At 33.7% G+C, this 72,089-nt stretch overlaps 3 protein-coding genes across 4 annotated transcripts; 2 read left to right on the plus strand and 1 right to left on the minus strand.

The window, feature by feature from the left end:
* Positions 1-20,726: 20,726 nt before the first annotated feature.
* LOC105173369 (clustered mitochondria protein-like) lies at positions 20,727-23,975 on the plus strand. Of its 2 annotated transcripts, XM_088875313.1 has the most exons (5): positions 20,727-20,890; positions 21,105-21,157; positions 21,833-21,985; positions 22,329-22,410; positions 22,691-23,975. In XM_088875313.1, the coding sequence occupies exons 1-5, from the start codon at positions 20,785-20,787 to the stop codon at positions 22,738-22,740; spliced, it is 444 nt and encodes a 147-aa protein (XP_088731439.1). In that variant the 5' UTR covers positions 20,727-20,784; the 3' UTR covers positions 22,741-23,975. The 2 variants fall into 2 exon arrangements, 1 of the variants encoding a protein (XP_088731439.1); XR_016062760.1 differs by lacking the exon at positions 21,105-21,157 and having other exon boundaries at positions 20,733-20,890; positions 21,833-21,980.
* A 16,896-nt stretch (positions 23,976-40,871) lies between these two features.
* On the minus strand, positions 40,872-45,775 carry LOC105173775 (cyanogenic beta-glucosidase-like). Its single transcript, XM_088875215.1, has 11 exons — positions 45,605-45,775; positions 45,081-45,150; positions 43,854-43,912; positions 43,292-43,367; positions 42,934-43,011; positions 42,750-42,837; positions 42,404-42,662; positions 41,928-42,043; positions 41,597-41,823; positions 41,328-41,359; positions 40,872-41,240 (listed from the first exon to the last, which is right to left on the minus strand). The coding sequence occupies exons 1-11, from the start codon at positions 45,770-45,772 to the stop codon at positions 40,872-40,874; spliced, it is 1,542 nt and encodes a 513-aa protein (XP_088731341.1). The 5' UTR covers positions 45,773-45,775.
* Positions 45,776-66,859: 21,084 nt separating this feature from the next.
* Positions 66,860-68,147, plus strand: LOC148785065 (uncharacterized). The gene is made up of 2 exons (XM_088875216.1): positions 66,860-67,577; positions 67,663-68,147. The coding sequence occupies exons 1-2, from the start codon at positions 66,860-66,862 to the stop codon at positions 68,145-68,147; spliced, it is 1,203 nt and encodes a 400-aa protein (XP_088731342.1).
* Positions 68,148-72,089: the final 3,942 nt, after the last annotated feature.

A 72,089-nucleotide genomic window follows, 5' to 3' on the forward strand; every position in this document is an offset into this window, starting at 1 on the left:
ATCCTTACCCGCTAAAGACTGTTTGTTTTGATTATCTCAATTTAGCAACATGCGCCATCAATTTCTGTAAAATAATTCACGTCAAACATTATAATATATTTTTCTCATTTTTTAAGGCGTGATTTTATTTTAACAAATAGTAGAAGAACTTATAAATACTAGAGTGTATATTATTATTAAAATTACACAGTACAGAAATCATAGCATAAATAATAAAAATAGAGATGATAAAGAGATCATAATACTTGAAAAAGAAAACAATAAACATAAGTATAAAAACCCTTTGTATTCATGTTTTACTTCGGAGGGAAGACAATTAAATTGAACAAAAAAACCCGATATAATTTTTCGGTAAGAAAAGTTGCCGCAAACGAGTGAAGGGTGCGTGGTGCCAAGAAATGTATAATTGAAGGATACAAAGTAATATTTTGTAATTTGATGTTGCATTGTGCAAATCCTGTACAATTCGAGGTGCAAAATGCAAATTGTCCAACCTACTTGGCATCGTAATAGAGATTTTTGTCTCTAAAAGTGTCGATTTGTATCATTCTATTTAAATTTAATTAAATGGAAAATACGTATTACGGAAAATCTAAAATTTGGCATATTAGGTCAGTTTTCAACTTCTGAATCAGTCATGTACACATAATTAAATAGAAGTTAATTATACCAATACTCAAAGAGAATTTTTTTAAATAAATATAATATTTATACTAATTTATTTTGCTTATTAAATATACATATATATATATTGCAACACATAAAAGGGTAATATATATTCAAAAAACAATAATTAATATTTTTCTTATTTTATGAGAAAACTCAATCATGTTGAAAAGTAAAAGTAAATATATATGAGAAAGTTTGGTGTTTGGTTAGGGGAAGAGTTGGAGGGAAAGTAAAACTCGATGTATATCAAATCTTTTCGAAGTTCAATTTTGTTTCCCTCCAAAATTGGATGAGAAAAAATGAAAGTATAAGGCCAAAAAGACAAAAAAGTATATATTTTATTTTTATCACTATATTGACTATATATATATATATATATAATTTTTCTCCAATTATTTTCTCATTCCCAATGATAATACTATACGTAAAGAGAAAAGATAAAAAAATCGATGAAAAACTACTGGCATAAAAGTTAATGATGAGTTCTTTTAATAAAAATCATTCTTGTTCTTGTTTGATAAATATATTTATTAATAAGATTTAAAATTTTTGATATACTAAAATTACATTAGTATAATATTAATATATTTATTTTCTAATACAAAATGAAGAGAAGGGTTATTCAGTACAATTATAAAAAAAATAGAATTTTCTTCTCAATGTGTTTTCTTCGTGCGAAACAAGTGGAAGTATTCGAGATTTATTTCCCTTTCAATTGTACTAAATAATTTTTTAAAAAAAAACTATTATTTTTTTTCTTCCTTTCATTTGAACCAAATAAATTCGAACAATTTAATTAATATATCGATATAATTAAAAATAAATTATTATAAATTCACCTAAAATGTGATGAATATCTAAAAATTTAATCTTAAGCACGAAAGGATAAGATATTATGGGGAGTTTGTCTTTGTTCATGATTGCATATGAGTTGTACATGTTAATGCATCTCATTGAATGAGGAACCGTATCCATAAGATATCGCATGTCCCAATGCCAGAACACCATTTGCAGATGCCCGCCGCCCAAGCTTTAATGACTTTTGTTTTCAATTATTGTATTATTATTTGGATTTTATTTACATCAATACATCAATATATTAATCAATCAAAAATAAAAATAATACATTATAATAAATTCAAATAACATGGGACAAATACTTACACTACTAGAAAAAATTTTATGATTAAAAATAAAATATTTTGATCAACTAGTTAACAACGGCGATTATCGATGCTCATGTTGCAGAAAAATATAATATTAATGATAAAATATACTTCAAAAATGTAATATTTAATAATGGCTAATTGTCATAATTAAAAATAAAATAATCATAGCAAATAGTTATTGACCACATCTATACAATGGTTGTTGGCCGTGGTATCGGCGAGGATTGGGAATCCTCAGTGGTTGGTGGAAGTTGAGAGCTTTCATGCATTGGCTGATCATGATAAACCTATATATATATGAAAAGAGAAACAAGTTAAGATCATATGCTGGTAGTACTGGTTCAACACTGCCAACATATGCTTGAATCTACAAAAAAATAAAAATAAATAAATAACCAGCTCAGCACTTAAAATCTGTCAAAAATGTAAATGAAGTTCGAAGTAGATTGCACTTCCAGGTTCATTTTGAGAATCCTGAGTCAGAGGTGGGCCTTGAAAACCTTGAATGATTGACTAATCTCCTGAAACCTACAAATATACAAAGCAACAACAAGCATCTGTAACATTCAATAGGTTTATAATAAAGCAATAATAAGTTGAAAATATCTGAACTGAAAACTCACCACTGGTTCTGCTGGAATTGGCTGATCCTTCTTCTTACAGTATTTTTTGTTATGTCCAGTTTCCTTACAATGGCTACATGTAATGATCCATTGTTGTCTTTTCATCTTAATCGTAGTGCTCTTCCCTGGCCTCTTATTTTTGTACTTTCGAACAGGTTCATCGAGTTTCAATTTCCTTACTTTTGAAGGCCTGCCAACACTTCTTCCAGGTTTGGGAGGAATAGGTGGTCCCAACTGACTTTTTTCCCCCCCCATAAATTAGACCCATTGACTGGAAATATAGCATGCTCATACACTTTGCTGAATGTTTGAACCCAATAATACTTATCAGCATAATCTTCAGGGTTCTTTACTTGACTACAAATTGCAGACTTTGCATGCTTGCAAGGGGATACCACATAAATCTCATTTTCTACATGAGCATGAATGTTCCCAAGATCCACAGTATATTTGGAACCATCATACCTTGAGATTTCATAGTGCAAGTCTATTAACTTAATAGGTATACAATCACTAGCTTTCGCTATATTTTTCTACACATCAACCACCCTGTCAATATAATGATCTAGACAAATAAATACTAAGTCATCTGTAGAACATTAAAGTTGAAATCCATGCTACTCCAACTTGTAGTACATCTTATACCCATTTACATACCCTAACTTCAAATACAAATGATCCAAATAACTTAGACAAATGCAATTTATGTCTACATAATCACAAACAACAATTAACCCCCCTTTATAATCAACAGGACCAGGATTACTACAAAATTGTCCACCATGATTCAATTTCAGAGTAACAACTGGAGATGAATTATCTGAAATAATTAAAACAAGTAGTAAATATAAATCAGACAGTATAGGATCAATATATATACACAAAAAAGCTGGAAAAGTGGCCAAAAGTATTAATTGCCAAAATTTTCAAAATATATACACATATGTCAAGTAAGGGACCACCTCATTGTAGCCATGTGAAAGTAGCAATAAAGGCTCAGTTTTTTAACCAAAGATTCTTTTTAGCAAAACAGAGAGGAAGGTATATCTCGGGCTAAGAATCAGAGTAAATAACAACAAACATTCTCACTATTCTACTATTTATGGTGGAAAAACAACAACTTCAATTCAAATGTGTATACATACTGTAATCGGAAGGAGGGTTTTCATTTTCTTTGGGGTCGTGTAGAGCCATTTCAGTTATCCACAATCATCGAATCCTTGTCTTTAACAATGACCGACACATCACACTTCACAGAATTTCAAAAGGTCAAGGAATAGGCGTGTTTCAAAAGAAAACAAATCAAGGGCATTTTTCTCTTGGATAGCAAAAAATTTTGAGGGATTCTCTTAGTTTCTAAGATGGAGTGAACATTTGGAAAATCAAAGTAAGAATCTCATAGATTTGCAGTGTGAAGAGAAGTGCAGCAACGCAGATCGAACATAGGGAAAGAAATTAGGGTTTTTTATTGAAGGTAATTTTTGGGTTTTTACTCCAAAATTTTCAACATTGAAGTTAATGTTTCTCAAACGTGAAGATCACGTGACTAACGGCCTGAAGGAGAGAGCAGCTAACGTTATAAATTGGACATAAATTCCTCATTGGTCCTCAACTTGAAAAAAAGAAAAGGTACATATGAGGCTCAATGTGCGAATTGGCCAGAGTGTGGGACCAAAATTGGAAAGAGGTACACTTATGGGACCAAAAATGTAATTACCTTTTAAATGTCTGGCTTTAGGAGGAAGTAGTTCGTCTTAGTCTAACTTGTATTGTGTTGTGTGTGTTATTAGTTTATTGATTAAAATAAGGTGAGAATAGTTAATTTAGAGTTTCTTCTAGTTTTAAACTTTCGTTTAAGCTAAAAATTGTAAGAAACTTCTTATCAACTTTTGTAATTTATTTGTATAGTTGTAATATAAGTTGTTTCCTCAAAGTACACTTCAACTTCAATTTTTTCTTTTCAATTTTCACTTTTATTTTGAACCGACTACCAACTTTTAGTACTACTTAACTTACAATTTTGTTTAAAATTTATTCCTACCATAGAAATTGAAACCATTGCAGACACGCCCTATATATATATATATATCCCTATACATATATATATAGACACACACACACCCCCCAACATATGCCCCATGCTATAGATTGGTTTACTTGAACTATAACTAAAATTATATTTGTTGGAATAAGTGATCAAAATTCAATTAGATTGGCGATTTTGAGAATCATTAAAGCAATCTTTATTTAAGCAATGTTATTCCTATGAATATGGTAAGTATTCGTCTTTAGCATATATCTGTTGTGCTTACCAAATTACATAAGCACTACTTTGAAGTCATAACAGATGCCCACAGACCACTTAATAACCTATGTAGTTGGTTGTGCATTAGATGGCAGCTATGTGATCAACTTCTGACGGTTAGTCTAAAATGTTTCAAATTGAGGACCTCGAGATTGGGCATCGAGGGTCCTATTAAGACTTTCATAGAGTATTCCATTCATTAGATAAGTGTCGCGTTTCATAGGCGACAAACGTTGGATGTTTATGCAATTTCAGTGGGTTAGATGACAAAGTGATCAACTAACTGAACTGACTCACGGGGATCATCATATGAAAGCCTTAGAGGTTTGATCGGTACGACTTGAGTCCCCAGCTTCGATAGTACATGAGTAGTTCTCAGACTTGAGGAATCACAACAATCATGTGCATACGATGACTGTATCTTGGATCTATGTAAGAGGTGATTGTGTCACAGACTGATCATTGTAATCCCTTCCAGTACAGTCGGAGTATGTAGCGAGGATGGTGAGTTCCAAGAAGAGGATCCGTTCCCTATTAGTATGTGACAGAGGTATCTCCTATACACTTGGAGATGCATTAACGCTCTATAAATGCCATAATTGTTGATCAAATAGGAAAAAGAGGGTCCTATGTCGAGAAACTTGGCGTGACAAGATCTCAAGTATTAAGCATGTCTATTCCAAGATGGGAACCAATACCTGATTCCATGCCCTTGACTATGGTCGAGAGACGGTAGAGGGAAGGCCCGTACCCGTATGCATTCAAGAGCCTAAATGTTCACATAGTAATTCACCTAGTCTTTAGTGATATGGACCGTTGCTAGACGGCCAACTATGGTAACGGGCTTTTTTGATTAAGGGTTAATCAAGAATTATTAAAGTAAATTGAACTTAATTAATAATAGTGTTAGACACTAGCCCAAGTTTAGCTAAAAGGTGAACCTAAAGAATCAAACACAAATTACCGAAAAGGAATAAGGAATTAATTTCACAAGTAATTGGATTACTTACAAAGAGAGATCCATTGGATGGAAAAGAGCCCAAAATAAATTAATGACATTAATTTATATTTGGGCTTGTCCTTGTAATTCAATAAGTTGGGTCTTATTAAATATTAAGGATAATTTGGGCTTATGAATTTAATTAGATAAATACAAGTTGGGCTCAATTAAATGAATTTTTATTAAATTGCATTTAAATAAAAATTCGTTGGGCTTGTGATTTTTAAGGAAAAAATTGGCCAAGCCCTATTTCATTGAGCCCATGACATGGAAGGAAATAAATAGCAAGCAAATTGTATTTTTGGAAACTGCAATTGTAGTCATTTTGAAAAACTCTTTATTTGGAATAAAGAGAAATAAACCATATAGATAAGAGAATGTATTTAGAAACATTCTTATTTATCAAACAAGTTATATATATATATATGTGTGTGTGTGTGTGTGTAATATAATTATTTGAAAATAATTATAATCACAATTACACACACAAAAAAAAACCTCCTCTCTTCCTAGCCATTAGACCGCTCCTTTCTCTCAATTCACTTGGTGCATTTTTTTCTCTCCTTCTCTTGTAGCAAAGAGGACGTAGAGATTGCGACTCCGGTGTGGTGTGGACGAATTAGAGGGCTGCTATGTTGGAGCCTCAAGTGAAGGACATTTCAAGGGACCTTGAAAAATGAAAGGTATAGTTTTTTCCGCCCTTGTGTTTTTCAGTTTTGATGCTTTTTACATCAGGCCCATGTATACTTTTATTTTAGTACATTGAATGCCCAGAAACTCCAAGGGTACACCCCATGAATTTCTTTAATTCTCGCGTTTATTTTTCATTATTGTGCATTTTTTTCATCGCTTTTGCTAGCGCGTTCTCGGGCCATACCACGCGATCCTTCAATATCTTTCAAAATGATAACTGCATAATCTGCCACATTTTTCTGAGGATAATGTCTTATTATAAAAGTTAAATGCTCCTAATCATATGGTATCTTTACATTTTCAACATGAAAAGACTTGATGCAAAGTAAAAATGGCAATTTTGAGCTAAAAGTGACAATTGAGGACAATTAAAGAAACAAGAGAAAAATGTGGCAGATTTACAAATTCGATTAGACGTGCCCACGCTTAACACAACAATCAAATCTGCAAAAGAAGGAAATGAGCAATTTTTGCTTTGAAGCTGGAATGATTACTGCACAAGTTTTAGGAGACCCTCTTGTGTGGAATGATTACTAGGATTAAGAGATTGATTAACTTTTTTATGGTAATTAAATATCTACTTCACTTTTGTATCCAAGTTCATGGGGTACTAGTTGTATAAATAGATATGTATGTCATATCTCTTAAATCATCTTCTTTCTATCTCTATATTTTGCATATATTACTGATTCTAGTGAAATTCCACTTTTCTCTTTTGAATTCATCAATTATTATGTTAGGCTAATTCTTTTCATTTTCGATTGAAGTTATGGTGAATGTTTGATTGTTAAATATTGTGAGATCTAATATATGTTTATTACTTTCTTTTAATGGATATTTTGTGCTATTCTCTATGCTCTCACAACAAATAATATAATTTATTAATGATATGGCTAATTATTCATTGTCAAAATTATTTGCCTAGCTAATTGAACTTGCAAATTCGTAATCTAACTTAAGTAAATTCTTATAGGAATTTATTTTTTTGAAGTAGGCCTTTCAAATTCTTAATGCTATTGATAAATTAAATATTATGGACGTTCTCAGGGTTGCTCATTAATTAGGGAATTAGCCAACGGACGATCCTTGACTGACGAAAAGATTAGAAAAGTTGAGGTCATTAGGTTGGACCAATGACCACAACTAATTGTCTATTTAAATAATTGTCACCTTTGCATCAATGATCAATAGTAGAATCAAGCATAGACTTGACTTTAACCAAAAAGTTTTCTCTTATATTTATTCATTCTATTTAATTTCACTTTTTATTAAATTACAATAAAAACTCCCCTTTTTTATTTTATTTGAAAAAATCAACTTATAACCAATCTCTATAGAATCAACCCTACTAATCACTGTCACAAGAGTGTTTGTAGGAAATTATTTTTGATGGTTTCGACGCCCATCAACTTTTGGCACCGTTGCTGCGAATTGGTGCCTTTAAGTTAATTTCTTCTTTGTTACTTATTTTTGTTACTTGGTTCTAATGCCATAATTTTCTCATGTAGTGAAATCGAATGTGATCCGAGATCGAGAAGATTGCATGAAGACTTTGAAAAGAAGCCAAGCAATGAGTCAAAGAGACATCCACCTCTTTCGAGCCAGAGTTAGCCCTAGAGCTAGTGGAAGCCTCAAGCGAGTTTGAAGATGAAATTATAGCACACAAAATAATTGTAATCATGGGTGGCCAACACTTAATAGTTTGGGGTTAGGTATGACAATCCACTCAAAAAGGTCAATGAGGTAAACATATCTTCAACTGATGATCGTTTAGGAAAACTTACATCACTTGTCAAAAGATTTGTTGTAGGAAATTTACAACGAATGAAGGCTTGTGGAATATGTAATTTATTGGACATCCCACCCATTTGTGACTTATGTTTTAAGAAGAAACCGCCGAGCATGCCAACTCTGTAGGAGGATTTTTTGGACCACCATAAAGAAAATGCGATCCCTATTCCAGAATGTACAATTTGGGATGGACAAATTACACTAGCCTTAGCTACGTTTCCGAACCTCAAACTTGGCCACCAACCTTAATTCGATCACAAACTAGGTACGTCTCTTTAGGATTTTGTGAAAATACTTGTTACTAACACTCAATAATTTCAACAAGAGACTTCTACAACATTCAAAACTTGGAGTCTCAAATGAGTCAATTGGCATCATCTGTGAGTCGATTGGAGTCCTAGGGAAAGTTATCTTCCCAAAGATATTGTTAATCCTTAAAAAAACACTGGTGCTATTATTTTATGCAGTGGAAAAGAGTTGCAACGAATGAAAGATGAAAACAGCATTAACCGTGGGCACTTCCACCAAGATAAAAAGAACAAGAAGTGAAAATTCCCTAAATGAAAACGGATGAGTCCAAAACAACCAACGATGAGCATCTTAAGTTGTTGATGACCAAACCTCCACTCTCAGAGATATTTTTACTAAAAAGGAGCAATGGGAGAAGGAAATACTTGAAATTGTTAGCAAAGTAGTGGTAAACATTAAGTTGATCGATTCAATCAAACGAATACCTCACTATGCAAAGTTTCTCATGGCGTTGTGCACCAACAAATGCAACTTGAAAGACTTTTATTGATCTTTTGGTGCAAGAAAAAGCTAAGTTTGATGGTAGTAAAAATTTCACATTTAGTTAAAGAACTATAAGAACAAACCGTTTCATCACAAAATAAGTTTGAGGAAGAATCCTCTCATGGACCTCAAAGTTCTCTTAGGTTCACAACATCGCTTGGTACACTACATTGAAGAAGTAAGATTAGAGTGCCAACTTATTCAAGTTGAGGTACAACATCTATTCAAAGACATTAAATAAAGGCGATACATAAGAGGCAATCCATGAGTTCTCTATCCTTTTCACTCATTTTTTCTCGATTGTTGTAAAATTATGTGGTTAACATTGGGTCTACGTAGGCTAAATCATGTATAAAGGACTCTGTGTCAACTGTGTCCACATTTAGCACGGAATGTAGATCAGTTTGTAAGACAAGCCACTAAGTGTTCCCACGTCTAATGCATCACACAATCACCATTGACAAACAAAGTGCAAGACTCACCTCCGCCCAACCTCACGCCATCATGTCCACCAATCCCTTGACTGTTCATGCATCATGCACTGAAGGGCGTTTTATTTTCTTTCTCTCATTAATTTTCATCCTTAAGTTGTATGCCTATATCCACATTGGGGGCAATGTGGATTTAACTGTGAGGGTGTTGAGTTGTTCGTGTTGGTAATTGGTCGGTGATGGTGAGTTGTATTATTGCTTGACGATGATGTGATGATGAATCTCTTGAAGAAAATATTTGTGGAACGTTTTTTATCCACTTGTGACTTGATGACACTGTATGCAAGGAAAATATATGCTTCACGCTTTAGATGATTCATGATTAATAAATTTATTTTTGCAATAATGACTTGAATCAAAATCTAACTGTATGAAGGTAGTGGATCGAACATACCATGTGAGGCTTTAAGCCCAAAACACTCATAAGATTATTTTTCTTGAGAGAAATGCTTTTATAACTTTGCATTCCTAAAACTTGCTTTGAATCATGTTGAGACCACATAAATATGCATGCATTTGAAAATGATAAAGGCACAAGGATTGAAACTACTTTTAGCCTAAAAAGACAACCACATGACATTTTGATTGTAGTGAATCCATTTGAGCCTTTAGGTCTTGTTTTGTTGATATAAGATCAATTATGAACCCACTCCGTCGTTCTTTAAACTTCTTGATTTTGATTCTTCCAAGCATAAGTAGACAACCAAAGAAAATGTGTAAGTGTTGCAAACAAAAGAAAAAAATTGATTCTCAAAACAAGTGTGGGGTTTGAATATTGTTATTTTTGTGCTTTAATTAAAGAATGTATCTAAAAAAACAAGTGGCGGGGTTTAAATATTGCGGTTTAACACTATTCAAAAAGAAAGTGCGGGAGTTAATATTGTTACCTTGTTCTCTGTCTAATTGCAAAAATGGATAAAGAAAGAAAAGATAAGAAGAAAAGTTGGCAAGGAAAAAGATACTGATACTCCCAACACATACAAAAAACACACACATAAAAAAAGAGAAAAAGACAAAATAACCTCTCCAAAAGAAGGGATAGTCCAAGAAGTCATGAAAAGTTTGGGAATCGGATCGCTAAATGAGTTACTCTTGGAGTTTTGATTAACTGATCACTTGATTTCTAGCTACTCTATTTTGTGTTTCTTGGACTTTAACCTCCTTATCCATAAATTCCTATCCCCAAGCTAAAGTCCCATTACAACCAGAGTCAGACACCTTTTTGATCTATGTGTGTGTATATTTCCAAGCAGTAGAGATGTGGTGCATAAGCGTGCATACGGTGAAGCATTGTCGTAGCAAGTATTGAGGAAAACACTCAACCATATATACTTGAGAAATTGGGAAGTGTTGAGAAGAAGTCCACTAGCTTCATATATTGATTTTGATGATAATCGTTGTGTGAAGACTTGTTTAAAAGCATGATGAGTTGCCTCCATCATGAGGTGGTTCATTTTTTCTTAAGTATACGATTACATCTTGCCTCGAGTTTGTTCACTTTTGAAGAGGGATTCAAATGCTAACTGATTCTATTTTTTGCTAGAGGACTAGCAGAATATTAAGCATAGAGGTATTGGATAAATCCATAATTAATTTGCCACATTTTTATGAAGATAATGTTTTATTGAAAAAACTAAATGCTCTTAATCATATAGTATTTTTGAATTTCCAACATGGAAGGACTTGATCATGTGGTACTAGTAGTATAAATAGATACTTATCTCATATCTCTTGATCATTTTCTTTTTATCTCTATCTTATGAATATATTATTGATTTTCTAATTGAATTCTATTTTTCTCTTTTGAATCTTCCTTTAGTATGTTAGGCTAATCCTTTTATTTTTCAATTGAAGTTGTGGTGAATGTTGATACCTAAATATTATGAGATCTAATCTATGCTTATTACTTCCATTTCGTGGATATTTGTATAGGTATATATATGGCCAATTATTCGTTGTCAAGAATATATGTCTAGCTAATTGAACTTGCAAATTTGTAATTGTTTGTTTAGTTCAATAATTAGTGACAACATAGCATAATTTATTATGTCATAGTAGTGCATTATGTTATGAAAAATGCATGATCTAATTTAAATATCTATTATAGAAATTTATTGGTTAAAATTAGACCTTTCTAATTCTTAACCCTGTTGGTAAATTAAATTTTGTAAATGTTCCTAGTATTGTTCAGAATTAAGGAATTAGCCGACGAACATTCCTTGGCTGATGTAAAGGTAAGAAAATGTGAGGTCATTAGGTCGTACCAATGATCATAACTAAGTTATCTGTTTCAAACAATTGTCATCTTTGCATCAATGATCAATAGTGGAGTCAAGCATAAACTTTACTTTTTCATCTCTTTATTAAACCACAACCCAAACTACTTCTTTTATATTTTATTCAAAGAAATCAACATATAACCAATTTTTATAGAATCGGTCCTACTCATTACTGTCATAAAAGTGCTTGTAAGAAATTGTTTTTGGTGGTTTCGATGCCCATCACAAAAAAATTAAATTATGTGAAAGTAAGTTAAGAATTTGTTGTGAATGAAGTCAATATATAAAATTATTTTTTTCTCAAAATTGAAATGCATTAATATCAATAAAATTTATAGAAGTTTACAACCATCAAAATAGGAATGAGGAGATATACTTTCAATAAATATAAGTTTTCATTAATTTTATATTTTCTTGACTTTTCAAATTATCGGATGTAACATAAATTTATTTCTATAAGATAATCGTTTTATGCTATTACCTAGGTAAAAAAATAAAATTTCAATATCATATTTTTTATTATATAATGTTACTTCACAATATAAGTTTCAGTCCTAAAATAATAGTATAGTATCATTACCTTTTACGAATTGTTTCTCAAAAGAAAAAGAAAAGTCGAATTTTACAAAGCTTTTCAGATAACTTATTACCAAAGGAGTATGTATCTAACAAAGTATTATTATTGATACAATTTGACCATCTTCAAAATAAAATTTAGTTTAAGTTTTATTATTAAATTAAAATCGAATTGTATAGCAACCCTTTTAATATTGTAACACCCCACTAGTGACAATTATTTTTATTTTAGTTTTGGTGTTACATGTCCTATTCTATCCCTATTAATGTGGGTAGAATTGAAAATTTCGAATAAAATAAGTAGAAGGAAAATCCTATTTTTAACACTTTGATGAATTCCAATGAGCGCCTATAGCTTTTTCCGTCATTATATTGATAAATGATGTATGAGATTCTAAAGAATTAGAGAGAATGACAGGGAGAGAAAGAGACAGAGAGACGGAGAGTTCATATCCCACTTCTTTCAGTTTTTTATAGCTTATTTATACTAGCATTTATGGCTTTCTACTTTATTCTGATTGATCCAAATGGGTAGCAGATCTGCAGGGAATCCTTCAAGTGGGCAAGGTCCATAATTTTTTTTTTAGTAAATGTAAATTTCATTGATTAAAAGTACAGTACAATACAACAATCCTCATAATTATGAGAACCTCTTGACATGCCAAGGGATCCGCCATAAACGATAAAGCGCACAAGTGCTAACAAAGAAAGAAAGATCAACACTCAGTATTCTCTGCCTCACGTCCTCGATAATAATGGCACCCACAATGGACGCCTCCCGGTTACCCCCATCAAATCGTCGAAAGTTACTTTCACGCCAAATGTGATAGACTAATGCAGCCAACAAAGTACGATATGAAGCTGATATACAGTGTTTCCCCCTTTATCTACACGCTGCCCATATGATATTAGTCGGCCAAGGTTGGTTAGGCCAATCAAAACGGAGGGTTTGTCGGATCATCCTCAAGAGTTGCTTCGAGTATCTGCACTGAAAGAACAAGTGGGTATGTGTTTTGGGAGTCCCTTCACCACATAAAACACAAGAAGTTCCACGGTGGGAGAGCCAAAGCTTGTCCAGGGTGGACAGTTTGCTGAGGATAGCCAGCCAGAGAACAAAGGCATGTCTGGGTATTTTGAAGGAACTGAAGAGTAGTAAAAACTAACCTACTTTTCACTCTTCAATCCCCATGAAAGACAGTCAGTGCTGCCATAAATAGGAGGTAAATTATGAAGAATCTCCAAGTATTCAATATCAGTGAGAAAAGGCCAGTGCCAGTGACCATCCTCCATCACCATAGTAACCTTGTCCATCATCAGTATGTTGGTAAGCTGTGGACCCCATGTGAAGCGATGAATAAGTGGCCCAAACACATACAATGGATCCTGCCATAAATAGAATGATGCCCTATCACCAACATGGTAGTCTATAAGAGGTTGTAATAGAGGACGAAATTGGAGAAGTTTACGCCAGCCCCAAGAGCCCCCCCACTCCGATACCGTCCAAATGGACGTCTCTCGAAGGCGGGTGTGGTGTATCCAGTTGACCCATATAGACGCGCTATCACCATGGATTACAATCCATAGTTCAAGACACATTAGTGCACGGTTAAGTATAACAATGTCTTGAACATCTTGGCCACCTTCGTCAACTGGTCGACAAACAAGCTCCCATGCCACCTTTGCATACCCGCTATTCGATGCTCCCTTTCATAGAAATGCCCGAAGTCGCTTCTCAATCTCCTTGATCTTTGGGCAAGATAAAAGCAGAGGCACTCAAAGAAGTAAGGACGGTGTTGATGATTTGCAATCGTCCAACATAGGACAGAAATATGTTCTTCCATCCTTTAATACATTGATTTATTTTGGCGAGTATCGGCTTACAATCTACAAGAGTAAGGCGTGAAGAGAGGATGGAAAAACCTAAATATTTCATTGGCAAGTGTCCCTCCTGAAAATTGGAGCACCGCAAGTAAGTGCCCCCAAATCCCATGTGCCGAACGGGAGATGATCAAGTAGCTCTTTTGTAGACTAACTCGAAGCCCAGACAAATCACCAAAAGTATCTAGTCCACGTTTGAGCACCTGCACTGAATGAACTTCAGCTTTGCAGAATAGCAATAGATCATCTGCAAAGCCTAACTGGAATAATCTCGTGGGCTCATATTTCCAGTGAAAGGAAAATTCCATGTCTTGATCAATCAACTGCTCTAGGATGAGATTCAATACCTCAATGATCAAAACAAATAAGTAAGGGGACATTGGGTCTCCTTGTCGAAGACCCCTTACTCCAGCAACGAAACCATATGGCTTTCCATTGATCCCAACAAACAATGAAGCGGTAGTAATACACTCCTCTATCCAGTGGATGAATTGGTTCGAAAAACCGAATAATTGAAGCACAGCAAGCAGAAAGTCCCATTCAACTGTCATAGGCCTGTCGTAGAACCACCTTAAAAGCACATCGAGGTGGTAATCGCAACTGATTATAACCTATGACCAGTTCCTGTGCCAAAAGATTATTATTGCAAATATAATGGCCAGGAACAAATGCCGTCTGAGAGGGACTAATAATTTTCTCCAACATCACCTAAGTTGTTGCACTAGAATTTTGGTAATGGCCTTGCAGAGAATATTGCAGCGTGAAATAGGTTGAAAATCAGCCACAGGTGTAGTATTGTGTACCTTAGGAATAAGGGCCAAGAACGTGGAGTTCACCTATTTCAAAAGTCTCCTAGTAGTGAAGAATTCAAGAACTGCCTGTGTGACTTTACCCCCAACAACAGGCCACGCTGCTATATAGAATCCTGAAATATAACCATTTGGACCGGGTTCTTTATCCTCAGCTATATCAAAAATAGCCATCTTGACCTCATTAGCCATCACAGGTCGTAGTAGGTCTTGTGCCTCCTCGTTTGTCACAATCTGTAGCGCCCATGGCCGAAGATAGTGAAGATCAATAAACCTTCTTTCCTCTCGCCACCCAAAAGATTTCTGTAGAATTCTAGGAATTCTTGGATCACAGCTTGGTGATCCATGTGTGTATGTCCCTATTCATCATTAATTTGAAAAAAACATCCCGTGGTGAGGCGTTTGGTCATTTTTCAAAAGAATACACGAGAGCACTGGTCACCCCCTTTCATCCATTGCATCTTGCCCCCCTGCTGTAGCATAATTTGCTCAAGTTTTGTTGCTTTCGCATAAACTAACCTGCAGTAATGTTCAAGATGTAACAGCAGCGGATTGTGTCTATCAGAGCTGACTAACCGTTGAGCTGTGGCCAAGAAGTCCTTAGCAAGTCGAACATTTGGTGATAAATCTCCTTTGTTTCGTCACTGTTTTCGAAACACTGACTTCAACGCTTTGAGTATAGTGTAACCAAATACAGCGAAATACCGACAATGTGATACTACCAAATATTCTGCACATTAGGTACAAACTGAGGTGAGAGAGCAAGATAGTTATCAAATCTAAACATACCTCTAAATTGTTGTTGTACACCCCCTTTTAGTATAAGAGGTGAGTGGTCAGATGTACGAGGTGGGAGACACATATAGGAGGCAGTCGGCTATCTATTCATCCATATATCAATAATAAGTATAATGTCCAAGCGCTTCCATAGACTACGTGGATCAGTACTACAGTTGTACCATGTGAACCATTCTCCTTGTAGTGGTAATGGAAGCAGACCGGTATCCATAATACAATAATTAATCTCCTTGCTGGCTAATTGGATGTCACCAGAGGTGCCACACACCTCACTAGTGTCACGGACAGTATTAAAGTCCCCATCCACAATCCACATCTCCATAGCACAACGCCCTGCGAGTAAACTAAGAGCTTGCCAAAGCTCTCGACGTGTACTGATATCATTTGCACCATAAGCCACAGTACACATGAACTTGACAGTGAGTAAATTGCATCCCAATATCCACAATAGTGATATCAATGTATTCCTCATCCCAAGCAATCCATATACGATTTCCAGAACTCGTAGTATCAACAAACCATTTCCATTTAGGCAAAGTAGCTAATTTATACGTACCGCATTCTGAGATTGAACTCGCGTCTCCAACAGACCAATGAAATGTAGCCTGAACTCCGCAACTAGGTCAGTGACTACTAATTGATGGTCCTTCCGATTCAGGCCCCGAACATTCCAAATAGTTGCATTCAACATGGGTTACTATTGGAGGGGCTGCATCTATTAGGACCTCGGGATCTGTCTACTGCTTCAGTATCAAGAAGAGTGAGCACATCAAAAGCGTTATGCACAACAATGGCTTCACCTTTATCACATGAGTCCCCCGTGAAGGAGACACCATGCGTTTGGCCGTGTCTACAGTATGTGGAGTTGGGTCCTCCATAAGTTGTGTCTCTCTGAGCGTAGTAGTTGCATTCGTTGGCCATGCACACTGAACATAAATGGAGACCAGCGGTTTAGAAGGTTTGTTTGCAAAACAGGCCTTCGTTGCATGTCTCAAGCTTATGCAAGTGGTACATTTAGGGGGTAACCACTCATATTCCACATCCACCTTGCATGCAACCTCACCACCATCCTCAGTTGGCGACATAATAACTAAATATTTTGGAAGCTTAGAATTGATGTCAAGCATGACACACAAAAGGGAAATTCGGTCTAATGCATGAGCGAGTGATAGCATCCGGATATAAAGGCTTCCCTATTCCACTAGCCACTGTACTCAATCCATCATTGGTCCACAATTCAATGGGCAAGTGCCAAAGCTTCACCCACACTGGGACTTGGGTGTGTTTCAACTTACGCAACACAATGTCCAGTTCTCATTTCTGCAACACAATGCGTTTGGCCTTGGAATAGCCACGGCCTTCCCTCAATAACCTCTTCCATAGCCATTGTGTTTTCAAAGCGAAAGAAGAAAAATCTATTTGATGTAGCCATAACATCACTCAAAGTCGGCCGTAAGGACTTAAAAAAATCTTTGAGATGGTGAAAATAAGGCCACTTGCCCAAGAAATAACCAAAGGCCATAGTGTTTCAACAACGAGAACCATCCCGGATAATATCCAAAGTAGGCCGAATGATAACCTCACCATTCTGCAACGAAGGAGGAATATAGGGTAATGTTTTACGTGTCAAATTATGAAATGCATCAGCAATTTTATCACTCGAATCCATAACATTCAAGCATGGTTGCAATGGGATATTACCTAGATAAATGCCGGTGGGTGGCAAGTGCTCACGGTTCCCAGCCGGAGATTGAACGACGGTTGCTCCAAGTGTGGCAGGTTGAATCGGTGGCTGGATATCAGTGTTTCCCATGGTGATCGACAGACTAGGAACCCTAGCACCCGAATTAGGGTTTTCCTTTGCACTAGGCACCGCCAACAAGGGAGGGAGTGGTGCCGCTGTTATCGTCGAGGTCGACGACGAAGCTGGGAGCAAATTCCGATGGGCTGTGCGGAGACTTCTTGCCCATGGATTGCTGTCAATAGGGATCGGCTTGACGGATGGGATGGGGCCAACTGTTGCTTCCCACTTCTTCAAACGCTCCATTAATAGAGGATTGAGCTCCATCATCAATCACCTTATGTGCTAATTGAAGAAATTCAGCAATATTAAACGAATTGCGGATATTAACCCGATCATCGCCATCGCCAGTATCATCATCTTCATCATGCATCGCTACTCAATCGTTGCTGCCATGGATGGCTAGGTTCACCCCAATAGTCACCGGCAGAGGCTCGTCGCGGTAGCACACAAACTGCCTGTTTTCACCAAGTGTGTTGTCATCTAGTCGTTCATGCACGCCTGTGCTCGTAGTGCTGCAAGTTCCAACCATGGGATCACCTTCTCCCCGACTGTCGTCCCCATCCGCCGAATCACCCAAGTCGTTCGCCGCTGCATCCTCATCTCTGTCGCCAATTCAGCCATGAAAATTCCCCATAAAGGTTAGAGTGTTTGAAACGTGAGGTGTGGTAGTGTGTGTGAGAGAATAATTAGGAGAGTCCATCTCGATAGTATCCCCTCTGTTCTATATATGTATAAGGTGCATGAATTTTCCAAGCTCATATAGTGTTGGTTCATTTTTTAGGTCGTATAGTTCAGGCCATACGGTTCTTGTCGTATATTTTTAGATCATATGTTCAGGTCGTATATTTTTAGAGTTCTAACGTTTTTAAGCTCAAATAGATGAGCTCATACGAAATGAGCTCTAACTTTTTAGACCTCTAATCTTTTTTAGTGTTCTAAACCTTTTTGGAGCTTTAACCATTTAGAGCCCATGTGAAATGAGCTCTAACTTTTTTACTAGAGCTCTAGTAGATAAGCTTATGTGAAATGTTTGTTCAGATTTATGCAGGTATTTATAAATTTTTTATTTTTTATTTATTTAATATTTCTTCCCTCATCAAGAGTCTCTCAGTTTCTTTTTTTACTTTAAAAAAATAAAAAGGAAATTATTTGTTTTCAATGGAAACTTGAGGAGTTTATCCTTTCTCATGCTGCCACAATTGCAACAGTTATAAATGCCAAGGTGGAGAATTCATGTTTGCCAAACTTGAATTGATAGCAACTCATAACTCAATTTCCACTTAGGCTATGATAGCCATTTTTTTTTTATTGTGTGTCCATTATGTACAGCCTTTATCTTTCTACTTGTTATTAGGTCATTTGTATCCCTCTTTCTTTAGGTCTTCTATTTATTACACTTCATCTGGCGGACTTCCACTTACGTCGTTCGATTTCTCCACCCTAATTCTGGTTTTGAGCCCATCATTTTTCAACGGTTCATTGTTGAATTCCATAATCTCAAAATCTTCTACTCTGATTGTGTCGCTTCATATGTAACATGGAGGAAATTGAGAAACTAGAAGAGGTCAGATTTTTGCAAGTCTTTATAGTATTTTTAGTTTTTGGTTTATTTAATATTTCTTTCCTCGTCAGCTATAAATTTGATGTTTCAGGGGGCTAGGTGGACACAACTCGCTCTTGCATCTTACATTCTTATTTTTTCTACTATATACATTTGGCAACTTGATAAGGTCAAATTCTCTACTCTTTTTATGACCGCTCTCACAATAGAAGACATTGGTTCAAGCCTTCTTCGGGTTTGTCTTGTGGTGATGGTGGTGATCCGATATTAGCTACACGGTGGAAGGCCATCACGATCTTAGAACAGCATCAAGTAACTTGGCTACTACAGGCTAGTCGTTTTTAAATTTATATATATATATATATATATATATATATATTGCGCACATTTTTTATCTTGATTTGCTTAAAGCTATTTAAACATAAACTAGTATTTTCACAACAATCCAAGATCATGATATCTTAATTTTTAAGTAGTTAGATTCAAAGTTACATTTCTATTTTTCTCTAATACAACTTAATATTGCTTTGAAATACTTATTCATTATTCTCACCATCATTGTAACAAACTTGATCATATTGATATGCATGTGTTCACTTAAGGTTTCATATTCAAGGTATTGTTGAAGAATGATCTTTGGACGTCAAATCGAGTTTATTCGTTAATTCTGAAATTCTGATTCGTGCTTGTACAAAGTTTTTATATTTGATTCTTATTTTCAGATTTTGAAAAACAAAGAGAACACATTCTATGCATTAGAATTATCTTACAGTAACAAATAATTATCTTCATTAGTTCTTGCATACAATTTCATTCAGAGTAGTTTTCTAGAAGAACAAACTATAAAAAAATAGGTATTAAAGATGAAAATTTAGAGACGAAATCAAATCTATCTGTATCAAAGATGGATTTAGAGTCCAAAACTTTTCTTTATGATAAATTATTAATAATTTTTATATCAACGACGGACGGATATATAATTCCGCTAAAATATGTTATATTCCGTCTCTATTTCCGTCTCTGATACTATTAAATGCTTGCTTAAAAAATCGGGATGGCTGGCACTTAATGTTTTTTCTCACCAGCGACCACCCCTCTTTTCTTCTCCTTTGACTTAATGTTTCTCTCTTCCCAACTCCTTCTTCTTCGCACCAGCGATTATTAGAGGTGTTCATAATTCGGTTAAACTGGCTGAATCGAGTCAAATCAAAAATTCGATTCAAACCAAAAATCGAACTGAAATATTCAGTTTAATTTTCATATTTTTTTAAATTCATTTGGATCAATTTTTTTACAGACTCAATTAACCAAACCAATTCGAAAGATCGAATGTTTTTATATATATATTTTATTAAATATATATGTATTCTCTATTATATAATATATTATATATTATATGTTATAATAATTATATCAATAAATATATATATAAAATTAAATTGAGAATTGACTAATTTGACTCATGCATGACTTGAAATTAACTTGAGAACCTCTCTCTCCTCTAACTCTCAACTTGAACCCTCTCTCCCCTCTGACTCTCTCTCTCATGGCAGGAGCTGAAAAGAAAAAAGAAAGGAGACCTTTAACTCTCTCTCTCTCTCGCGAACGGCTCCGATTCCATTGGCACAACTTCTCTCCAACACCATTAATAGGTAATTTTTCTTCTTTGTAATTTTTTTACAGTTTGTAGAAGAAATTCGAATGCTTTTAAGGTGTTGGTTGAAATCCCTTATTGAACACCCCTATCTTCTTCTCGCCGGGATATTTATTCTTTTTGCTGAAATATGTTGAAAAATGAACGATTTAGCTGATTCACATGCGAAAGATTCCCTATTTAAGCATAATTTGACTCCTTAATCTGAATAGGAGCAAGGCAGCGGGTGAAAAAAGTTTCAGTTATACGAAATCTTTGCCAAAAGGTAGCTTTTGTTTTTCTAATCTTTTATTAGAGAATAAAAGGAAAAACCCACTAACTAAATGTATCTGTCTAATCTACATTTCTATCCTGAGATGTAGGTGTTTTCTGTGAGAATCACATGCTTCTGACTCCTTGTTCCCTTTCAGATTAAGTGAATCAAGTAATGTTGGAATCAAATGATGATTGTGTACTTTTCTTTATTTTACTTATTTAACTCTCTGGCATGGGTCTATAATCTGTCTATATATGTTCTCAATCGGTCTATCATCATTTAACATCACTGTGTGAAATCTTTTCTTTGCTTGGACATGGCAAATTTTATGTAATGTGGAAGCCACAAGTATGCCTTCATTAGGTTTGCTTGAGCGCTTGAAGTTCATAGCTAGCACTTGGGAAAGAAAATAATGGCAATTTCTAAAAATCATCATGTGCTGTCTGGCCTAGTGTGTTGCAGCAAAAGATGGTTTATTTCATTCTTTATGGCACTCAAAATTGACATGTTTTACTGTGAGATTTTGTGAGACATTGTGGGTCCTATGTGTTTAGGAAAATCTAATTTTCATTTGAGCTTTTTATATGCCGCTAAAAATTAAAATTCCAGTTTTTCAGGTTTTATGCATGCATGTTTTTCCGCTCTAACACTTGATTCTCGCATGATTATTTGTCCCCTTGACAGGTTGGAATCACCATCGCTGCTCGCAAATATGATTTTGATGCTCTGGCACCTTTCCAAGTTTCAGATATATTGAATATCCAACCAGTAGTGAAGCATTCCATTCCAGTTTGTTCGGAAGCAAAGGATCTGGTTGAAACAATTAGCAGAGGTATGGTATGTTCAGATGAATGTTGGGATAAATATACTATAACAATTAGTTCATTGGTTTTGTCAAGCTCATTCAAATATCTACCTTTATATGATACAAAATATGAATATGGATGGACCTTTTAGATATATTTTAATATCAGATTAATCTATACCTGATCTAGAAGGGGCAACAAATTAGGGTTTGGATGTTTTTCCCAAAAGATAACAAATTTCGTAGTAGCTATTTCATATCAAGAGCTTTTATTCAAAATTATTCAAGATCTTGACAATATATTCAAGAGCTTTTATGTCTTACTATTCAAATTTTCATAGTAGCTGTTCAAGAGCTTTTCATTGCTTTTCTCAGGGAATGCGCAGTGAGGCATACACGTTATTTTCTGAAGCTTTCACAATTCTCCAGCAGGTGCAGTTAACAATGTTTACTCCTGGTACGATCTCTTAGCTAGCTTTCATTATTTTAGGACATGTAACTAACTGGAGACAAAAAATATGCATGTGACTGGTCCAATGCATCGAGAAGTTGCAAATTGTTGCTGGTAATTTGTAACACTGGCTTGTAAAATTATCAGGATTTTGTTATTCTTCCTACATAGTTCACACGATGACTATTGAATTACTATTATTATTCCTAGGCATTGAAGCCTTGGGCTTTCCCTTTCTTGTTTAATTAGTCTAAAGCTTATTCTAAATATTCACTCTGATATACAGCTACTTGGCCATGGTCTTGTATCATGCTGGAGACATGGCTGGAGCAATAATGCAACAGTACAAGGAGCTAATCATGAATGAACGATGCCTTGGACTCGATCACCCTGACAGCTCACAGGCACGAACAGTTTTCCTCTACTTGTTTCAGTTTTCAGTGACATGGGTTATGATTAAATTTTCTGCAAAACAGATATTGAGTTACTATGTTCACCTATTCTTTGGAGTTGACCTATTGTAGTATCTAGTTACTTTAGTAGCCAATAAGAGACTTTATGGCTCTGGGATGTATCAAAATCAAATGGTGCCACATTTGGCTTGACAATTGGGGTTAAACCTCATCTCAACCCAATCATGAGTTTGATCTTTAGTTTCTTAAAGAGAACGCGGACGAATAAGTTGGTAAACTGGGGCACTTGGGAGTGTTTCTGTGTATGGATCATGCTGCTTCTGTTATCTGCTCTCATGTTAGTCATGAAACTTTTGTCGGGTCGTCTGCTGTTTAGATAGTATTGTTATCTCTGAAGCATATTATTTGCTACAGCTATGGGAATATGGCTCTGTTTTATCATGGTCTTAACCATACGGAGCTGGCATTGCGTCATATGTCACGTGCACTACTCCTTTTAAGTTTATCATCCGGCCCAAATCACCCTCATGTTGCTGCTACTTTTATAAATGTTGCTATGATGTATCAAGATATTGAAAAGATGGATATGGCCCTTCGATATTTGCAAGAAGCCTTGAAAAGGAATGAAGGACTGGTGGGAAAGGAGCATATTTGCAAAATGAATGACTATTGTTTTGTAAACTTTAGGAAAAAGAACTTGGTAAAAAAGTGATTGATTTTGAGGTACTTTAAAGATGCCATAAAAAAAATAAAGGAATTGGGGAATTCATCGACAACAAATCCAAAAGAATTAGTGGAAGTATAATTTGTCATTAGTATTTAAATATTGGTTAGCACATATATTGAGAAATTTTGTTAGACTTTTATTACATAAATATTCCTTTGTATCTAATGTATTTGCACAAGAAGAATACCTTGCAAAAATGGATTGTAATGATGTTTATTCCCAGTCTTCATTCGATATCTCAACTTGGTATAATAGAAAATTGCTTGAAACTACTCTTGAAGAGAGGGAGGAAGAGGCAGACCTACAAGAATAGTTCGAAAATCACTTCAAGATCTGGGATACACAAACCATCAATTTACTGGTAGGTCTAGACAGTAGGAGCAACAACATTTATCAAAGATCATTAGTTTATTTTTTCTGTTGGTTTTTTATGACTTAGTTTATGTTGATTTGAGTTATATTTTGACTTACTTTTGTTGGTTTGGGAGTGCAGACATTGATATTATTTGGTAGTATTTGGATAATAATATGACATCAATTGTATTATTATTGGTTGTATTACGAGTATTTTTTTTATTAATATTTATTGTTCTTGGTTTGGAAAATTCAGATTTTGGTATTGATTGAATGTATTTGATGGTATAATAATCATGATATTAATTTGGATACAAAAATTAAAAAAACTATAAAAAAAAAAACAAAATTAGAGACGGAAAATGTTGGGAGTTTAGAAACAGAATCAGAGATGGAAATTGGTAAGAATTTATAGACGGTTAGAGACTGAAATTTGTAAGAATTTATAGACAGATCAGAAAAGAAATTAGAGACCGAATTAACACAAAAATTTTACCTTCAGAGACGGGTTAGAGACGGAAAGTAATTTTATTTATGGACGGAATCAGAGACGGATTTCCAGTGGAAATCAAAGGCGGATTACTCTAAAACTTTGTTCTGGTTTGTCGATAGAATCAACGACGGAAATGTTCAATCTTGAAATTAGAGACAAAATATTTCCATCGCTAATATTTAGCCACTGGATTTTCAGCCTAGAGTTTCCGTCGCTATTTCATTTCACAGACGAAAATCATAGTATCAGAGATGGAATTTTTCGTCTCTGATACCCTGTTTTCTTATAGTCTTTTATTTTGTAATTGCATTGCTATATTAGAGTTTATACACAATCTTTAATATTATATATATATATATATAGATATATTCTTCTTATTATTGAATATTTATATTGTTATTACTTGAATCCTGCAACCTCCTTTATTTGCCTTATTATTATTTCCTAACTTGTTTTTATAATAATGATTTCTCTTAAATATGCTAATAGTGTTAACAGTTCAATGGAGCTAATTTTAAAAGATGGAAAAATCAAATGAGATATTAGTTAACAGTTCTAGGATTTATTTCTGCAATAGATGATAGTGTTGAACTATGTTCTTGGCATACTCGTGAAGAAGTATATTACCATTGTAATAATCGTATTTTAAGTGATTTATTATAAAGGCTCTATGATGTGTTTTATATTTATGTTAATGCTAAAGAACTTAGGAATGCGTTGGAAACTAAACATGAGATTGATGATTCTGGTATACAGATTTAAAGCCTATACTTTAATGAAATATGCTTTGGTTGATGGAAATTCTATTAATGAACAAATACATGAATTTCAAGATTTGTTAAGACCATTGGAAGAAAATAGTTCAAAATCTAGTGAAGATTATAAAGTTTCATGTTTGATTGATAAGTTTTCACCATCTTGGTCTAATTTTGCTTGAGGTTTAAGACATCATCAATAAGGTGTGTTAACTTTGACTAAAGCTTTAAATTCATTAAGAATAAAGGAGCAACATAGGATGAATGCTAGACAAGAAGAGATGAAAGCCAAAGTTAATGTTGTGGAGGATAAAAGAAATTATACTGAAATAAACTTCAAGCCTAGAGGTATTAAGTTTGAAAATGATAAAAAAGATTGGAAGAACTATTATCACCATAACAATACTCAACCTAAAATTCAAAATCATAGGAACGATAAAGGCAAAGAAATGGAAGAAAACATGTGCTTTGTATTTAGAAGGACCAATCATGTTGTTAAGGGTTGTTACTTTCGGAAAACAGGAAAGAATGCTTTTAAGTTCAACTTTAAGCCTAAGAATCAACATGGACAAGTAAATATGTTGGTTGAAGAGGGATTGTCTGTCAGGTTACAATCTATACCTTCATTAATAAACTTTACAGATCAAAATAATGATTCATGGATACACGTTTGTTTTCATAAATAAATGTTTAAATTCTATGAGAACTCAAATGTTGGAAGCGTGACACTAGAAAATAATAGTGGATATTGTTTATTGCAAAGTGGTTAAAAACTAGTTATGGGATTAAAAATAAAGTTGTAATCACTAGAAATATTATTTTTGCTAGAAAGGATTTGTTAGTAATGGATTATTTAAGTTAATATTGTAAGTGAAAGCAAAGAAATTCTAATTTAATTCTCAATATTGAATCTAGTATTTTATGACATGAAACATTGGGGCATGTAAGTAATAGAAAGGTTAAAAAGTTTATAAAACTTAGTTTGATTTCAAAATCTCAAGTAAATTTTGATCTCAAATGCGAAATATCTACCCAAGCGAAACAAACTATAAGGCCTTATAAATCAGTTGAAAGAAATTCAAATATTTTGGATCTTATCAATAGTGATGTTTGTGATTCAAATTGGTCTCCAACTAAACGTGGCAATAAATATTTATTAAACTTTATGAATGATTTTTCCAAGTACTGTGATATTTATCTTATTAAAGCTAAAGATGAAGTTTTTGATAAGTTTAAGGTTTATAAAAATGAAGTTGAAAATCACTTAGACAATGCCGAGATTTGATAAAGGATGAGAATATATTCTTAGAAAAGTTGTAAAAATTTTTTGAAGATAAGGGTATAATACATGAATTCACACCTCCTTATTCACGTAATTCAAATGACATAGTTGAAAAAAAAAATAGGACTTTGGTGGATATGATTAATGCGATATTGTTAAATTCAAGAGCACCAGAGAATTTGTGGTGAGAAACCATTTTAGCTTCTTGTTACACACTAAATCGCATAATAGTTATGATATTACGAAAACATCTTATGAGTTATGGAAAAATATGACTCCTATACAAATTTCTGTAAAAGTGTGGTGGTATCTAGTGAAAGTAATTATACCTAAGTTCAAGAGAAAGAAAATAGGTCCTAGAACTATAGATGCTATCTTTATTTGACGTGCAAAATAGTAGTGCAAATAGGTTTCTAGTGTTTAATTTTGAGGTTAATGGAATATCTAGCAGTACAATCATTGAGCCTCTAGATGCCACATACTTTGAAGATGCTTTTCCTTTTAAAACTAAAATTTAAAGTGAGTCATACATTTCAAAAATTGATGGAGACGAATCATTTAGTAGTGCAATGCTAGAAAATAAGCAAAGAAAAACTATGGAATTGATGAGAGTGTCTCCTCCCCTTTCCTATAGTGATAGTGGTTTACAGTATGTGTTAGGTTAGAATATAACCCTTAATATGACCAAGGTGATGATGCAGCATGGCATGGGTTACACGTACCCTTGGAGATTTCATCTAAATGGGAGTTGCAATGAGGCAGTGGCTATGGGTTTGGGCTAATCCTAACAACTTTTCATGACAATCAAGATTAGAGTGCATAGCCATTAACAACGCTAATTCGTTTTCAACAAAGACCGATGTTAATACTCTATGTATGATATATTGAAATTTAGCTAAGGAACCTAATTCAAGACATATGGAAATCGTCAACACTAAGTGTAGCTCAAGCTTGGAAAGCTTCCTGCACATAGTATTCATTGCCCTATTATGTTTCTTATATATCATTTTGAAGTTTTCAAACTTGTGGGGGATTGTTAGAATTTGAAGTTTCAATCTACAAAATGATATTTAATTTTTTATTTTTATTATTAAATCAAATCAATTTGTGTAACACCCCTTTTAATTTTGTAGCACCCCTCTAATGACCTTTATTTCTATTTTATTATCGTATGTTACATGTACTATTCTAACACTATAAATAGGATGTTTTAGAGTCTAGGTAGAAACAAATGACCCTTGCATCTTTATATTCTTATTCTTCTTACCATACACTTTGGAATAACTTAATAAGGTCTAGTTCTCTAATCTACTTTGCTCATAATAGAAAACGTTGGTTGAGGCCTTCTGAAATTTATCTTGGTGGGGTAATGCGTAGATAGTATCTGTAGAGAGGGGGCCATCATGATCTTAGGATAGCGTCAAACGATATGACTCCTAAAGACCAATCGTTTTTAAATTTATGGATATATCCCATGCATTATTTATCTTGATTTACTCAAAGCCATTTAAACGTATTCTAGAATTTTCAAAACAATTATTTGATATAAATATAATAAAAATTAATTATTTTTTAAAAAGGATAAGATTGTTGAACATAAGTTAAGTTTTGCTCTACATCATATTATACATTATCCTGTTCTTCTAACTTCCATATTATTGATGCTCACTAAACCATAAGTAAAATAACAATTGATCATAACTACAAAAGTTTTTTGATTTAATTTATTTTAAACTCAATTCCACCTAAATTCAGAATGTTATTAAAAATAAGTATATCAATAATTAGTAATATTATTTATTTGCATTTTGTCTCCTTCCTGTTTGTATATTGCTTAATATATACAAAATAGTGAATTGAATAAATAAAATAAAATTCTGAAAGTCATGAAAAGTACGTTAAAAGATTATTATACCAATAAAAACATTTTCCACCATCTAACGTTTTATTTGTGAGAAGAGCTTATCATGGAAAAAAATTGCAATTGATGTAAACATCACATAATGATAAACTCAAAATAATATAATTAAAAAAAAATAAAAAACTAATGGAACCAAAATTGAACACAATAATGTATTTGTGATCTCCTCACTTTTTTTTTTTTTTTTTTTGGCTATAGAGTTTGGAGTTTAGACAATACTGTTCACAATAATTACAAAATCATATTAACAAAATAGTTTGGAAATTATAAAATGATATAAATATCACAAAATTGATAATCTATAAAACTTATTAACAATAAGAAAAATCTAGAGAACAATTTATGGAGTTGAAGTTTAGTCAAAAATAATTGAAAGATTTAGAAATTAAAAAATTATATCAAATAAGAAAATTTTCGATAATTATCGTAAATATTGAATAATTAATTCACTAAAAAAATAAAATATTTTCAATAAAAAACATTAAGAAAGTACTGAAACAAAAAAGTGGATATATCAGGAGCATCGATGATCTCTCTTTTCATTTGTTATGTTGAAATTAATTTTTAATACTAATTACAAAATTATATGAAGTACAACACTTATCTCAACATACGATGTAAGTGGTGAAAATTAGAAGAAATAATTAATAACTAGATGAAAATTTGTCAATATCAATTTTTTAATTAATACAAACATCGAAAGTTAATATTAGCAAATTTGTATAAGGTCAAATATATTAATCAGCATAATTATGGGAAGAAATAATTGAAAAACTGATGGTGGGGGATTGGCAGCAAATTTCTGTAGACATGTATAAAAAACTATTATTATTTTTGTAATTTTGAAGTAATTTGATATATCACAAAATTGATCAAATTACACAATAAAATAATTGATAATAAAAAAATTTAAAATTGGAACGAAAGTATTAACTCTCAATGGTAAAATTATTTGCAAATCCAATCTTTTTCTACCAGACTAATAATAAAATAGTCAAAAAATACATAATAGTAAATAAAATAATTATAAATAAAAATTATAATAAACACATAAAATCACATATTCATTTACTCAAAAAATATTTTTGATAATAAAAAAAATTTAAAATCAAGAAAAGAATTTGATTTTCATGCCTTGACTTGTGATGTACTCTATCTATTTACTATGGACTTGGAATATTTTTTATTGTTTAAAAAGATAGATAAATACAAATTAAAAAAAATATTATAATTAAATTAACTCATGAAACAAAAATTGAAGATGAAACAATTAAAAAACAAAGAAAGATTTCGATTATAAGAATTGATGATTGATAAAAGCTTGACATATGTGTTAATTTACTGTAACATATGTAGAAGATCATAAATTTAAAAATAAAATAAATAAACCATTATACAAATGGAAAGTTGCGGATTGATGTAAACATTACATATGTAATAAACTCAAAACAAAAAGAAATTATAAAAATTGAACAAAAGTTTCTACAATAACTACCCAAGCATATTAAAAAAAATTACCAATTAAACAAAAGCTTCAACAAATAACTACTATTGTATTTTTTTTTGTGCCACACCAGACAGAGGGTGTTGTACTTTTAATTTCATGGTTTATGGGTTTAATATTTTTGATTACATAAGATGAAAAATTGTAGTATTTTTGGCCAATAAGATAAAAGTTATGCCACATGCATTCATCCCATAGGATAAAAAATTGTAGCATTTTCGTTTCGAATGCTATAATATTTTAACCCGTAGAACTAAATGTACTAACTTTGTAAACTATGAGACCAAAAGTACAACACCCTCTATCACGTGGGACTGAAATTACAATTAACCCAAATCATTATACAATAGTTGCAACAAATAAGATAGAATTAGAGAATTTACAAGTATAAAGAGTGTAAGCGTTCAATTTAGAAATATACAACTTCATTTTATTTGCAATTAAAAGAAATTTTGTATTTGCCCTGACTAATACTTATAAATATTGTGCACGAGAGAGCTACGTGTGAAGATTGCTAGTTATACATAAATAGTTAAAAATATATAACAAGAGTTTTCAAGATTGTCTCGAGCACTTTTTGACATTGCTAAAATAAATAATAGTTGTCTCAAGTACATAAATGACGGTTGTCATTGCTGACACGTGTATTTTTTGTGCAATCCCAATTGCCTTTTTTTTTTCTTTATGAAAGAGTTTTTATTTTTGGAAGCAGATAAAACATATAATCCTCGTAGTTGGCGCGCGTGCTTTTTTGTACGATTGTTCTTGTGCATTACTTTGTCAACCAGTTTAATGTGAAATTGAATATATTCCAACACTGTGATATGTCACTAGAATAACATAATTCAATATTTAATTAAGAGAAACTATATGATTTATTTTTTGTTAACTTTTTCATCTTTTTGTAGATATGATGTTTGTTCTTGTTGTACATATGATTTTGAGATGTTGTTTTGAAGTCAGAGTAGACATGAGATAAGCCATGGCCACGGTTTATCTCTGTGTGACAGTTTTGCTGATGTGGTCCACTATCCAACTTATGCAATTTCTGGTAAACGCCAATTACGTATAAATGATACATTTTTTTATGGATAAATGTATGTTAAAAAACATTGGGTTTTTTATGGAGTTTTCTATGAAAAACATGATTTGAGGCTTGGGTCCCTTGAAATTCTACAATCGTAGAGAAGACATACCATCGGTTTGATTGCACCAGATTTCAGAAGAATCCAACATCAATTTTGCAACATTTCGGTTTTCTATATAGATTTTTATTTGAGTCAATAATTAAAGGTAAGTATCCTAAATCATTTTGCTTCCGCACTTAAAGATCTAACATGTATATGATGTAATTACTATGTATATGCTAGATGTAAGACAATAATTATGTTGGTATATTGTTGTTTATATGGATTTATGTTTTGACCATCTTGTTTCCTACATCATATGTTTATGCTTACATTTGGTATCAGAACATCCTTTATCTCTACCTTGATTTGAGATTGATGTTGATATTTTGGGAATTGAAACTTATATGTATAATTCTGTTATTGAAAATATAATGTATTTATTGTGCTTCCAAAATTTGTATGATGAGATTTATTGTACATATAATTGTTATAAGTTTTTTAATCAAATGGATTCATGTAGTTTCATGTCTTGTGATATGCATTTTCATTAATTTCATTTGCCAACGCCCTGATTATGAGATTTAATTCTAAAAAACTCACCGATTTAAATGGTGCGCATCTGCATATTATGCAAATGAGGGAAATTGTTCCTCAATTAAAATCTTTTGAAGTTGATATATCTGAATATTTTTTTGTGCACTAGATTTTGAATACCTTGCCACCTCAATATGTTCCTTACAGAATTTCTAACAATACACATAAAGATAAATGATCAAGCAATAGATTTATGACCATGTGTGTGCAAGAGGAAGAGAGATTGTCTATGGAGGCTAGAGAAAGTGTGCATAAGGCTAGACAAGGAAAGAATAAGGATCAATTCAAAGGAGGAAATAAAGGACTGTCCTAAATACAAGATTTGGCTTGAAAAGAAAGGTAATCAACTTTCTTATGTTTGTTATGAATCCAATATGGTTGGTGTTTGTCATAACACATGGTGGATTAATTCTGGTTCGACAATTCATGTCACAAACTCCTTGCAGGTTTGGAAAATCTAAGAAAATCAGTGGAAGTGAATGCTACATTTATTCATGCAACAAGATGGGTTCACGTATAAAGGCAATTGGAACATGTAGTCTAGTTCTTGATAAAGGCTTTGTATTTGTATTGGAAAAGACTTTTTATATTTCAAATTTTTCTCTAAAAATTTGATTTCAGTTTCAAGACTTGTACCTTATAGATATTCCTTTTTTAACTTTGAAAATGGTGTTAATTTGTTTTATAATACTCATCTTGTCGGGAATGGTACATTATCTAATTATCTTTACCATATTAATTTGCAAATTGATATACTTTATACATTGCATGTTGATGATAATGCTGGTATTAAAGATGTGTTATGAATGATGATTGCTCTGTTTTGTGATGCCGGAGATTGGGACACATCTCCATAGACAGGATTAAAAAGTTAGTAAATGGAGTACTTAACGCTCTAGATTTTATAGATTTTTACACTTGTTTGTACTGCAATAAAGGCAAGAAGACCAATGTGTCAAAGAAAAGTGTTAAAAAGTGTTCAAACTTATTGAAAATCATACATACGTATATTCATTATCCAGACTTAGATTCATATGGTTGAAAATACTTTGTTACTTTTATTGATGACTACTCACATTACATGTGTATCTACTTTTTTTAACATAAGGCTAAAGCACTAAATGCTTTTAAGGTTTTCGAGGCAGAAGTAGAGAAACAATGTGATAAACACATTAAAACTGTGAGGTGAGATAGAGATGGTTAGTATTTTGGTAGATATACTGAAGGTGGACAAGCACCTGGTCCTTTTGCAAAGTTTTTCTTGGCAGAGTATTGTTGCACAATACACCATGCTCCAGATCAAAAAGGTGTAGCCGAAAGAAGAAACTGAACATTATGGGACATGGTACGGAGCATGATGACTAGCTCGAAACTTCCTAAGTTCTTTTGGACTGAAGCTCTCAAAAAGGTTGTGTACATATTAAATCAAGTTCCAACCAAGGCTGTCTCTAAAACACCATTTGAGTTATTTAAAGATTGAAAACCGAGTTTAAGGCAAGTACACATTTGGGGATGTCCGTCTGTGCTCAAAGTTTATAATCCACAAGAAAAGAAGTTAGACTCAAGGACCATTAGTGGGTATTTCATGGATATACCAAAAGGACTAAGAGATATAGATTTTATTGTCTATCAAATAGTACTAGAATTATGGGATCAAGGCATGCCAAGTTTCTTGAGGATGATTGATTAGTGGGAGTCATGAAGGGTTGATGTAAAAAATCTAATTTCGATCATTCAGAATCTCAACCTTCCACTTCAAGTAATTGATTGATTGTTGCAGTTCACAACACTCTTACGGTTCAAACGCGTGTTGAACAACAAATCTAAACCGCTCCACAAGTTGATGATCATGAACCACTAGATCCAATTGTACTATATACCGCAAAATTGTAGTACAACCAGATGATCAAAAAACTTCTCCGGAGAATTTTGATGCCACATTAAGTTATCTACTCTGATAAAGAGATCAGCAATTTCTAGTGACTATATGGTATATCTATAGGAATCTTAGTTAAATATTGGAGCCGAAAATGACCCTGAAACGTTTTATCAAACCATAAAAAGTAGGGAATCCAACTTGTGGTATGATGCTATGAAAGAGGAGATGAATTCCATAACATTTAATGAAGTCTGGGATCTTGTCGAATTGCCTGATGGTTTAAAAGCCATAGGGTGTAAGTGTGTCTTTTAAAACAAAGAAAGACTCATTAGGCAACATCAAAACACATAAATAACACTTTTAGCTAAGGGATTCATTTAAAGGGAAGGAATCGATTACATGGAGACCTTTTCTCCTATATCCAAAAAAGATTCACTCCGTACTATCATGTCGTTTCATGCCTATTTTGACATGGATTTGCATCAAATGGACATGAAAATAGCATCTCTAAATGCTGACTAGAGGAAGAGGCTTATAAGAAGCAACCTGAAGGATTCTCGTTTAGTAACAGTGAGCACTTGGTATGTAAGCTTAAGAAATTTATATATGTTCTAAAACAAGCATTGCATCAGTAGTACTTCAAATTCCATGATGTTATCTTTTCATTTGGATTTGTAGAGAATATCATAGATCAATCTATATATCAAATGATTAGTTGGAGCAAAACTTGTTTTTCATTTACTTTATATAAATGATATTTTACTTGCTACCAATTACAATGGTATATTATGTGAAGTGAAATAATTTCTTTCTAAGAATTCTGAAATGAACGACATTGGTGAGGTATCATATGTTATTGGCATCAAGGTTCATAGAGATAGATCTTGATGTATTTTGAGATTTTCTAAGAAAACCTACATGAATAAGGTCATAAAAAGATTTCCAATGAAAGATTGTTTACCTAGTGTATCTCCCATTGTGAAGGGTGACAAGTTACATTTGAGACAGTGTTCAAGGAATGACCTCGAACGAAAACAGATAAAGGATATCCATATGCTTCTGCTATTGGAAACCTTATGTATGCTCAAGTCTGTACATGGCCTAACATTGCATTTGCCGTGGGGATGTTGGAAAAGATATTAGAGTAATTTGGGTTTTGATCATTGGAGGGTTGCAAAGAAAGGCATGAGGTATCTTTTAAAGGACGAAGGAAAACATGCTTATGTATAGGCAAACTGAGAATTTGGAAGTTGTTGGGCACTCTGATTCGGACTTTGCTGGTTGTGTTGATTCAAAAAAATCAACTTCTGGTTATATATTTATGATTGTCAATGGAGCTGTGTCGTGGAGGAGTGCAAAATAGACTTTGATTGCTACTTCCACTATGGAATCTAAGTTCGTATCTTGCCTTAAGGCAACTTCACCCAGTGTGCGTTTAAAGAGTTTCATTGGGTTGAGAATAATGGATTCAATTTCTAAACTATTAAGGATGTATTATGATAATTTAGTTGTCTTTATGGCTAAAAAAAGGGTGAAAATCGAAGTAAACATATCGACATTAGGTATTTAGCCATAAGGGAACGTGTTAAAGAACAAAAAATGGTCATTGAACACATTAGTACTCAGTTGATGATAGCTGATCCTTTAACTAATATAATTGTTATGTTTAATGAAACTTGTATTCAGTTGTTGTGTTTTCTGACTTTAGTATTCAGATTTAAATTTGAGAAAACAATATCGTTTTTGGGATCCTAAATAAGCATATAGCTTATTTAATTAAGTTGTATTATCGTGTGGGTGAGAAATATAGTGCATTGTGATACATGAAAAATACTACTCATTTATTTCTTATTGGACCCCTTTGAGATGGAACTTTGATTATTGAATAGGTGGACCAAGTGGGAGAATGTTGGATATATGGTTCTGACATGTTTTGAAGCTAGAGCAAACATGAGATAAGCCATGACCACGGATTATCAGATGTGTGCTCTCTATCTAGCGCATTTATGATAAACTATGGACACGACTTATCTCTATGTGAAAGTTTTGTTGATGTGGTCCACTACCCAACTTATACAACTTCTAGTAACCACCAATTATGTATACATGATACATTTTTTATAGAAAATATATGTAAAAAATATTGGATTTTTTATGGAGTTTTCTATAGAAAACATGATTTGAGGCTTAGGTCCCCTAAAATCTTGCGATCGTAAAGAAAACACACCATCAGTTTGATTGCACCAGATTTCAGAAGAATCCAACATCAATTTTGCAGCACTTCGGTTTTCTGTATAGATTTCTATTTAGATCAATGGCTAGAGGTAAGTATCCTAAATTATTCTGCTTCCGCACTTAAAGATCTAACATGTATATAATGCAATTACTATGTATATGTTAGATGTAAATTTTGACAGCAATTATGTAGGAATATATTATTGTTTAGATGAATTTTCGTTTTGACCATCTTGTTTCCTTCATCATATGTTTCTACTTACAGTGTTTGCATTGTAAGTCTTCTTACATAAAAGAAGAATTTTTCAAGAAAAGAGCTCAAGTGACAAAAAAAACAGTGAAGAAATTCAATGGTCCACATTCAAGATAACGCGTGCCGACGGGTTATCAAAGATCGTCTCAGCGAAAACACATCCAGGTAAACTCGTACCCACGGGTAATCAAAAATTTGGTCGCGAAAAGCATAATTAGTCTAATCTGTGACAACGGGTAATCAAATATGCAATGGGATGAAAAATGAGGATTCTCCAACATATTCTATTGTTAATTTTATGTGGCCCAACATTTTTTTTTTCTTGTATTTGTTCTTAGAATTTTGGTTGAAAAAGGCTTAGGAAGGAAAGAAAATGAAATTTATTATATGGGGATTCTTTTCCTCTACTAACAGGATTAGGAACTAGTACAAAAGAGATAAGTCAAGGGAAACATGGGAATTGTCGAATTTCTTAAGATAAAAGCACGGAAAACACGTTGAGGGTTTGGCCAATTTTCGAAGAGAAAAACATGGAATACATGTTCGGGCAAGGGAGAAAAAACAAGAAGACACATGGAGCAGTCAATCCGGCACTAGAGTGACAACTCAAGCCCGATTTTCTAGTTCATGAACTTTTCTTAATTTTCCTTCTTTGTTTTAGATTTAGTTATTATGAACTAATTTACTTTTTTTTCTAAAACTTTTCGATCTTGAATACTTTTTTGAGATTAATCTACAACTTAATCTTTATATTCCATGAATTATTATGCTTATTATTATAATTTGAGAGATTGATCATCTTTTCAATTAAATTAATTATGTTGATGAGCTAGAAGGGGATTTTGCATAGTGAATAGGGTAATTCATCATGTGCATTAATGATATGAAGGCATACATATGAATGATTGATTTGGTTATATAAATTTCACAAATCTTAATTCATTATTATCAGGAGCCGTAGAAAGAAGGAATCCATTAATTTTTTGGTAATAATAGATTTGGTATAACTTGGAAGAGTATATCATATTAATTCGGGAAAAACCTCAACTTAGGAAAATCTTTATTTGTTAGATTAATACGTTAATGTTACATGACTTAAAGCCTTAGTATCTCATCCATTCTTGAATACTTCTTGTAAAGGTTAGAGTAGCTCCCTCCACCTTCATCCACCACCTCCGACTGTTTTTCATCGATTTTAATTATAGACACATTTATCACAATCATTGACCTTGAAGTTATTTGACTATATTGTTTTGTTAAATTTTTAATATCATTGTTTAGGAGCTTGTTTAATCCCAGAGCGACTTGATCAGTCTACTGACCTTCTTTTTTGGGCAGGACAACAAACTCTTTAGGTTATTCTGTGTAGATCTCTTAATCTATATCATCATTTAAAAACTATGACTTAATGTCCATTTTCTTTCTCTTTTCTCTAAGAATCCCCAAAGAGCTTTTGCAGTCTTAGCTGAGGTATATACATTATATAACACATCACTCAAGTCGTGAGGATGTAGTTTTTCCATAGAAATTCCCCATGTCCCCATACATTAAATGCAATCCTCTTTTGGGAATTAATTTCCCCCTTAGAACTTAGCTAGGTTCAACGTAGTGAAGTAAATTGGCATCTTTTTATGGCATCTCTTAAAGTCATTGCTAGAGAATTTCTTCGACCTTTCCTTTTGGTAGTAATAGGATGTGCAACATGTGTTTAGACAACTATAGTTATAGGATTAGTAGCAGCAACATACTTAGTACCCATAATGCATAACAATAAATGATTGTCTTAAACTTGTGAAAAATTGAAGGATATGCGGTAATTGTGTATTAAGAAGTCGAGAAAGAGTTAGTCCTTCTATCTTTAAGATAATTATTGCTCCGCTCAAGTGCTAATTGTGATGGCAATTCATCTCCAAACTTACAATCTCAAAGTAGCAGCGCTACAAATTTTGAAAAATGACAAAACAAAAAATACTTTGAAATGCTCTAAAATGCTTTTCAAGTTGACTAAATGAAATAAAATGGGAGTGACTATTTATAGAAGTTGGAAATCTATCATTGAATAGACATATCCAATTGAAAAAGATGCTTGGAAAAGGTTATGACTTTTCTCAAAATAAACGCATCACCCAGAGGACATACGGTTTCACCAGAATAGACACATCATTTCAATCAAATAAAATACTACATCAATGCTAGACACCTATTTGGTTGGTCACACATGGTTGGCTGATAATTGATGGTTATCAACCATCATTCATTTGTCAAGAGTTTCTCATATCGTACATCATAACCAATCACTTGTTATAATTTATTCTAATAAAAATAAACTTATTAATTAAATTTACTTTTTCAATTTATCATTCACGTTCTCCAACATATTTCTCACAGACAAATAAAAACAGGGATTAACATATCTTCAATTTACTTATTAACATGCTTGGAATACAATAGATGATCGGATATAGCACAAATCAAACACTTACAAAATATACACATGCCAATCACACAAACCAAACATTCCCTAAAAGTTACTAGTCGATCGATAGCAACTACACTCTGATCTTATTGCATTCAAGAAATTTTTGAACCAAGTAGCTGACTTTTTGGGAATTCTTGTAAGTCCATTCATGTAATCAATATAGGTAATCCCAAATCGTTGAGTGTAACCTGATCCCCATTCAAAGTTATCCAAAAATTACCATGCAAAGAAACCTTTTACTTTTACACCTTGTCTGCCAACAATAAATGTAAACTTATTAGTATTAATTGCACACATAGTTTATTTTTATTTCTAGTAGTTAATTTTTGACCTTGCTGAACTTTTTAAGAAATTGTATTGGTAATATACATAGATTGATTTTAATGACAAATTAGAGAGTTTTACACATAATTATGTTTAATATCAACTACTATGATTTGGAATAGCGGTGTTAGATTGACAAGCGCAAATTACTTTGCATCTAATAAAAATATATTCCTAATTTTCTTCAACTATTAAATAATTTAAAAAAATAAATAACTAATAATATATAATATTAATTATTAATTACAAAGCATATGTTAATCTAATGTCAGGAATATACAACTTCATATTATTTTTATTATATATATAATATTAGTTTAGTGGTAATATAATTAGTAAAGGTATAAAAAATATACATAGAATTATCCAGGTAATTACATAATCTTGGTACAAATATGTACTCGCAAATAAATATATAAAATATTTTCAATTGTTAGAAAATTATAAATTAATATTAAAACGTAACAATAAAATTCAAATGTATTATATATTAAATAATAATTTAGACAGAAATAAAAAATGTTAAATTATTGATTATGCTTAGTTTTAGAAAGATATTGAAATACCATATTTTTATGATGCTATAAAATTAAAATATGAGATATTGCTTGAATATAATTCTAATATATTATAAATATTTTTTTTATTAACTTGATAAACTATTATATACGTAGCTAAATATATAAAAGTACTTAAAAATAAAAGAAAAATCTTGAGTCGACTCGCAAGCTTTTGAACAGAAATATATTGGCTTGAGCTCGACTCATCAAAGAGCAAGTATCATTGGTGGCACATCCAATGTGTGTGCTTAAACTTTTAACATATGCAAATTGACAATAATTATTTTTTACAATATCTTTATTTAACTTTTTTATTGTGATTATCTAAATTTAGAAATACATCAATATTCGATCAATCTAATTTAAACAATTTATTAATACACCAATTTAATTAATTAACAGTATAGGTATCTTTCCAACAGATGATTTGTTTTTTACTTTTGTAAGTTTGTTAATTTTCAAAATAAATAAAAACAATTAATTAATTAAAAACTAAACTTACTTGATGGCTCGGTGAGTCGCCCGAATATGACCATTGTAGAAGTTAATCCTTCCGTTGTCATTAATAGCAACTTCGATAACGTTATTACCGTCCTTCATACCTAGGAATTTAATATAAAAGAAATTAAATCAAACATCCTCCAATACAAAATTTCCTTTTTATACATTAAATGTTATAGCTTAACAATTATGATAAATTCATATTATCAATCACAATTAAATAAAATCAGTACAAAAAATTTATATTTTAATCACAATTAATCAATATTTGTATATATAAATTTTAGATAGGTAAACTTACTTTAGTCATCAACATTTGAAAACTTTTGCTATATTTTTTTATTTAAAATTTTTTGACTAACATACTTATTTTGTTACTTATGTTCTAATTTCAGAATTCTTTTGAAAATTTTTGCTATATTTTTTTATTTAAACTTTTTTGTTCTAACTTAATTATTCAAGTGCTCTTTTATTTGAAATTTTTTTAATTTCATTGAATTCATAATAAGCAGATTTATACATCATCGATCAACTTATATCTAAATAATTGACGAATGATATATTCTTCTAATTATAGTCTTCTAATTACTACAACTGATATTCTTTTTTTACTTACAAAAATAATGGTAAATAGTTGTTACATAGTCTGTAGTTAATTAATATTACCATAATTTTCTATTTTTTATCATAGTAATTTTTTAGTTTTTTAAGAGGTGGTTATAGTAATTAACCCTAACAAAAAGTCACATTTCTTCTGATTATATATGATGAGGGTTGATTTGCGATATGCCCTTAGCGCCATCCATAAACGACTGCTGGCATTACCAAATTCAAACCAGATCCTATATATGGTAATGATCAGTTAAGTGGCGGGATTAGCAGATCGGATCGCGGATTCTTAGCCACCAGCGCGATCCTGGCATATTATCTACAATCTATTGCTTGATTGGAGGGCTCAGAAGGCATACGCGCCTGACACGTGGCAAGCAATATATAGAAGGTTTTAACTGTATAAATAAAAGGAGATTCCAATAATAAAGGTAATTTTGATTCTTTAATATTCCTAGATTTTCCTGCCTAAGATTCTTCCCAATGCCATTCTAACTTGAGCGTTGGAGCACCTTCGTCGGGCTACGACCCGACTAGTTAACGTGTTTTCTGTTCCACAGGTTCTCCTCTTGAAGATTGGGGACGATATGTGATCGAATATATGATTTCGTACCTCATCAATATATATATATATATATGTGATCGAATATATGATTTCGTACCTCATCAATATATATATATATATGTAGAATACCACTGTAGAAGAACGCTTTAATTTACCAGTTTCTGTTATATAAATGGTTGGATTCTTGTATCTCTCCTTGGTGTAGACCAGAAGATCATGAAGTCCTTTCGGATAATCATCGAAATAGCTCACTGCAGTCTGAAATTATGAGGTTGACATATTATAAAAATTAATCCGACAACATAATTTATCAACGACTTATAAGAAATCTAGATGACAACTTACAGGTGTGCCGATGTTTAGACCATTGGCTTGAGCTGTCAAACAATTCAGAAAACATAACATCAAAGTTTTGCAGGAATCATTATATCAAAGTGTGTCTAGACCACAATTAAGATTGAAGTCCCATAAAAATATAATATTTATTTATTATAGGTTTGAGTTCAAAGTCATAGGTTTGAGTTTCACCAAACATATAAATATTTATTTCATTTTATGTAAAATTTAATATAATTTATTTTATTATTCTTAATTATACTAATGTCAAAACTTACTTGAAAGACTGGCCCTATTATTCGTTGAGCTGCTAGCATTTATGCTGCTACCGTTTCCACTATAGACAACGTGTTTTACAAAATTCGCCTTAAAATAATTAATTCCCACATAATCAAAGGATCCTTTGACCAATGTCTCCTCCTCCTTTGTGAATTTTGGCAATCGATCTCTCACAATGGATCTCATGATTGTTGGATAATCCCCATAAACTATAGGGTGCATAAACCTACAAATTAAAAAAAAAAAAAAAGAATTTTCAATGCTGGAAATTACTAAACTTGGTTTCAATTTTTGACAATTGACAATTCAAATTTTGTTATATATACTCACCATCCATACATAAAATCGAGAGCTCGTTGTGCTGCTCTAACGTCGAGTCTGCTGCTTGAATATGGTACAAACCAATTACTTACTAGTACAATTCCTATGTCTTCCTTTTGAATTGCCTGCAACACAAATACCGACAACTTTTAGATTAATCAAGAACTTTAAATTCAGGACACGTGGAATAATGAATCAAGTATATTAGGTTTATATAATTGAGATCATCATGAGTTTGAATTTCTCGATATAAATAAATATTATTTTTGTTTTATATGAATTTGATATACTTCATTATTTAATTGTTGTTTACGTATAATGTTTTGAGAAATTTACCGTTGGAACTAAGATTTTATTAACAAACAAACTAAATGTGGTGTTTATATGATGCCTCTGATTTAACTCGACTCATTTAAACTCTTATCATGCAATTACCATTTGTACCTGCACAGAATTGTTTTATGCATGAAATGAGAATAATTAACCTGATATTTCTCCCTATATAGTTTGACAGCTGTTGCGTGGGCAAGAAGTAGATTATGACCGACGATATAAGGTTCAGTTGTTGAATCCCCTTCTGCACAGATAGCCCTGTTGGAGCATCTCCTAGGGGCTGCGTTGCCATTGGGGCTTCCATCATAGCCAACAAGGGCGAATACATACGGCTCATTAAGTGTCGCCCAATGCTTAACACGATCCCCAAACTCCTTGAAGCAAAGCTTCGCAAAATCTTTATAATCATCACTGCCACCATAATACATAATAATTGGTTCTTCTTTTATTCTAACGCATGTATTATTTTAATGGTAATTATATGTAATTTTGACTTACACAATGCGAGGACTTAGAAACCCTAAGTACTCATCCTCTAAGGCTTGGGGAACGTCCCAGTGAAATATGGTCACAAAAGGGGTTATACCTGTCCATTTATTTCAAGTGACAAACAAACAAGAAAACTTAAGAATATGGAGTTCGACAAATAATTTAAGAAGACAAGACATATGAATTTAGTCACCATTTGCAAGAAGCTCATTGATGACATTGTTGTAAAAGTCGATTCCTTTCTGGTTCACTCCCCCACTTAACTTTCCACCTGCAGGGTATATTATATTGAGTATATATGTAAGAATAAAATTGTGACAATAAGATCAAGAGACACTACAAGAAAATAGGGTACTAGATACGGGGTTTGATTAAATTTTTTTTTTCAAAAAAAATAGTTTCCATATCTTAATTGTAGGACATTTTTTTAATTTATTAGTCTTAAATCTTATTTGTTTCTTAAAAAAAATTAAAATATTTGGATGAATTAATTTATTGCTTTCTTTCAAGAAAAGAATAGTGACAATAATAACAATATTTTCTGATCTTACGAGGTAATACTCGCGACCAAGAAATGGATATTTTGAAAGCATCGAATCCGATATCCTTTAGCAACTTCACATCCTCCTGCCGCATCATATTTTCACTAACAATTAATAATCAAAAAAGTGGGAGAAAATTCAAACGCAAGATGAATCGATTAAACTTATTTACATGTGAAAAAAGAATAAATTTTATAAATTCACATATCTTATAAAATGTTGCATTTTATTTTTAAAAATAAAATTTTAAAGTATTTGACCATATTATTATAAAAGAAAATATCTATCGTACAAATTTTTGAATACTCAAATTTATCCTTAAATTCATTTCTTATCATATTTTTTTTTCCTTCATCTTACATCATAGTTTTTTTGACTACTGATATTCATAAATAACTTTCTCTTTGATCACTTAATTTTTCAATGGTTTTTTATTTAGACACATTTAAAGATAAAATATGTAAGCAGTTATGATAACTCTCTTTTATTAAATTAAATAAACAAATAATATAATAATCAAGTACTGATACTGCTTTGTCAAAGACAGATTTATTTAGAATCCAAAAACTACCTTGTACCGATGATAGAAGTCGACCGCCACGTCACCGTTGCTGCGGTCAGCGGTTCTCTCTGTAAACTTGTCAAGTTATATTACTTACAATCTTACATATTAAACTGTTCAACTAAAAATAACAAAAGGAAAGAAAAGAAAGGGCATTATAGATTATATAACTTTAACTTTTAGATGCCAAAAAAAAAAAAAAAAAAGAAATGCAATACATAGAACTTGTTGTCTAAAAATCATAAACAATAAAACTAATTTTGGTAAGCAAAATGTGGATAGACTATAATATGGGAAAGTTTAGTTTGGGTCCACTCGGCTAAATCTAAATTAATATATAGTAAGTGTAATACATTTATCGTATGATTGGTGTACAGTTCAAAGAAAGTGGACAATCACATAGCAAGTGATTGGATTGATTCAGTAAAATCTGGTCCGAGAGAAAGAATTTTTTTCTATAATATATTCTTATAATTTTTCCTTCCACAAATAACTATCTCTTTACTTAGTTAATTACATCAATATATTTTTTATTCGAGTACATTCAAAATTAATTTATTCTATAAAATTTGGATAATTATTCATTTTATATTTTTTCTATTCCATTTACTTTAAAAATATAATAAAACATGTAAATCATGCGTACACATCAATTATACTTAAATGATTAGTTCTAATAATGTGTATGCACGTATTATAGTATTTAGTCAATTGTGAATGAAATATCATTCCGTCCATGTCATGTACTGATCATGTCATGATATATATAATCACTGGTAACTGAAACAAATATAATATTTAATTATAAAAAAATATTAGAATTAAAAAAATATCGCCATATTAAATAATTATTGGTTATGGGCAGACAATATTTATTAAATATGATTTTTGTGAGTATGACTAAATCGTTTGTCATGGCTAAGTGCCACAGCGAATACTTTTTGTCATTATAAATTAAGTTTTTACATCGATTTTAATTTCATCGTGATTAATAATATAGTCCTTTACCACAATTTTTAATTTATAGAAATTAAAATTTTGACAATAATAAATTTTCTTCTGGTGAATACAACCAGAAGTATTTGCGATCACTATTCTTCCATCACATCACATTGAAATATATTTTGAGATGCTATATTTGAATTGACGAAATTAATATTTCAAAATTCTTGGTGCAAATCCTTTAGATTTATAAGAGTTTCAAGAAAGGAAAAATTGTGCGTCACAAAAATGAACCTGGAAATTGGTGGGCGTAAGTGTCCCATATACTTGGTGCTTTCCCATCTTCAAACGCAGCGCCTTCATACTACCAAACAATTAAACCAAACAGAAAGATCAGATATAAAACCGAAAGGTTTGCATGAATCAAAAAATTTAGGGTTTATTGGACGTAAAACAAAGGGTAAAATGTTTTTCTAGTTCCTATAAAATAAGGATAGATTGTTTTTTTGTGCCACGACTATGGCAGGTGACATTTTTAGTCCCATAAAATTCAATTTCACGTCCTTTTAGTCCCAAGAAATATGATTTTAAGCCTTTTTAATCCAAACAATGCCTTTTTAGTCCCAAGAACCACAACGTACGTGACTATTTGGAACTAAAAATACGCAATTATGAGTTTTAGGGACTAAAAGCGACACCTGTCATAATTGTAGTACCAAAGTATATTCTGTCCTTATTTTATGGAACTAAAAAAGCATTTTGTCTTGAAACAAATGCAAGTCAAAGAGAAAGTAATGCAGACGGAGATGTTTAATTACTTGATAAGCAGACGAGGAAGCTCCGAATACAAAGCCTTTGGGGAAGCTGGTGCGGGTGAGATTGAGCGAAGTGTCGTTTGTTGCTCCAAACCCTGTGCTTGCAAATGATGAGCAAATGATCAGAAATAGTACAACTTGTAGAGTGATGCAGCCGCGTTGAGCTGCCATGGCTTTGCTTGTTTCAAGATGCCAGTGAGAGTTTCATTTGATGATCCCTTATATGGACGTGGAGATGCCTTTTTTATTTTTAAAATATTTTTGTAATTTAGTAATTATCTATGCATCACGTTGTTAAGTTCTTGACGAAACGGGGCAAATTCTTCATTTTTTAAGCCAACAGACTTCCTAAGGCCCTAATCTATTTTTTCCCAACAAATTAAATAAGATATCCCATTGCTCGGTAATGATAGCATTCACGTGTTTCAGCCTTACCACTTCTTTGTCAATTTTATGTATTAAATAAAAAAATATGTATGTGATGTTGAATCATTATTTTTGTTAAGAAAAATATTTGAAAAAAATGTAAAAGAATTTAATAGTGGGTAATATATATAATTTTAGGGTAGTAATTTACCCTCTATGATATTAAAAATGAGCACATTACCCCCTTATAAAAAATAAATAGCAATTTATCCATTTTATTTTTTAAACTGAAGCAGTTTACCTCCTTATACAGGGAGGTAAATGCTTCATTTTAGAAAACATACGGAGGTAAATTATTATATTTTAAAAAATATAAAAAGATAAATTGCTATTTATTTTTTCATAAGGGGGTAATTTTGCTCATTTACGATATCACAAGGGGATTGCTTGCATTTTTTCCAATGATTTTATAAGGCCTATTGGTTCGCAAATATATTTTAAAAGATTTTAAAAAATAAAAGTATATGTAATTCATATTCTATAAAGATATTTTAGTCAATTTATCATAAAAATTGAATAAAAACATAACAAAGGAATTACGAAATTAACACATTAATAAACGGATGTTAAAATTATAAGGATACTTATTATTTTTTGAACAGTGAAAACAGAATTATGCTAAATTTTACGGAATGAGAGTATGATTTACCCATTAATTTACTCATACCGTTCGGTCTTAATTAGAATGAACAGTTCTCACTTTGGAATTTAATGAGTTTTGTTTAAAATAGAATCAATCGTTACGTTGTTATATTATTATTTTAAAACAATTGGTCCGTACATCTTTAATAAAAAGCAAAGTATTAAAAGCAGTGACTTTCAACAAATTCCAATAATGTCAGAAAAATATTCACAAAATAAAAAGATGTTTTTTTAGTATAATTAATTACAATAATTAAATGAAGAAAATCGTGTCGAATAGTAATTAACATTAAATGTAAATTATTATTTCTGCAAATGAGGTTATAATATGAAGGTATGTTAGAAATATGGAGTAACCTGTTGTTGGAAAATATGAAGGTATGTTAGAAATAGCAAGCCATGAAATTTTAGTTGCAGGTGTTGCAGCACGAGAAAACAGAAGTATGACTTTGGGGTTAAGTTTCCTCGAAAATCATAAACCTTGAGCAAGGAAAGGTAACGGAATGGAATTCAGTTTTGATGGTGTTACCATAAGGATTGAATGACGAGTCCTTTTTTCATATACATATCTGTTGGTATGTTGTATGATCAATATAAGATAGAGTATTTTGCAGTTTATATTGATTCATGATCAAGAATTTGCACGGAAAAACCTGGAGTTTTTCCTAAGGAAGCAAGGGAAACCTTACCCGTTATTGCAGAAAGAGATTTTTCACAAAAAATCCTGATACTGAATAAGGGAATACGAGAAGCCAAAATCATGATTGAAGGAGCATTTAGATCACTCTGGTTTAAGGTAAAAACACCTCCTATTTACTTTCATGATACAGGTGCCGATATCTTGCTAGGTAATAATTTCATTCAAAGATTTGCAAGATATATGCAGGATAATAAAAGGAATCTGGTAATTTTTACTACTAACTGTGGTAGTGAGATACAAATGTTGCGAAGAGAAAAAACATTTAACAGATAATGCCAATAAATTTTCGCAGCAAACATGATGATTTTGATGCCAGATTAACTCATCCAAAGATGCAAGATAAGAGAAAATTTGGTAAAGTCCTTGTCTTTCAGGCAACAGGGACTCGTAGACAGCGATAGCTTCTATAAGGAATCCGAAGAGGAAATTATGTACCTTAAAGAAGCACTACGTACTAGAAATGAAATCGCTAGTTATCAACGAAGAAAGCAGGCCTTGTCTTGAGAATGTCAAGAGGCTCATCCAGAGAAACTTCAGTGAAAGCCCTCTGGCATGGTGGGATAGGAACAAGATCGAAACTACTTTGAATGTCAAAGATGAATGCAAGTACGAGTATGTTCGATACAAACATATCCAAATGAACATGGAGAATAAGAAGGATATGCATATGATAATCAAAGAACATATCAGTCATGGACTCATTGAACCTGGAGTCTCCACCAACAGTAGCTTTGGATTTCTTGTAAGAAACCATGGACTAAGAGAGGTAAACCCATGTTGGTTATTAACTATCAAGGCATTAATAAAATATTAGAGTTTGATGGTTATTATATTCCTAGTCGAGAACACTTAATTGATTGCAATAAAGGGGCAAAAGTGTTTTCTAAATTTGATTGCAAATCGGGTTTTTATCAGATTAGGATAGAGAGTGAATCAAAGAAATTTACTGCATTCTCCACACCACAATTACAATATATCTGGAATGTGCTTCCAATTGGTTTTGCTAGTGCACCCCTGATATTTCAAAGAAAAATGAATAATCATTTTAAGGATTATTTCAAATTCATGTTTGTCTATATTGACAACATATTGATTACATTTAAAAATATGAAAGAGCATATAAACATCTAGAAATATTTTCTGATGCATGCTATAAAGAAGGCTTAGTACTTTCTGAAAAGAAAGCCACTATAGCTGTCAATAAAATTGAATTTCTAAGAATTCTTATTGACGAAACAGGAATTGAGTTACAGGACCATATTGTGGAGAAAATCCACAATTTTCCAAACGTACTCAAGGACAAGAAGCATTTGCAGAGCTTCTTGGGAGTTGTTAGTTTTGCAGGTATCTTCATTAACGATCTTACAAGATACAGGAAGAATTTCCGACCATTTTTGAAAGAAACAGAAAGTTCAAAGTGGAAATGGGAAGAAATCCACACGAAAAGGGTTTGTAAGCTGAAACAGGTTTGCAGTAACCTGCCAAAACTTGCTATACCTCAAGACGAAGATGAATTGGTAGTCTACACAGACGCCAATGACTACAGATGGGGAACTGTGCTCATGAAGAAAACTACTACAGGGGAAGAACCTTGTACATACACAGGAGGGTTGTTCTCAGAACAACAAGCCAATGTTTAGCATATTAACGAGAAAAAATTCTTTGCGGTTTGGAAGGCTTTTAAGAAATGACCTTTATTTTTACTTGCTAAAGAATTTACATTAAAAGTTGATAATAGTAATGTTAAGGCTTTTTTAAAAAATAAATTAGAATCGAAAATAGAGAAAGCTCGTATTATTAGATGACAAGCTGAATGCCAATATTATTGTTATAAAATCTCATGAAAATGTTCTTGCAGATTTCCTGACGATAGATGGAGGCATCTGAAGCAACCTCCATCATGTTGAGACTCAGGAACCTTCGGAAAAACCTCGAGGAGCTTTACAAAAAGTTTGGATAGCTAGCTGTTAGTGCCCAAGTTGCCGGACAAATCCAAAGAGCTCATTTAGACACTATCCAGGTCGTAATAAGGAGTTTCTTACTAGCATCCACCTCGCTATTAAACGACTTACGAGAATCAATTCGAAAAGCGTCACCTTCGGGGATGACTCACGAGTTGAGGGAGCATGACCCAGAACATGCCTTTAGAGTGCATGGCTCTAAACCTGTAGTGTCGGATTCAAGTATCGATTGCACGAGGCCATCACCAAACTCTAGTGAAATGGCAACAATTGAGTCATAGGAAGTGCAAACTCCTGTAGGTTCAAGTCAACCAAACACCTCCGGGGTTAAGGAGGGAGAGATTGGGCTTAGGCCAATGACAGGCACCTCTAAGGCTAATACTAACGAATTGATATCTTTTTATGCTTGGCAGGAATATCAATGAATGTGGAAAAAATTAATTTTTCGCAAAGGAGTGAACCCAGACAAGACCATTATCGAAACATCCAGAAACTATAACAGAGTCTAGATGTTAGAAAGGTCGAAACCAGAAGATGTCCGAGAATGGTATGATTTTGGAGCTCTTGCTTCAGTTCATACTATGTCACCAAATTTTTCGGAGATTTCTAAACTTTCGGAGTGGATAAGTGGAGCAATCTTTGATTCTGGAGATAAAGTTCGTATCAATAGCTCCAGAAGTTAAAGAAAGGTGACATTCTGCAGATAAAATTCGTATCAATAGCTCCAGAAATTACAGAAAAGGGGTCTCATCCAGTATTCAATTTTATGAAGCTGCAGAGGCCAGATATGATAGCTTTCAACAAGATCAAAGCTTCCTCAGGAGAAGCTCCCTTAGTATCAGCCATTAGTGAAGATAGTATCTCCACCAGGAGAGCTTGGGAATTATGGGTTTGTCTCACAGAGATGGACAAAGTCAAGTATCCATTCAAGATTTTGTCAAATAAAGTGAATGGATCGTTTATGTTAAACTCCATTACAGGAAAAAGCACCGAGTTCGCAAAAATCTTATTTGAAAAGAAGACGATGTTAATTTGGAAAAATAAGCTGCCGGCAACTGAAGCAACAAGGATGAAGATATGTAACATGTTACATGTTGGGCAATGACATCATCATTTATGCCCTTGCTATGAAAAATAAGAGAAGCCCCTGTTTGGAACAAAAATTCGGGTCAAACAAAATAAACCCGAACCAAACCAGGACAAGGGAAAAAGAAATTTTTTTATAAAAAGAAGTAAAAATAAAAAAAAAGCAAGAATAAAATTGTTGGCAGAAAAAAGACAAAGGCCAGCAGTTAGCAAAGTGGAAATCATGTGAACCGACAAACCATTATGCCCAACAGCTGAAAATCACGAGGCGATGATGAATGCAATGACGTCATCACAAAACAAGTTTGAAGTCTGAATTTGAAGTCCGCGGACGCCAATAAATAAAGATGCAATGAAGCAGAAGGGGGACATCAGAAAAATTTCTCCTACTCTTCAAAGCATTAGAATTTTGAGTCTGTCCAATCATTTTAGAATTTTAATTCTTCAGTTTATGAGGGTTTCCCCAACAAGTCAAGTCCTCTACACCATGAGAGGCTAAACAGTTGTCTCCTCCAACGGAGGAATAATATTTATGCAAAATTTTCTATATTTCCTCAATAAAAATAAGGCTTCTGTTCAACTTGTTCGCCCAAAATTCTATTAAGTTCCTGCATTGGAGTCCCTTTTTTACGCCCTAAGGTAGGAAACGAAGTAGGGCTGTGCTGTTTTGTTACTGAAGGAGCTAAGTGCCTACGAACCATCTGCTGCGGTAGGGTGGTTGGAGAAAGTCCGTAAAATCGAGGACTTGGAGAACCCGAAAACAAAGCAGTCAAAGCAAGGTACGAATTTATGGGGTTTTAATTTATTTCGGAAGCATGTTGGGCCATTTTTTTAGCATTAAAATGGACTATTAGGCTTTATTACTAAAGAAGGGCAAAATGGTCATAAAATTGGCTGAAGAATTGAATTTAAGCAAAATGGAAAGATACAGGACTAAAACTGATATTGTCAAAGTTAAAGGACCAAAACGATTTTAGAGCATAAATAAAGGACTATTCGAATCTTTTTTCTTATATAATATTATCATTCATGATCTATAAAGGAATTTTAGTTATCACCACAAAAATTGGATGAAAATCTAACCAAAGGCAAATGGAATGAGATCGTTGTTAGGCAGATGTTATATCAGAGCATAGGAGAATATTTATAATTTTTTAAATAATAAAAAATATTTATAATCATGTCAAGCCTTCGAGACCGGAGGCAGCTACAATCTACCCTAAATCAAGTAACATCGAAAAATAGTTACTCTAACAGTTCATACATAATAAATAATATCCACATTTGTGCGCATTACATATCAGTATAATAGAAACACGGATATGAGGTCATAACTAACTCTTTAGACGCTACATACAGTACATAATATACCGAATATATGGATGATTAACATATATTAATTTTTTAAAATTAATATATGTCATTATAATTCAAAGAATATACCTATACAATGAGTTTAATTTAACCTCGTCAAAACCACATGTTTGGCGCATAGAACATTTTAAAATCGCCAGACATGATCCGAGCATTGTCCTTCTCTTGATTCTTCAATTATTTTGGTTCAACATGTTTTTATTAGAGCATGATCTTTTCTAACGAATTTCGACGATCAACTTTATTATCTGTAGTCTATAACATACATAATAAGTTAAAACAATAATTTAGAATTAATAAATCTAAACGTATTCACCAGTTCCACCCCTCGTACTTAATAAACTAGCAACGATGGCAAGCAATTGCAGCGTGCATAAATTTTTATTTGAATATAATGTACTTATATTGCTTGCATAAATCAACTATTATGTCATTTACATCACTTTTTTCAAATTCCATGAGATGAAGTTATAATAAAATAAAATAAAATAATTTTTACATCAAAATAATTTAAAAGAAAAAAGAATTATGTTCCGTGCGATGAAGTTATAATAAAACCATCAAATTTTACAAAGAGAGAAAGACAGCCCGATACCAATTTATATAAGTTCAACCCCCCCCCCCCTCGAAATTTTTATTTCCACCAAATAAATCAAATTCAGCGGCTAGAAAATATAGAAAATTACACTAAATTAAAGGAAGTTTAGAATCTAAATAAAAAAAATATTAAAGGATTTCCAACCTACCATGTAGGCTCTAAGAAGGAAGTCAATCACCACATAAAAATATATAAACTTAGGTATATTATCGATATAAAAGATTTGGTATTGCGGTGGCACAGGCCGTTGTTTGTGAGTGCAAAAGATCTTTCTTTTTCATGTTAGTATAGATAGATAGTATAAATATATAGATGTGAATATGACTTTGAGTAGGGGTAGTTGAAAAATATATATGAGATATTTTTGGTAAACTAAAAAGTTGGTGTCGCGATGCATGTAACCACTCTTTGTCAGTAAAATGGAGTTTTTTTTTTCATTAGTACTAGCCGTTATGGCACGCCGTTTCTGCGTTTATATAATAAATAATTAGTTTATATTTTAAAATGTATTATACATAAAAATGAAATATATAAATCAAAATATAACATTTAAAAAAAACATATAATTAAATATAAGAAAATTAACTTAAATATATTATCAGTATAAAATTTTAGTGTTGCGGTGTCACAAATCGTTGTTTGTGAGTGAAAAAGATTTTTCTTTTTCATATTAACTAGCTGTCAAGGCACACCATCCCTGCGTGCAAATGATAAATAATATTTTATATTTTAAAATATATTATGAATAAAAAAAATATATAAATCAATAAATTATATTTTTAAAAAGAGAAAAAAAAGAAAGAAGGAAAGCAACAAAGAAAAGAAAGAAAATAAATAGAGGTATTATTGGTATAAAGATGAAATCGGTGTTGTGGTGTCATAACTATTATTTGTGAAAAAAAAGTTTTTTCCTTTTATATAGTATAGATAGATAAATGAAATATATTACGAACAAAAAAATATATAAAGCAATATATTGTATTTCTAAAAAACAAAAAAAAAAAAAAGAAAGAAAGCTATCAAAAAAAAGAAAATCAACCAAAGGGTATTATCGGTATAATAGTAAAATTGATATTGCGGTGTCATAACCGTCGTTTGTGAGAGAAAAAAGCATATTTTCTTTTTATATAGTATAAATATAGATAGATAGCATAATATATAGATGAGAATAGAATTTGAATAGTGGATATTTTTGGTAATCTAAAAAGTTGGTGTTGCAGTGTGAGTGATCGTTCTTTGAGGGTAAAAATGAAGTCTCTATTTTATTAGTACAAGCTATTGTGGTACGCTTGCCTATATATACTGAGTAATTTTTTACATACTTTAAAAATATATTAGAAATAATACTATAAATAAAAATAAAATATATAAATCAATACATTACATTAAAAATAAAAAGGAAGAAAGAAAGAAAAAACTTAATTTATTAATTAATATAAAATTTAGGAAGTCAGATAAATTAATTATTTTATCAGTTGAAGAACATTACTATCTACATAAAAAAAAAAAATTAATCACAATTTATAAGTGTAGAATAATTTTTCTTTTTATATAGTGGCACGCAACCTACGTGCCTAATTTTTTAATCAATACATTACATGATGTGTTTAATTTAACCTAGTCAAAATCATATGATTCGCGCATAGAATGCTTCAAGATGGCCGGTATGGTCCCAGCATTTTCTATTATTTTGGGGGGTTAAATGTAATTTAATTTCTATGTTAATCAAAAAGTGTAAAAAAAATTTTGTAAAAAAATAAAGTGCAATTTACTTTCTTATGATTTAAAAATTTATACAACTTTAACCTCCCTGTTTAAATTGACGGAGGGATTGTATCATTGTTTAGGCACTTTCTCATTAACACATAGGGGTAAATTGTATTTACAATATAATTTTTAAAATAATAATCATTGTCGAGGCTTTATTATTTTTCTGCATCATATGAAGTAGAAATTCAAAATAGATATTCAATTAAAAAAAAAGAAGGAAACTTTAATTTTTTTTTAAAAAAGAAATATAAAAGTATGGCAAAAATTCTACTTTTTAAATTTTAATAACTAGTCAAAACTAAGTATTTCTCAAAAGTCCCAAAAAATGAAGCAACATTTTTTTATTATCTTTTATTATTAAATTGTTATAATTAAATTACATTCTATTAAGCATAAATGTATTCCACGAGGAAAAAGCCAAAGTAAAAAAATAAAAGATAATTAAATTGACTGAATATATGAATTACGAAAATTATGTCAATAAAAAAATTAATCCTAACTAACTTAGACTAATTAATGAAATAGTGTATTCCACCTCTTAGGTGGGATACACTGAGAGTGTTTGCACGAGTTTTAAAAAAGAGTTTTTCAACTTTTGACTTCAATAAAGTATTATTAAGGTGTTAATTGGATGTCATCTTATACTTTTGAAATTACTTAAAAAAGCGCTTTTATGTCAAGGGTGCTTTTAACTAATTTGGCTTTTTTATTAATAAATTCAACTTTATTTTTTAATATTTTAACCTCATTTTAATATTATTAAATTAATTTTATCATTTTTATTTTATCTTTAAAATTGCATATTTAAAGTTAATATTAAAATTTTCAAATAGTCTATATAATTTACAATAATTGAATTTACACTTTCATATATTAAATATTTTAAAATTTTTATGTCTTATTTGCTATATTATCTAATTATATTATTCCTATATTATTAAGAAATACAAATTAAATGGCTATACTTAATTAATAAAATAATTTTTCTTTGCAATCATGCAAGTTTAATTATTATATATGAATCAACAATTATATTACTTAGTGGGAGCATTATTAAATATTTACTTTTTCTATTAATATTTTAAAAAAAATAAACATGAAATTTACTAGTTGAGAACAAATTTATTATTTTTTATGAAAAATTGACAAACAACAAGCGTAAATATAAGCAACAATAGTATCTTTTTAATACATAAAGATTATATATTCTCTTTGCATGAGAGTCCTATGTTCTCTCAGCATGAGAGTCCTACCAGCACCAAATCACTTCTTGTCCGTCAGGGAGCAATTCTCCTTGAATTTTTAAGCCGTCAGCTTCGAGGAATCATCGACATTATGGGGGTCTCCGCTTCTTAGCGGTGGCTTTTTGTGCCTATAGTGTTTTGTGTGTTTTGTTTAGTGATTTTTCGCTCGCTGGTGTTTACTTTTTCAGTGGTTTTTTTTTCATGTGTTAGGATTATGTTTTCTCAACTTTGTCATGTTTCGTTCTTTTATCTCTTCTCTTCTCATCTTATTTCGTATCTGTGACGCGTTTACTTTTCTTCCAATTTCCTTCGTGTTTCTTTCTTTGTCTGGCAGGTTGCAATTCATTCGGGACATACAAGATAGCGTTACGGTCACGTTTTGTGGTCAATTATTGCACATCCCCCTAGTGACCGCGGATTTGTTTTCTCTGGTAGTGAAGGATGCTTTTTGCAATAAATTAGGGAAAAACCTTAATAGAAATAGAGGGTGCTGGGGTAGTGATTCCCGACGGTCTTTGGTTTGCTAACTCATAGTTCTATAACTTGTTCTAGGTCGGGTAGCTCCTGTTTACCAAGCAACCTAAGTTCGAGGCCCCCTTTGTCTCCCCACTTACTAGTATGCTGAATTCGATTAAGGCTTTTGAGATGAAGAATCTGGCTGAGGGTGATTTTTAATCCGCTTTCATCACATCCTGGATCGTAATAGGCCTATGGAGTTTTGAGAAAAACACGTTGATCCTTAATAGCATTGACGTGAATGAAAATCCTTTCGGTGTTGACCTTAATTGGTGCGAATTCTCTATCCACATCCTTAACTTGCCATCGAGGAAAATGAAATTGGGGATTGTGACCCTATTGGGAATAAGTTGGGGAAGTTTCAGGACATGGATATGGAGAAATCGGGACAGTCTTGGGGTGCTGCTCTTGGAGACGGGTTGCAATTAATGTCACTCCCCCTCTTATCCCAGCAATTCGTGTTTGTACTACCATGGGGGAGGAATTGCTTGTTTCTTTCACGTATGAGCGGCTTCAAAATGTCAGTTATTTTTGTGGTTGCCTTGGGTATATCTAAAAATTCTGCGAGATATATTTTTAGGACTCGGGAGATGAGACGCCATATGGTTTGTGGCTTTGAGCTCCAGTAAACACCTGGGGTCGGTTTGTAAGGGGCAGGGTGCTACTTCGAATCAACAACAACGTAGCTGTGGTTCCACTCCATTACGAGGACAAACCGTGTTTGGAGGTTTTGCCAACTTTTAGGGGCCAACATTATCCAGTGTAAGAAAAGGGAAGGGTGTCATTTGCGAGGAGCAGCCCCTTGTTTACCAGCAGCGGACTTTTAGGAATGAGTTGGAGGCCCAATTATTAGAACCAAGTCCCCTGGATCAGTTGAGGGCTAACCGGCATACACTCTTGCATACTTTGCCAACAGACAGCTTGGAGTCCAACATCCCAGAAATGTGGCCGGAAGAACAACGACAGAGTAGAAAGTGGATGCTAGAGGGGGTGACTAGATTCTAGTTGATGCTCAAGACCCTTCCTTTGGATGACAAGTCGCCACCAAATATGATGCGGCTCTTGCACTAGCGGAAGAGGTTCTAGTCCAGGTTCCAGTTCGTTTTTCCACAGTTGATAGGACTTCGACGGTGCGATGTCAGTATGGGCAAAGGCGTGTCACGAGAATTGGGTTGATTATTCTTAAATGGAGTCGGGAGGTAGTCATACAGGCTTTTGGGGATGGATTATTTAAGGAGGATAAAAGTCATCATCTATTTGATGAGGAATCTGATATATTATTGGCAGAGGTTGCTAGGCAATCCCACCGCTCGTCATGAAACACTTAGTTTGAAACTGTCAGGGTTCGGGGTCGCTTTGGACAGTTCATGCACTTGATGAGCTCATTCGGCTCCATAACCTCTCTTTAGCCTTCGTCTTCGAGACTAAGTGCAAGAAACATTAATGTGAAACTATGAAGGAGAAATATGATCTTTTCGGCATTAATGTGGATTTGCATGGCAAGGGGGTAGGTTGATGCTGCTTTGGAGGAAGGATAGTAATATGGTTATTCATTCGTTTTCGTGCTCACATATTGATGCCGGTGTGTTTAATGAATAAAGTATTATAGGGTGGAGATTTATGGTTATCTATGGCCAACCAGAAGCGGGTAGAAGGGAGGAAACATGGCGCCTGTTGCGGACGATGAGCGATTTCTCTAACCAGTCTTGGTTCTGTGTGGGAGATTTCAATGATATACTGCTCCTGGAGGAGAAGACAGGTGCTCCAAGGACTAGGAAACAAATTGAGGATCTTTGGGCTTGCCTTTCGAATTGTCAGTTGTATGACTTGGGTTATAATGGTGATAAGTTTACGTGGTGCAATCTACGAGAAGTGCCTGATACTGTTTTCGTGTGCCTTGATCCGGCTCGTTCAACAATATGATGGTATTCTTGGTTATCAATATTGGAATAGGTGACCAAAAACCAATTAAATAGGCAATTTTGAGAATCATTCAAGCAATCTTTACTTAAGCAATATTAATCTAACGAATATGGTAAGTATTCGTCATCGGCACACGTATATGTTGAGTTTACGAAATTACGTTAAGCACTACTTAGACGTCACAATAGATGCCCACAGACCACTTTAATAACCATGCAACAGTTGGACTGTGCATTGGATGACGGTCATGAAATCAACTGCCAAAAGCTGGGTCTGAAATGTTCCAAGTTAAGGACCTCGAGAATGGGCATCGAGTGTCCTATGGACTTGCATTAAGAGTCACATTCATTTGATGAGTGTCGTGTTTCATAGGCGACAGATGTGGGACGTCTATGCGATTTTAATGGATCAATTGACTAGGTGTCGAATTGACTGAACTGCCTCGCGGGGATTGTCATATGAAAGCTTTGGAGGCTTGGTCGGTATGACTCGAATTCCCGACTCCGATAGTATGGGAGTAGTTCTCAGATTTGAGAAATCACGGAAGTCACGTGCATACGATGACTGTATCTTGGGTCTGTGTAAGAAGTGACTGTGTCACAGACATGATCATCATAAGCCTTATCTAGCATAGTCGGAGCATGTAGCAAGAACGGTGAGTTCTAAAAGAGAATTCGTCCCCTGTCAAAACGTGTCAAACTTATCTCCTGTGCAGTTGGAGATGCGTTTGCGCTCTATAAAATTGTGGCCACATTCATTATCGAATAGGAAAAAGAAGTTTTTATATCGAGCAATTTGGCATAACGCGATCTCAAGTATTAAGCATAGACGCCTAGTTCAGGATGAAAATGGACACCCAATTCCATTCTAGGGCGGGGGACGGTAGACGAAAGGACCGTACCCGTATGGACTCGAGAGCCTAAAAGTTCACATGGATATTCATCTAGTCTTTAGTCCCATGGACCGTTGCTAGACGTCGAAATATGCTGACAGACTTTCTTGATCAAAGGTTGATTGAGAATTATTAATTAAATTATATCATAATAGTTTTTGACATTAACCCAAGTCTAAATGAAAGGTGAACCTAAAGAGTCGCACACAAATCACTGATAAGGGATGAGGAATTAATTCCGTAAGTAATTGGATTACTTATAAATGAGAGGGATCCATTGGATGGAGGAGCCAAAGAATAAACTAATAGGATTAATTTATATTGGGTTTGCCCTTATTATTTTAATAAGTTAGACTTATTAATTAATAAAGGCTTATTTAGCTCATATATTTAATTGAATTCAATATATGAACTTAATTAAGTGAGCTTTAATTAAATTAAATTTAATTAAAATTATTTGACCTTGTATTTTATTTAATAAAATCGGCCAATGCAAACCCATAATTAAGTTGGTGGAAATTCTAGAAAAGAAAATTATTGACTAACAAATTCATTTTTGGAAAGTGCCATGTTAGTCATCCTTATTTGGAATAAAGGATTTTATTATCTTATGGATGATAGAATGAACCTAGAAACATTCTAATACATCCATTCACGAAATATATATATGTATATTAGTTATTTGCAATTATTAATGAATACATAACAAAAATACAAAAATAATTTCCTACACCTAACTCCACTCGGCCGCCCCTCTCATGAACACACTTGGTGTATTTTTCTCCCTAATTTCTTTTCTAGCAAATTGAATAGAGGGATCCCAAAATTTCAATGTGGTGTGGACGCAACTTTAGAGAGCATCTACGTTGAAGTTTTGCATGAACGGATCAAACAAGGGGGTTCAAAATAAATCAAGAAAAAGGTAATTTTTGATTTACAATTTTTTTACCTCTCGTATTTATTTCAATCATTAGTCCGGTTTAATTTTATTATTGTTTTTAATTAACTACATCGAATGCCCGGGAACTCCAAAGGTACACCCTTGGAATTATGGTTTTATTATGTTTCATTTTAATTTTCTCCTTTTTAATATTACCGCTTCCGCTTGTGTATTTTCGGGCCAACCCATTCGCATTTTGCGGTGCTTTCATACGATTGCACAAGTTGTTACAGACACAACTAGAGGATCTGACCTCAATCCCCTGCTTATCCACCAAAATGCTACTCCCGAACAGAGTTTAATTGGCAGAGGAAAATATTCTGATCTGAAGCTATGTGGACACAGGCAATAGGGTGTGAGGATCTCATTCGAAGGTTGTGGGGTGGTGGCATGGACGGCCCAGTAGATCATTTGGTTATGAAGAGTCTATCCACCACTAGAGCAAGGTTAATTAGTTGGGACAGATTGCACTTTTGGTCATGTTTGATGAAGGGTTAAGGAATTAGAGGAGCACTTGCAGACGGATATAGATCCAATCAGCTCCAAGGAAAGGTAGAAACGGGATGCACTGAGGCGCGAATTTGAGGAATTGTTGTCCCAAGAGGAACTTATGTGGAAGCAACGAGGAAAGGCTCTTGGCTCCATGAGGGGGACATAAACACCACTTATTTTCGTGCAAAAGCGAGTGTTAGACATAGTAAAAACTCATTTTTTCACCTATAAAATAATGATGGTATTTGGAGCTCTTCGTTGGAATATATGAAATAGATGATTTCTAATTGTTTCAAGGATCTATTTTAGTCGACACATCCTTTAGACGAGGACATTGATGCGGTTGTTGGGGGGACGGCAGCACGAATCAGTAACGACATGAACAAGGCTCTGGTCCAACCATTTTCCTCTCTAATGTATCCTTATAAATCTCTGGCGCCGAATAGGATATCTCCTATCTTATACCAAAAGTATTGGCATATTGTAGGTCCGGAGGTACCACTTTTGTGCTTGAGTTTTTAAACCACCAGAATTTTGATGCTAAATTCAATTATACCTATGTTGTCTTGATACCAAAATGTCTTAAACCCGAGACTGAGTCATTTTCATCTGATTAATCTTTGTAATATCACTTATAAAATTGCTTATGAGGTATTAACTATTACGCTGAAACTGCTGCTCATGGCCATTATCTTTGAACCCAATCGACTTTAGTTCCTAGTAGGCTAATTATCGATAATCTTCTGGTTCCTTATGATATTAATCACTATCTAGCACACAGGTGGGAGGCTTGGTGGGGCACGCTGCGCTAGAGCTCGATCTCAGCAAAGTCTATGACTGTGTGGAGTGGACATTTCTTGCGACGGTTATAGCTAAGCTAGATTTTCATTCTACTTTTATTTCTCTTGTTCACATGTGTGTTTCCACGTTCGTTTGATTCTATTGTGCTATCTGGTCAGATATTTGGTTACTCTCACCGCTAGCGAGGTCTCTGTCAAGAGAATCCTCTCTCCTCTTATCTCTTCTTATTATGTGTAGAGGCTTTAGATCATCTTATCTCTACAAAGGAAGCCAATGGGGAACCCAAAGGAGTGGTTGTTAGTCGCCACAGCCATATGTTGATCTTTTGCCAAGCCACGAGCGAGGTGATGTAGTGTGTGAGGCAGATATTGAGTATGTTTGAGAAGGCATCGTGGTTGAAAGTGAACTTGGAGAAGTGTTCGGTGACTTTTAGTCGTAATACTCCTTATGCATGTAGAGTGGACCTCACCAATATTCTTGGGGTGTAGGTGGTGGATAGGCATGAAAAGTACTTGAGTTTACCTATTGTTGTGGGTCGTTCAGAGAAGGCTATTTTTAAAAAATCTAAAGGATAGGGTGTGGGAGAAATTGCAATGTTGGAAGTGCAAAAATCTGTCTCAAGAGGGGAAAGTGGTTTTGCTCAAGTGGGTTGTATAGTCCACTACCATGTTTGTGATGAGCTATTTCCTTGTTTCTTTGTCTACTTGCGTGAGATAGAGGGTCTGATGGCTGACTTTCTTTGGCATAATAAGGGGGTGAGAAAAATTTGTTGGCTCGCTTGGGATACGATTTGTGCTAGCAAGAATGTGGGTTGTTTGGGCCTTAGGAAGATGTGTGCCCTTAACCAAGCGATGTTCGCAAAGCAACTCTGACAAATGATTACCTATCCAAATAGTCTGATAGTCGCATTTGGAAACAGTGGTACTTCCCAACATCAGAGTTGCATGAGACTCGAGCAGTGGTAGGTTGCTCCTTCACCTAGAGGAGTATTTTAGCAACGTAGGACTTGATTCCAACAAGGTCTCGGTGACAAGTAGGCTCTAGTTGGCTTGTTAAAATCTGGATAGATCGGCCTATTTCCTTCTGGGTAATTACAATCGCAAACACTTTGCATTTGCAAGCTACAATGAACGAGTAGATTGATGGGGGGAGGTGGGAAGCTGGAACGAGGAGATATTAAGGCTTGAGGACGTGAACGCCATATTAGCGATTCCCTTGGATGTGGGTGAACAGGACATACTGCAGTCGCACATCAATAAGCATGGTCGGTATTTTTTTGGCAGTGGCTATAAAAACTCATTTGTCAAAATTTTGTTTCTGAGGACTAGTTGGGTTCTTTGAGCTCGACGTCCTTCTAGATAATTACAACTCCAAACACTTTGCATTTGCAGGCTATGGTGAATGAGTTGATAGATGGGGGGAGGAGGAAGCTGGAACAAGGAGGTTATTCATAGAGATGACAATGGGGTGGGTCTAGTACGGTTTCACCCTACCCCGCCTTGACTCGCCCAACCCGCCCCACCAAATGAAAAAGGAAATAAAGAAACATAATTGCAAACTATCGACATTTGTTTGTACTCCTCCCATTTCTTAAATACAAGAAATTAAAATTCTTCCATGATTCAACTAAATTATTAATTTTCTCATAGAGTAATATCATTTTATGATTTAGAAAGAATTCATTTAATTAATATTTTATATTTTAATAAATAATATCAGTTTAGATTTAAATACCTCAATTCAATTTTCAATCTAAAATAATTGTATAAGACAAAAAATACGTACAACTAAATTATTAATTTTCTTATCAAGTAATATCATTTTACGATTTATAATGAATTATATTATACAAAGAAAACATTCAACTAATATTTTATTTTTTAATAAATAATATCAGTTTAGATTTAAATACCTCAATATAGTTTTCTATCTAAAATGAATTGTATAAGACAAAGATACTTTCAACTAAATTATTAATTTTCTCTCAAGTAATGTCATTTTGCGACTTATAATGAATTATATTATACAAAGAATACATTTAACTAATATTTTATTTTTTATAAATAATATCAGTTTACATTTAAATACCTCAATATAATTTTCAGTCTAAAATAAATTGTATAAGACAAAGAATACGTTCATCTAAATTATTAATTTTCTTATCAAGTAATATCATTTTACGATTTACAATGAAATTATATTATATAAAGAGTACATTCAACTAATATTTTATATTTTAATGAATAGTATCAGTTTAGACTTAAATACCTCAATATAGTTTTTGATTTAAAATAAATTGTATAAGACAAAGAATACATCATCAAATTATTAATTTTCTCATCAAGTAATACCACTATACGGTTTACAATGAATTATATAATACAAAAAATAAATTTAGCTAATATATTATTTTTAATAAATAATTTCTATTTAGATTTAAATATCTTAATGTATTTTTCAATCTAAAATAAATTGTATAAGACAAAGAATACGTTCATCTAAATTATTATTTTTCTCATTAAGTAATATCATTTATGATATACAATGAATTATATATTACAAAGAATATGTTCAACTTTATATTTTATTTTTTGATAAATGAGCTCAATTTAGATTTAAATACCTTAATATAATTTTCAATCTAAAATGAATTGTATAAGACAAAGAATATGTTCATTAGTTCATCTAAATTATTAATTTTCTTATCAACTAATTTTTTATGTTTTATATTTCTTATATAGAGTTGGGTACATGCAAAAATTGCTCAGAATTTATATATTATATTATAAATTTTTATCAATAATATACTATATATTAATAATATATATTAAAAAATGCCAAACTTATTACCCGGGGCGAAGCAAGGCCGATGACACAGGTTCCGGGCACGATTAGGATAAGACTTGTACCCCGCCTTGGACCGGGTCGGGTCATGTTCAATTTACCCCAAACTTGCCTCGGACCCAGGACATTCATCCCAAACCCGCCCGAAATGGGGTACTAAGACCAATTGCCATCCTTAGTTATTCGAGCGATATTCACGCCTGAGGACGTGAACGCCATATTTGCTATTCCATTGAATGTGGGCGAACAAGACCTACTATAGTGGCACTTCAATAAGCATTTTTGGTATTCTTTTCGTAGTGGTTACAAACTCATTGGTCAAGGTTTGTTTCTGGGGACCAGTCAAGTTCTCGAGCTCGAAATCCTTCAGATTGGCTAGCTGGAATTTTATTTGGAAGGTGCAATACCCCCAATGCTTTGACTTTTCATTTGGAGGGTGTGTAGAAGTCTTCTTCCTAGTTTGTTTAATCTGGCTCGATGAGGTGCTGCGGTAGGGGGGACTTGTCCATGGTGTTGTACTGAGTTAGAAAATATTCGCCATACATTGCTCATATGTCATTTAGCCCGCTTGATTTGGGCATAAATCTAATATTTCTTGGGGCTGTATCACATGTGATCACAATGACCAGGAGGATTGGTTTCGTGGGCTTCATAGGAATCTGGATAGGACAAGCTTTGGCCGCGACCTTCTCATTTGCTGGTTTCTCTAGTGGGCTCGGAATAAGCTGATTTTGGAGTCCTAGCTGATGAGGTCCTTAATCACGTTTGGAGTATGGAGGAAAGTTTTCCGAAAAGTCCATAAGCCGTTGGACCTGCAAATTTTCTCTCTCTAAAACATTTCGCCGAGATGCCCAACTGAGGAAGAAACAAGAATCAAGAATCCCTCCACCATGTTTCTGTTTTCCAGATCGATAGTTTCTTGAGCTCTCTTTCTCATTCTCAGATCTTGGCTGTAGACGTTTTGTAACTGTAACCCTAGCCACACTCACACATCAAGGAAAAAATTGGGGGAGAAAAAAAAAAAGAACTGATGCCAAACAGTAGCAAGAACCCTCCCAGCGACACCACGAAGCAAGGATCGAACCGAAGAGCCATTTGGATGACAACTGGAACTAGAAGCACGCAGAGTATTAGGTGCTATTCCGCCACAAAAGTGATTTCCCGTACAACGCGAATGAGGAGGAGAAAAGGAACTATGGTTAGTGAAAGCTCCAAACACATGGCCACCGGTGAGGAGGAGGAAGCTGAAGATACTCCGGCCGGTGATGGGGACGGCGGGGAGGTTGGAGACTGTCGTGAGGTAGACTTAGGAGGTGTGTTTTATGGTGAACAGCAACTTCTTGGGTCTGAAATTTGAAAAAATGCCTTCTTCTAATCCGCCGGCAGCAGTAGTTCTTCTTGGTGGCCTCCGCGTTGGGGGGACAGAAGCAACTAACCTGAACGAAAAACGAGGCGACTTGACCACGAAAAGTGGAGTTTTCAGAGCACCGCCATTGTTGCTCCTTGGAGATTCTTCAAGCTCCATTAATGGCGGACGAAGAGCTCGCGAGTTTAATATGACTCAGTTTCTTAGCCTTGTGTATAGAGTTGTAGATGATGGCGATGATGTCTCAATGGAGGCTTTGGAGGCGATAAAATCGCGATGGGAAAAGAGGTATGGCAATGGCGGAAATCAGACAACACAAACAGAGACTGAAACGCGAGGGGTGGCTACGACGTTTGGAACTCCACCGGCGACGACTGAGAGGGCAAATGGCGCTAATGATGAAACTGGAACACCGGCGCTTGGAAAAACTGACGAAACTCTGGGGCAGCTGTGCGAAGGCTTTTTCGAAAACAAAAGCGATGAAATAGTAGATGAGACGAGGGAGAAACAGGCTGCTGACATAAGCATTTTTTGGGGAAAAAAACAGCCTTCTCCCGACGCAGCAAGGAAAATTAGTGATCACGTCCAAATGGGATTGTACGTTGGGAATATCCCATTGTATGCAAGTCCCGAACAAGCGTCCTCTGAAGATAAAATTGCGCAAGTTTTCAATAATTCTTCAAGAAAAACTTTATCGTATGTGGCGCCCACTGTGCAAAATGGCGAGGTGATTGTTCGTCCTTCTTTGGAAATTATTCGGGAAGGATCGAAGAGATGGAAGTCTACGGCAGTTGGATATTTTCTCGGAAAAAAACCTTATTTTCACCATCTGAAAGAATTTGCCACGTCAATATGGCCGGTGTTGCGTGACGTCACTGCTACGGCAAATGGTTTCTTCTTCTTCCAGTTCAAATCAGTCATAGATATGGAAGAAGTAATTGAAGGCGGACCGTGGTTTTTTCAGGGGCAACCGATTGTCCTTCAGAAATGGGAACCAGGAATGGCAATGCGAAAGCTGAAACATACACAAGTCCCCGTGTGGATCAAACTTAGACACCTTCCAATGGAGTTGTGGACCACGGAAGGATTGAGTACAGTAGCGAGTGGAGTCGGAAAACCGTTGTATCCGGATGCCATAACGAGAGCATGTATGAGGCTGGACTTCGCTCGTGTATGCGTCATGCTAGACATCACCTCGACATTACCAAAGCATATCATTATCATGACCCCAGACGAGGGACGAGGGGAAACTCCATGCAAAGTTGATGTCGAATATGAATGGGTTCCACCGAAGTGCAAGAGTTGCATGAGCTTAGGCCACTCTATCAAAGATTGTTTGTTGATGAAACTGGCTAAACCCACCAAACCACCGGTGACTATCTATGTACCCAAAGCAGCGGGGCCGCGGGTACTTAGGAGGGAGGAGAACGTTACTAAAAAGTCAAATGTTCTACAACCCGAAACACCTCGGACTTCTTCCTTTATGCAGTTCGAAGAGAGCGAGCCACCAACATTGGACACGCATGCGCCTCCCGCTCGACGTGGAGACAAGAAACGCGAGGACAAGGGTAAGGCATAGGTTATTTCTAATACTTTTGATGTCTTACAGATACTTGATGATGTGAATGAAGCTATTGGGGGTCCTAATCTAAGCAGCCCCAAACACGGTGATCCATGTTGAATATGGCAATTTGGAATGTGCATGGCCTGAACAAGAGGGACCATCAGCTAGAAGTGAAAGATCTTGTTGCTGAGTTCAGGTTACATTTTCTTGGTCTCCTTGAAACTCGGGTTCGTTTGAATAATGCTCCTCAGATTCAGTCTTTTTTATTACTGCAATGGAAATGGTTTGTGGATTATGTGACGACGGGTAATCGTATCTGGATTGCATGGGATGATAATGTTATTAATGTTGATGTGGTGGAGCTGGGCACACAATTTATACACTGTCACCTCACTATTCGAGCACTTCAGGAATTCGTTCACGTTACCATCATTTATGGGGCCAATGAGTTAGCGGACAGACGAGAACTCTGGGACTATATCACTACATTATCCATCCAATGTGTGGATACCCCGTGGTTAGTTGGGGGTGACTTCAATGCTGTTCGGGATCTTAGTGAGGTCTGCGGAGCTTCTGGAGACATAAGGCTGGCAATGGAGGAATTTAATAATTGCATCCAGAACGCAGGATTGCTTCCTTTACCCATGCAGGGGGAATGGTACACATGGCACAATTGCAGTGTAGGCCCCCGGAATCTATGGAAACGGCTGGATAGGATACTTATTAATGACACATGGAACGCTCGCTTCGCCGCTTCATCTTACTCGAGCCTTACACCGCGTACCTCGGATCACTCACCGATGGTCCTGTATGGAGACAGACAACAACAGTTGGGAGGTATGTTCCGGTTTGACAATTATCTTACCTTATGTTGGAGTACCGATGTACGCGGTGACTCGGAAATTAAAAGCATTGAAACCAGTTTTTCGAGAACAGAGAAGGAATAAGGGAGATTTATCGCACAATGTGCAGTTGGCTAAGGGTTTTCTTGAAGCAGCACAAATCCTGGTTAGCTCGAACAGACAGGAGGATTTGTTCCTACTCCTGGAGCACTGCTGTCGAATGGTCTTGGCAAAAGCGGCGAAGCTCGAGGAAATCATGCTTTGTCAGAGAGCTAAAATGGAGTGGATGAAGGGGGGTGACCAATGTTCCAGAGTATTCTTCCGCAAGATTGCGCAACGAAGGATAGCGAGGAGAATCTTGCAAATTAACGATGAACATGGAGTTACCCACAGGGAGCAAGAGGCGGTGATTAATGAATTTGTCTCCTTCTACCATAACCTGCTAGGAGGAGAGAGATGTCGGGACATGGTGGATATTAGGTTCCTTAGATCATGGGCACGACATTTGCTGACAGATGAAGAGGCCAATTCTATCTTATTGCCTTTCAACATTTGCTCCTCTTGACTAGAAGTTGATTTATTTGTAACAACTCAAGTGTGTGTCTCAGTTGTACCAAATGATCATCCCAGTTACGGATATAGACAAAATATCATCTAAAAACACCAATATGAATTTCCTCAAATAAAGTTGGAGGACCTTATTCATGAATGCTTAAAAGGTTGAAGGTGCGTTAGTGAGACCGAATGGCATGACTAAGAACTCTAGTGCTCGTGATATGTTCTAAATGTTGCTTTAAATATATCTTGTTCCTGCATATGGATTTGATGATACTCCAATCTCAAGTCCAGCATGGAAAAATACTTGGCAGTGTGTAGTTCATCCAAAAGTTCTTCTATTACCAAAATTAGGAAATTTATCCTTCACGGTGTGTTTATTTAGCTCCCTGTAATCATACACAATCACCATGAATTTTCTTTTTTTTTTTTTTTTTATCTGAAGGGCTGATTTAGTACAATATTATCTAAAACATTATACGCAACTCAAAATGGGTTAAACACGACACTTTTATTATTAGTTGTTACCTTAGGTGTTTGTTTTTCCTTTCATAATATTTCGATATGAGTCATCATTTTAAACGCTGACTCCGGCCAATTCCTTTTTTTCAAATCAATTACTATTTATTAGTTGAAGTAATATATACAATTTAATTAATACTCAATAATTATTAATTATTGCTTTAAAATTTTAAATTTTTATTTGATGATTTATTAAATATTTTAATAAATAAATATTATTAAGTATTTTTAATAAATACATTTTATTATTATTTTATTATCTTTATTAATTAAAAATAATATGATGATGTTGTGGAGCTCAACTTCAAATAATCATTTATTGTTAGATCATTGATATTGCGAATTATTGTTTATTTAATTCATTCGCAATATATGAGTTGTTTTTATTTTGTTGTCGATATAAATCGTATCTGATTAAATACATGGAAGAATTATCACTTTTGTCCAATAAATACAGGGTGGTAGTTTTAATATGTACAAATATTTGTTTTGACAATTTTGTTTTTTAATATTAAGAATTTCGCACATTAACAATAAAGTTGGCCGATAATTGAAGTGCACGTGACCAGTTTCATTGTATGCACTTTTTCGACCGTTTAAGCACATTCCGGCCATGTAATTGTCCTAAAGGTTCAATCTTTTAAAATTACAGAACAATATTGCCAAAATAAATTCGTACAAGACTAAAATTGTCATCCTCATACATTTATAGGACTTAATTCTAATTTTTCAAGAATAAAGTATAAGCCCGTGTAGTTTGTTTGATTAAGCATGATAAGATTGTTTATCATATTTAATCATACGTTTGGTTTGTATGATTAGAGCTCGATATCAATATTGAACCATGTCTTACAATCTTAATTTATGGGATAATGGGAATGTTTACTGAAAATTCTACTTTTACAGAAATGATTTTTGTAGAAAAAATTGAAAGTTGCAGCAGAATAAAAAATGGGTAGTTTTTGTAAAAAAAGTGAAAAATAAACAAAAACTAAATTGGATAGTGTTTAAAAAAAAGTTACTTCTGCATCGTTCTTCTTAGGGCAGGGGTGTCCACGTACTTGCTTCTAATAGAGGTCGTTCTATACTACTTTCTTTCTTCTCTTATGATAGAAAGAGGAAAAGATCATTCCTAAATGCAGTCGTGATCAACTATACGATATCACCAAACACACCTTGGTACTTTCATTTTAGCTCAACCAAACCTTAGCTTCCCGTACCCTTTTTATGAGTTAGGAGACAAAAGAAGGCAGAATGCAAAGAAAAAGCACCCAATACAATATACAAGTGGGATCTGCACTATGAGCAAGTTGCGCAGTTCTCCCCTTGGCTTCATTTAATCAAAAGTCTAGGATTGAGCCCTTCTATGAAAAATTTGGTATGAAGTCGTAGATGCGCCTTCCGAATGGCATTCACTCCTCCAAGCGAGGGAATTGGCGCAACTCGGCACCACAACAGACTTAAATAAAGAACCCTCAGGAGTGGGCTCTAACATTTGAAGCCAGAGTCGTCTTCCGTTTATAACTTTACAAAAAGAACCCCGTACAGAGTCTTTTAACTAACAACTAAGCTATTAGAACCAAGCTAAGCAAAGGCAAGGAGCCATTCTCAAGTAGGCCACTTTCATTCCTCTTATTGGCAGTGGAAGTGGTGATTTGTTCGTCGTTCTACTAAAAAAAGTTTTACATAAAGAAGTGACTACACCCAAAGGATAGAGGGACTTACTCCCACAAACTTAATTGATGAAAGATTATTTTGTTCCCATTTATTAAAAAAAAATACTTTTTTTTTAGCGAAACGGAAGAGCATAACATATAACTCCACTCCAAGAGTAGAAGGAAAAAAGCAGTTCCAAGACAACAAACCAAAACTAAGAACTAAGAAATAGGAAAAGGTAACAAAACAGCTAGAAAAAAACCAAGGTAATTAAATAGAAAGAAGGATCCCATGGTGAGCCTGGCGGGATTGCTCCATCTCCTTAGTGGCCTGAAATCCCTTCGGAAAACTTTTTTTTTTTTTTTTTGGGTAAATGTAATTTTCATTAACTGAAGAATAGTAGTACAACACAGTGTTTATCAGTTGGTTTCTCCCGTTACAGACCACGGGATACGCCATAGTCTGTATAAGGCACATGTGCTAACTGAACAAGCTAAATTAATGCTAAGAATCTTCTGCTTAACATCGTTAACAATCAAGAAAGCCAAAGTGGTCGCTGTTCTTTCTTCATGCTCGAATCGCCTCAGGTTCCTCTCCCCCCAAAAATGATAAACACAAGAAGCAAGCAATGCTCTATAAGCAAGGTTGACAATATGCTTGCCCCTCCATTTTCGTGCTGCCCAATCAATGTGATTTGCCCAATCTCGGTTAGGCCATGGAAATCGGACCAATCTGCGAATCTCGGAAAGACACCGTCGGCAAACGTCAAGTGGAATATTTGGGTTATGTTATCATAGAAGATGGAATTGTATTTGATCAGTTGAAGATGTAAGCTATGCTTGATTGGTGGCCACTACAGATGTCAAAAGAGCTGAGAGGATTCCCTGGCCTCACCGAATATTATCAAAGGTTCATAACAGAATACAGACAGTTAGCACGACTTTTGTCATAATTCTTGGAGAAGGATAAGTTTGTGTGGATTGAAGTTACTTCTGATACCTTTGCACAATTGAAAAAAGCAATAAGTCATGCCCACGTTCTCGTTCTTCCAAACTTTTCTAAAGAATTTACAGTGGAGATAGATGCATCATGTTCTAGAATAGGAGTTGTCTTGCTGCAACTAGGGAGGCCTATCTCGTATATGAGCAAAACACTGAGTGATAAGCAACTTGGAATGTTAGTATATGATAAGGAGATGTTTTCTACGGTCACAACGGTGTTGGAATAGAGACCTTACCTCATAGGGAGACATTTTTTCTTAAAAACGGACAACCAAAGTCTTAAGCATCTCATGGAGCAGAAGATATCCACCCCAAGCCAACAAAGGTAGATCTCAAAATTGATGGTATGCGACTACATATTTGTTACAAAATAGGTCAAGAAAACGTAGTTGCTATGGTCTTTCCTCAATTCAACATCTAGGTAATGAAAGAATCATTTCTCTTAATAGTATGACCTCTATTGACATTAGGCTACTAGACACGATCAAGGAGAATTGGGCTGATGACGGGAAAATTCATGGATTGATACAACTTACGAGTTGAAATCCTGATAGCAAACCACATTATTCGTGGAAGGGGGGCATTTCAACTTGCAAAGGGAAACTGATGGTAGGGTGAAGTATTTTGCAATTATTCCATGGTAGTTCACTAAGAGAGTAGGTATGGAGAATACCCTCCATAGAATCAAAAGTGTAGCATATTGGAAGTGTCTGAAACAAGATGTGCATGGGTTTATCAAGAATTCCATTGTTTGCCAAAACAACAAACATGAA

Source organism: Sesamum indicum, linkage group LG11 (genome assembly GCF_026168435.1).
Source record: "Sesamum indicum cultivar Baizhima isolate 11 linkage group LG11, ASM2616843v1, whole genome shotgun sequence".
Taxonomy (NCBI): domain Eukaryota; kingdom Viridiplantae; phylum Streptophyta; class Magnoliopsida; order Lamiales; family Pedaliaceae; genus Sesamum; species Sesamum indicum.

What these genes read in the sequence shown, in the direction of transcription:
- LOC105173369 (XM_088875313.1), top strand. Translation starts at nt 20,785, where the DNA reads ATGGCAGGAGCTGAAAAGAAAAAAGAAAGGAGACCTTTAACTCTCTCT. An exon ending in TACGAAATCTTTGCCAAAAG is followed by an intron (nt 21,158 to 21,832) that starts GTAGCTTTTGTT and finishes TCCCCTTGACAG; the next exon opens with GTTGGAATCACCATCGCTGC. An exon ending in AAACAATTAGCAGAGGTATG is followed by an intron (nt 21,986 to 22,328) that starts GTATGTTCAGAT and finishes TGCTTTTCTCAG; the next exon opens with GGAATGCGCAGTGAGGCATA.
- LOC105173775 (XM_088875215.1), bottom strand. Translation starts at nt 45,772, where the DNA reads ATGGCAGCTCAACGCGGCTGCATCACTCTACAAGTTGTACTATTTCTG. An exon ending in TATATAGGGAGAAATATCAG is followed by an intron (nt 42,044 to 42,403) that starts GTTAATTATTCT and finishes TTTGTGTTGCAG; the next exon opens with GCAATTCAAAAGGAAGACAT. An exon ending in CTCGATTTTATGTATGGATG is followed by an intron (nt 41,824 to 41,927) that starts GTGAGTATATAT and finishes TTTAATTTGTAG; the next exon opens with GTTTATGCACCCTATAGTTT.
- LOC148785065 (XM_088875216.1), top strand. Translation starts at nt 66,860, where the DNA reads ATGGCAATTTGGAATGTGCATGGCCTGAACAAGAGGGACCATCAGCTA. An exon ending in CAGACAACAACAGTTGGGAG is followed by an intron (nt 67,578 to 67,662) that starts GTATGTTCCGGT and finishes CATTGAAACCAG; the next exon opens with TTTTTCGAGAACAGAGAAGG.